The following is a 71,172-nucleotide window of genomic DNA, read 5'->3' on the forward strand; positions in this document are numbered from 1 at the left end:
TTTTAGTTTGAATTGATTATAATAACAATCAAACCGAGTTTTTTTTTAAAAAAATTAACCTAATCAACCTGATTACATTTATAAAAAAAATTATATAATAATTTTTGTTAATTTAGTGTGATTTTTTTAGATATACTGATATTTTATTTGATTTTTAGTTTATATTATATTATTTATTAAATATTGTAACAATAACAATACCTTTATATTGCGAATTTATGTATATTTTAGTCCAATAAAAATAAAATTAATTATGTAACAATAACAATACCTTTATCACAATTACAAAAATCTCAAATTTTGGAGTTAAATGCCATAAATAATAACCTAATTTCAATTATTTTTCAATTCCATGGCTACTTCTTGAACTTTGAAGGTTGTTTTTCCCTAAAAAAAAACCCTAAACCCTTAATTGGCATTCAGTTCCTGATTTCTCCATCCCTAATCTGTGGAGATGCATCCCTCAGACGAAGAATCATCCGATTCCGACGACGGATTCAGCGCGGATATGGAAGCTCTGAGGAGGGCTTGTCATATAACCGGCACAAACCCATTGGGCAACAATCTTCAACTGGCCTCCAACTCTGGGGGCGCCGCTAGCGTAAGTTCCTCGTCGGATTCTGAATCTGACGGCGAGCATGACCTAGAATTGGTGCACAGCATTCGGAAACGCTTCGCGATGACCACGGATATGACGCAAAAGCCTCTGTGTGTACTACCACCTGATTCATCGGATGCTGATGATTGTGATGAGGATTATGAAACCCTTCGTGCTATTCAGAGGCGTTTTGTGGCCTACAGTGACGGTTAGTTCAACATTTTATTCCTCTGATTTTTTTGCGAGGCGAGACAAACTGCATTTGGACTGTGTGAAATCGATATTCTGGATTTGAATTTGAAATTTTATTTATTATTAGAGGCACACATCTTTGCTTGAAATGTAAATTCTCTTTAATCATATCCAAATTCTGTTTGAAAGCTTATTGTAATTCGTATCAGACAAAAAATCATCAATTACGGGCGATCTTGCACATTTTTTACTATGTACCTTTTGGACTGTAATCCACAAATGATCTACTTTTAGTTGTTTGATTTGTTTAGAACCTGTAACTTACTTTTATTTGTATTATGAGGTATAGGTGGCTTGAAAGACAATATAGAGGATGCTTTGCATAGACCTCTGCAGGTGGGTATCATAGATTCAGAAAAGGAATCTTCCAATAGCTTGTTTGGTGATAGAACTAATGCTCCAGAAGGGTTTCTCAATTGTGTAGATTCAAGTGAACCTACTACCCAGAAGCCAGTAGCATGTGATGATGATAGTGGAATACAGTCTTTTGACTTAGTTGAAATGGGTGGGCCAGGATCTGATGCTGCTGCTGGATTTGAACATAAAAGATCTAACTTCCCAAAATCTGCTCTGACATTTATTGACGCTATCAAGAAGAATAGATCTTGCCAGAAACTTATACGATGTAAGATGATGCAGATAGAAGCAAGGATGGAAGAACTTAAAAAGCTAATAGAACGTGTCAAAATACTGAAAGACTTTCGTGTCGCTTGCAAAAAGAGGACCGGAAGAGCTCTGTCACGCAAAAAGGATGCTCGTGTGCAGTTGATATCAGTGCCAAAGTTAAGGGCGAACTCGAAGGTCTTTCTGCTTTCATCATGGCGTTACTCTTCATTGTAACATCACCTATGTTTAAACAGAAACTGTGTTTTATTTTTCTCTTTTAGGAGTTTGGTGGGGCAGGGAGGCGGGTCTATGTTTGATGTTATTTTACTTTCCTCTAGGGTTCTTTGGCTGGCAATGGAACACTATATCGACTCACTGGTGGTTAATGATTGCTGTCCATGTTTACTACTAATTTGCCGATGTTTTGATCTATATGTTACTGTAAACAGTTTTTTTAGTTAGTTTATCTTTATTTTTGGGATTTTGTTATTGTTTTGTCCAAATTTAATGTTCAACTGCAAATTAATTCTATAGTGCAATGAGAAGAAGATCCCTGCCTTGTATAAGGGACCTCCAGAGAATGTTCATGTTTCCAGCTATAGGGAGACAATGACTACATTTCCAGATTCAATGAGTGGGGAGAAGTGGTCAAAGGAAGAAAAGGAAAATCTTGGGAAGGGTGTGAAACAACAATTTCAGGGAATGTTGCTCCAGCGATCTGTTGAACTGTTCAGGTTTGTTTCTTGGAGTGTACATGATGATTATAATGGGAATATGTGGGCATTTTACGCTTATGTGATGCACATTCAACCTTATTTGAATTTCAAAAAGACTGTGATTGCATGGTCTGGGGTGCTAATACATTTAACAATGGTTAGTTCATCCTTTTTATTTTGTCGTTTCATGGTAAGAAATCAAATCTTATGGACGGACATAAGAAAAGTTTGGATCTAAAATGGTCTTATTTGAGCTGAAGAAAAGTATATATGATGCAGATGTTCTTAGATCTTCTTTTCATGAAACTTTCACTGTGATATTTAATATGGGCGCTGATCTTTTGAGACCAAGTTATGTATCTTAGCGGAAGAGAGTGTGTGCTCCATTTTTTCTGGAAACTCAGTTTATTTCTTGCTATTTTCAAACCAATTTTTTTTTGGAATCTTTTGTTCACGTGTGTTACACTTTCCTCTCATATAACCTTTGCATCTGAGTAATGGTAAAATACACATGCAAGGAATGTCTCTAAGAACCAAAAAATGAATGCTCAAAGAAAGCAAAGAATCTGAATTTCAAATCCATTCCTTAATTGCTTACGAGGGTGCTGTTAGTAGGAACCTATTGCCTAAGATAAAACTTATAGTTTGAAAGTTTTCATGGACTAGTTGGTGTATAATTTTGTTGCATTGATTATTTTGTTGGAGAAGATCCAGTGAGATGTGGGAGAATTTGCTGAGACAAAGAGACAAGTAAACTAACTAAAAAGTTGTTATTGAGTTTGAGATTGTGCCATAATTAGACTTGTTGCCCATGGCAAACTTATATGATTATAGAGTTACATTTGCTTTTCTCTGTTAACTTGATTATCGTTTGCAGCTGTGTAGATGAATCTTCTGGAGATGCTAATAACATCGACAGCATCATATCATCAATTAAAGATCTTGACTTCAACCCTGAGAGAGTTAGATTGTTCTTACCAAAGGTCAATTGGGAACAGCTGGCTGCCATGTATGTTCCTGTTCGTTCTGGGGCAGAATGTCAGGCAAGGTAAGATGTTGATTCTTATAGTTGCTTAAATAGTTAGATTTTATGAAACTTTTTGCTGCATATACTTGATTGAAGTTGTTGGTTCATTTTTTTACTTGAATGCTCTATGGTGCCTAAAGGAAAGACAAGATAAAAGGGCAAACTGGCTGAAATGAAATGTTAAATAACTATTATGTGAATCTGCTGGTATCCTCATATTCCAGTCATATTGGTTTATAATGTAATAATTTCTCTAATTACAAAAATAAACACTTAATACTTATGATACTTTTATCACGTCTGTCTTTGTTTGATGTGAGTGTAAAGATGGATTTTACTACTTAGTGTCAATATTCACTGTTATAGTTGCATTGTCATTTGGTCATTTATGTAAGAGGGAACCTAATGTGCTCTGTTTTCCATGTTTTACTCTTTTTTTGCAGGTTTCTCAACTATGAAGACCCCTTAATTAATCACAATCCATGGACCGCAATGGAGGACAAGAATCTTTTGCATATTGTCCAACAAAGAGGACTAAGTAACTGGATTGATATTGCTATTTTGTTGGGAACAAATAGGACACCTTTTCAGTGCTTAGCACGTTACCAAAGGAGTCTTAATGCTTCAATACTCAAAAGAGAGTGGATCAAGGAGGAGGATGATCAGCTTCGTGATGCTGTTGAAACTTTTGGTGAGAGTAATTGGCAACTCGTCGCTTCTGTGATGGAAGGACGAACTGGTACCCAGTGTTCTAATAGGTCTGTTATCATACTCAAAGATGATTTAATGGTTTTTAAGCTTCAGTTAAATTGTCCAGGTGTTATATTATATATTGGAAATAAAAGTGCAGTTTGTGATTAGGTGACAATATTAACCTCACATACCCCTAAAATATTGGAGTGACACTACACTTGCTTTTTAATGGAGTGACGTTACACTTGTTATTTAATAGAGTGGCACTACACTTGCTATTTTCTTTTTGGGCACTGAAACCTCAATCCTTTACTCATATTTTTTTTTAATTACAGCCTCCATACTGGAGTTTTATGTTGATTTTAAAATACATAATTAGAGAAAGAACTTATTTTCATATGGGTTTGTATGGTTTGTTGTTATGGTCCAATGTTATGGATCGCCAGGGGGCAGTATATTATGAATTTTAGTCTCGCTAGAGAGAAACTCTCAAATCTCTTGGTTTTAAAGCTCTTTGGAAGAGAACCCGAGATCTCTTGACACAAGTTTGTGAATAATTTTTTTGATATTATTTATTGATTCAATACCTTAGATCTCTTAACACAAGTTTGTGAATAATTTTTCTGATATTCTTTATTGATTCAAATAAAAAATAATTATTAAATCGAAGATATCAACCAACAGAATTCAATAAAATATAACATTAAGATCCTAATTCTATAGCAATATCTCAATCATAGAATCCAGGGATTGGAAATTTTTATGGTCATGAATCCATGTGATGGTGTCTTAGAATAGTGCTTTAAGATTGTAACTCTTGCGGATTACTCATCCGCCTCTACTGTAACTTAATCCAATATTATAATAAAGATTGTTTCCTATCAAAAAAAAAATTTCCATCTTGGTTACTATTTTAAGATCCTAATTCTATAGCAATATCTCAATCATAGATTTGAAATTTCCATCTTGGTGCAGTTGGTTATCACGTGTGAGACACATGACATTACTCCCCTCTTGAAGATCATGATTGTCTTCAACTATGAGGATAGATACTTCTTCATCATAATTTCAGCATCTTCCCTAAAATTCATTTTGATCTCTTCAAGCTGTTGGAGCATTTCAAGTATTAAGATTAGATGAGATTGGTTCTTAAATTCCTTCGTCTGTAACTCAAGCCGATCTTGTTCTTATTGAGGAACCGTTGTTCACCATCACCCTCGAAGTGGAAAGAGGCCAACCATTCTTTATCTTTCCCCGGTGCTCGTTGGTATTGAAATGACTTTTCACACCGACTAAGCCATCCCAACAAATCTGATTGGCTATTGTACTGCGGAAAATCTGGCTTCGAATCTTGAGGTACATAGAATAAGCCATCCTTGTTGTCTCATTGCCCTTTGGAATGTTGGTCGATGGTGCCTCGTTGATTGCTATTGTCTCTTCCCTGATCTCGTTCTTGTGGGCACATGGTTGACAAACATTTAGATATCTTCTCCAACTGATCATAAAGAGGTTGTTGTCGTTTCTTGGCAGCTGTTGTGTCCTCTTGATAACTAATCATAAAGGCTTCCAATTGTTGCTCGAATGTCTTGAAATTCCCATTACAACTGGCTTGATACCGATTTGTTATGGTCCAACATTATGGATCTTGCCAGGGGGCTGGACTGTGTGTTGTGAATTTGAGACTCGTTAGGAGAAAACGTCTCGATCTCTTGTGTTTGAGGCTTGGGAGGGAACCTCAGATCTCGTATACAAGATTGTGAATAATTCTTTTTTAATAATTTATTCATATTAATTTTGCCCTAAAAATAATAGAGCTTACAAGATTAAATCGGAAATCAAACCCCTAAAAATCCTATAGATTTGGATGATTCCAAATCATTTGGATCATCCTTATATTTTTATTCAAATGAAAAGATAGCTTAGAATCCTAAAATAAAGAAAACCAAATCCTAAAATAAACGAAACCAAACCAAACCATTAAATAAATAACATAATGATCCAGAATTTAATTAATATTTTGTTTGAATTATCCATGCGCTTCCCATAACGTATTCTCATGGCTTGTGACATATGTCTGGAAAAAGTCAGAATTAGCTTAGGGGCATATTTATGACTGGCTAGTGTTTGTTTCCATTGCTTAGAAGTAGGTGTCACAGAAGATGACCAGATACTTAATGAAGCCAAAAATTGATATCTGTATTGTTCCACTGTAGTTTCAAAGCTTTTAAGATGCAGTCACATGTTATTCTCTTAGTTACTGCAGTAAGAACGTGAGTGTTATCGGCGTTGTTACATTTCTTGGACCAAGGACCTATCATTTGTGAATCAAATTAAAGACCACATGCCAAAGTGTAAGATGTGTCACATAAACAGCATTCTGCGCTTTTATATGTTCAGACTGAAATACTGCAAAAATTTCCAAAAACAGAACTGTCTTCTTATTTCTTAAGGTTCTCCATATGTATTTGTATAATAGGTTATTTCCCCTTCAAAGTATAGTATTTCTTATTTGTTAGAAGAATTTGATGTTTAAGTTTTATAAGAGAGGTGAAAGGTGATGAAGGTCACTTGCCCCACGCATCCTTCACAACTATCTTCCTTGTACGGAAATAAGTAATGTGTGTGACATGGGGGAAGAGTTTGACATTTCCTTCTTCCTAGATATTCTATATCTTTATTGTGGCAAAGGGGTTATACCTATTCAGTCATTTAATCATCAACACACTTTTTAAAGTGCCTGACTTCCTATATGCTGGTCTANTTTTTTTTTTTTTTTTTTTTTTTTTTTTTTTGGTTAGCACAAGTGAAACTAAATCTTTAGTTTTAACACCACATAGTAAATCCTTAAGGACCTTAACCAGCCCCATCCTTGTTAAAATTAGAAAGCAAATTTCGTCGGTTACTGTAAATGCCTATAAAGTGAGGTTTGTTAGTATTAGTGGGATTATGCAATGTTTGATGCTTTTAATGCATATGCTGTGCAAGGTCAACTGTGAAGTTCGTTTTGTTTGATTCAGTGATGCAAGGTTGAGACAGAATTTTGCTGAAATGGTATATCTAAGTAAATATCTTGTCAAGAGTGCAGATGGCTGAAGACGCTTCACCCAGCCAGGAAAAGGGTTGGAAAATGGACAGCAGAGGAAGATAAGCGAATGAAAATTGCTGTGACGCTTTTTGGGCCGAAAACATGGAAGAAAGTAGCCCGGTGTGTTCCTGGCAGGACACAGGTGCAGTGCAGAGAAAGGTATATTTTCTTTTTTAATGGACCAATTAATTTGACAATTATATAAATGCAGAAGTGCAATTCAATTAAAAAAATTCATTTGTGAAATTCAATATAATTATGGGCATTATATCAGTTCAAGTTAACTATGGGAAATGTTCGATTTGCAGATGGGTCAATTGCTTAGATCCTTCCTTGAATATGGCTGGATGGTCTGTAGAAGAAGATTCAAAATTGGAAGCTGCCATTGCAGAATGCGGATATTGTTGGTCGAAGGTTGCTGCTTGTGTTCCTCCTCGTACTGACAATCAGTGTCGCAGGTTTGATTTACTTATGACTTGTTGAATGGATTCCTCATTTAAGCCGTGCCATTTATTTGCCGCCTAATCTCGTCTCTTGTGGTTTTCAATACTATTTACTGATACTTATCAGGAGGTGGAAGGTATTGTTTCCGAATGAAGTGCCTCTCCTTCAAACGGCTAGGAAGATACAAAAGGCTGCATTAATATCCAATTTTGTTGATCGGGAGTCGGAACGACCTGCCCTTTTACCTAATGACTTTCTACTGCCAGAAATGAGTTTACTTACGGGCTCCCAAAATTTTGTGGCTTCTCAGAGAAAAAAGAGATCTAGGTACAATTGTTGACGAGTTTTTGTAGCATTTTTTCATGCCACAAAGAAGTCCAGTAGTTCGTACATGTCGAAAATGACACTTTTTCTTTGAACTGTGTGCAGGGGGGGTGAGGTTTGTGAACACCTTGAAAAAGATGCTTCTGGGTGAGTCCAGTATTCTTAGTTTGCTCGTTTCATTTCTGTGGAACATGTGGTGATATGTTATTTTCTTCTGACAGAAATGCAGCTATCATTTTCAATACCACTGAGACTGGGTTGGATGAAGTTCTTAGGTTAACAAATGGCAGTGAACTTGAGAATATGCATCGGAGGCCTGTCTCAAGGAAGGGAAGAAGTAAGAGGTCATATTCTACCAAACAAAAGGCCATTCCTTTATCAGAGAGTTGTTCTTCACCTTGCACAGATGGTACGTCCAATGATGAAGCGCTCAGAGAATCTGCTTTGCATTATAACAATCCTAAGAGGTCATCTCGACTGAAAGGGAAGAGATCGGGGTATGCTTTATTGTTATTGATATGTACGCTATTACAGTTATATCACTACTGGCTTACCATAATTTTATCTGCATATTTAGAGGTGAATCCATAGATGGTTTCCCTAGATCTGCTGCAGTATGTAACGGAACGAGAATGATTGAACGAGGTTCTAATGAAGGTGAAGATTTTGTTCCAGTGGAAGAATGCCCGTTAATTCTCACAGATTCCAATCTCCAGAGGGTCACTGTGAGTACCGATGCCTCCCAAATTAGCAGGGTTTTGAAATTGCGGCCAAGGAGGTCTGTCATACCGCATGATGACGTGCTGGAGACTCCAAGTGAAGCGGAAATGCCTGTTGGGGATGCTACTCTTTTTAAGAGGCAAGAGAAAACCGAAGATGGGAAAGTAGGAACCAATGATGCTGATGATAATCTGTCACCTTTCCCCGACACGATGTCTCTGATGGAAATTATAAACCAAATCAGGACCGCCAAAGTAGGTAAAGCTAGAAAAAAGAAAAGGACAGAGAATGAAGAAACAGTATCGGGTGGTGAACATGTAGCTCTGGCTATTGGTGGTGAGAGTGTTCCTTCAACTCCTTGGCCTGCAGATGTGAATTTATCAGGCATATCATATCCATTGATGGAAGAAACCACCCCTAATTTACATTCTACGGTAGAGAATAATTATCTCAATGTATTGAGAGAATTTGACGAGTACGTCATGTCTTCTGAAATGTGCGACGAGCTGCAGAATGCAGAATTTTTGTCAAATCACTCTACACTGGTAAACTTTTCCAAGCCATGTATTGTGGGAAATGACAATGGTTGTCTGGCTAAGGACACAAAGGTCGGAATTCGAAATGAAGATCACGGTGTTTCCAGCAAGTTTTAAAAAAAACATTGTCTTTCCAGTGAATTATACGAAATGGAAAGAGGGGAGAGGGAAGAAAATTTGTGGAGGACAGCTCCGTTACACCGATGTTAATGATTTTAACTAGTGTACATAAATTTTTGAAGTTTGTAGCAGTCAGATGCTTGAATACTGGAGCCGGAGCTGGAGCTGGAGCCAGGCAGCACGATGAGGAAACCAAACAAGTATAAATGGTTTGCCAAGTGAATTAAAACCATAGAAAAATGAATGCTCCGAATATATTGCAAAATGGGAGTTCTTTTTTGTGGGAGAAAAAAACATAAAATTTTTATGAGAGTTTTCATTTGGACGATTTTGGCCGGATATATTGTACTACGTTTAATTTAAATGGTCTCGAGTTTTGGTTGTTTCATTTGTTAAAACACATCAATTTTTGATTTGTAAAATCAATCTCCTTGTGTTAATATTTATAAAAAAATTATATGTATTACTCAATATAGTCAAACTCAAACTGGAGCCTAGTGCCGTTTGTGTCGCCATCTTGGAGAAGGGAGATAGTTGTGTGCCAAAATGTCTATGTGGTAATTACATTTTCTTTTAGGCTGCGTTTGGTTTGGAGGATAAAATAATGAAATGATTAAGAGAGAAATGATAAAAAAAAATGATTGAAGTAGAAATATAATATATAATGATAAAATAATATTATGTTTGGTATGATGGATAATGATGGGATAATTAATAATTTTTTGATGAATTGACAAAATTGTCCTTCCATTTTTGCGTCGGCGGCGACGGTGGTCGGCTGGCGGTGGTGGTCGGCCGGAAGCGACGGTGGTCGGCGGCGGCGGTCGGCCTTTGGCGGGGGTTGCCGGTGGGCGGTCGGTGGAAGGAAGTGGTGGTGAGTTTGGATTTAGGAGAAGGGTAAAATTGGAAAAATATGATAGATTAAGAGTGGGATAAATAATCCTAGGGGGTGAGCAGGTATTATTTTAACCTACCTAATATAACCTAATCATTCATAGGAGGGATTGACTTGGTTAAATAAAAAACGTACCAAACAGGTGATTAGGTAGGTTAAAAAACAATAAACCTACCTAATCCTGCAAACCAAACGCAGCGTTAAAGTTTTTTTTTAAAATTATATAAAAAAAGTAATTATATAAAAATCCATAATATTAATTTGAAAAAAAAATATAAATTAGAGAAAAATATTCAATCCAAGTTTCAATTTAGGATTTTCTCCATTGAGAATAAAAATTTAGTTTGCACTCTCTAACCTTGACAAATTTAATAAAAAACATCATTGATTTTATAATTGAGTCCGAAATAGTGCCATAGTTCAAACATTCAATATTATTATTATTGTATAATTAAATGTTAAGGACAATATTTTTCACAAATTATGGATCTGGACATACGTTAGAAATTAATTATTTACATTACTTGTTTTAATACTTTGGAATATTTGAGACAATAAGATCTAACCAATGTTCGACATCAGGAGAAAAAGGAACATATCGGAATCCTAAGGTAAATATATGATTCTAAGTAATAGGTTCTTAGAAATAATCTCACATTCCTCTAAACTCTTTGGAGATCTTATAAAGATCCAAAAGACGGTATAAAACTATGACATCAGTTATACTATGCATCATATAAAATTGATGAAATCCTTGAGAAACAAGAATAAATTCTTGGAATGTTAAAGAATATTCAAACAAGAATTCATACTTTAGAACAACAATCAAATTCTAGTAAAATGATCTCAGAAAGAAGGTTAGCACTATCCTTTGGGACTAAACTCTTATTACATTAAAGGTAGAAGACCAAAATAGTAGAAAAACATTTAACTAATGACAAGAAAATTATCAATCTAATTAAAAATATCTCAAAAAAATTATTAATATGATGACAACAATAGAAAGATTTGATCTAGATGATCTTCAAGATCTTTCAGAGTCTTTTGTGAACTTCAAGGTAGTAGATCTAAAGATGAACACAACTGGGGGTGAAAATTATATTATTAATAGAATACCCTTACAAGAACCACATAGAGAAAGTGTGGGATCCTATGACAAACATGGGAGGAACCTGAACAGATTTTCTAGACTAGTGGATAATCACACCCAACAGGAATAAGGTCAAGAAAGAATCAAATTCATTTGCACCAATCACCATATGCGAAGACTGTTTAGAACCAATATATCTTTATGAGATTATGCTTAACTTTGATGTACTAGATTTCAAAAACAGAGAAGGTCTTATAGATTATTGGACATCAGCTATGAGAATCATATGAGAAACACTTGACCTCAACAAAGAAGGATTCATTAAACTTTTAGAAATGACTCTGATGAGATCAGTCAAAATCACATAAGACATGACTTCTGCAGAAACCAAAGAATCAATAATTGCTAGAAAATCTCTTAGTGAGATAGGCGAAAGAATGTTTATCATATTTAAAGCACAATTTATAGGGGTAGACTATTTTAACAGTCAATACATAGAGAAGGAAAAGAAATGTACTCAAACTCTGTATAATATTAAATTATATTATATCTGTTTAGTGGATGAATATATTATATTATTAACTAAATATAGATTAGATTCAAGAGTCGAAGAAAATGAAACAATGCAACTTTTCTTCACCAAAATGTTAAGTCTCTGGAGAGGAATGTTAATAAAGAAATATATCCATAGCAATCTAGATACTCTCGCTAGATGAGTCTCTTTTCTTAAAGAAAATGATCTTCAAAAAATTATTGGATTAAACCACAAAAGGAAAAAAAGAAGAGCTTTAGTTCTCATACTTATGCTAGAAGTAGAAAAATGGAAGTAGTTCTTGAAAATCAAGAACACTATGGTCTAAGCAGAAAGCCAGTCAAACTCATCTTGAAGCACGATATAGAAACCAACAAAGAAAATTTTCGGAAGAGCTCACACTAGAGCCAATGAAAGTTTAAAGATTATAACTACTGGACACGAGGAGCAAGATGTCATATTTCGACCAACTGTTCAGAAAATAATAGACAGAGAATAAGGCGCTTCAATTCAACTCAAGATATTGAAGAAACATTTTATTATCAAGATTTAGTTCAAGTATATCATTTTGTGATATTTCCTTAGATGAGAATATATACGAAGAAGTCTTGAGTCAAAAAAGATTTGATGGAGAGACCGAATCAAAGTTTGAATGGAGTCAAAAGTGTTTTAATATGAAATACATGAAGACTTGTCTGGATTTTTTTAGCCGAATAACTATATATCATAACATAGTCTAAAAGATAATGAGAGAAAATCTTAGTCTAAAGATATATCAAATATTATCTGCAAGAGATGTAAAAAATTCTTACGAATTCTTGGCCTAAGAAACATAAAGAATAATCTAATATATAATATTTCTAGAAGAGAAATGACGATCCTAATGAAACTTACGAGAAATCATATGGAAATGCAATTAATTCCTTTTTATGAAATAAAATAAAAATTACAAAAACTCAAACCCGAAGTAGCAAAAATTATGTCTTGGATTCATATTAGAGCAGTCCAGATAATAATAAAAACTACTTTTAAAGAAGGGATAAATTCACTCATTGATATTGCTATATGTGATAAACGATTGATAATTTTCAAAACTCAATACTGGAAACCATCTCAAGAAATCTCTATGTAAGAAAAATTGTAGGATAATTTATCCAAGATTGCTTAGAACTTGGCGGATCGAGATTTCAGTCGAACATTGATGTTACATCAAAACTTCAAGGAAAAAAAATCTGAAGAAAAAATGTGATAGACCATATTCTATTACACATCAAATTTCATACGCTCTATCTAATACACCATTGATAAATTTTTTTTAGAAATGTGTTTATAGAAATTCTAGGAATATTCGGAAAATTTGCTCAGGAAATTTATCGAGAAAGGATCGATTTTCCTTTAATACATGAAACATATATCCAGATTCCAAGACAAACCAATCTTACAAAAAATCAAAATCTTGGACTAAAATCAAAGAGACTAACTTTTCATGGAGATAGAATCACAGGTCACAGGTGAGAAAAATACCTATCCAGGAAAGCCAACCAGTAACAAAAAGCTTTTCAGCAATGAGAACTCTTAGATATTTGGTAAGCTGGATGGTAGTCGAAATAATATTCGATATTACAAGACAAAGAAATCAATTTCTTTGTACTACCATATGCTCTTTGGAACAACTTATGATAAGAACTTATCAATGAATAATGAACATCAGTGAGTCGGAAGTTCATATCAAAATAATTTCAGGAAAAGAACCGGATAATTTGATTCTTGGATTAGAGTTTCTCGAAAAACATAAACCTTAGAAACGACTTGAAACAAAATGAAATTTATGGCAGAAGATCAAATATGGAAAATTCAATTACCACAAGTCCACAAGTCCATTCTCGATATACGAATCAGTAGGAATATTATATGAACAATACAAAGAACAATATATTTGCCGCTTATATTGATTCATGGGGTGATATTTGTACAACAAAAAATATGAAATAATTTATTTAGGAGAAGGTTAAATCCTATACAACAGAAAATGAGACTAGATGATTAGTGTTCACAATACCATGTGATCACAAAGTCATAATCCAGAGACTAATAGAGACATTTTACAAGAAATTTCTAATCCAATTTCGCAGCAAGCATGATGATAAATGAGAACTTCTACACATGAAAATGAAGGATTTCAAAAAGTTTGGAGAAACAATGTTCCAAATAAGAGCAAATAAAGCCTCAAATCGGAAGAAATAAAAATCCTCAAGATAGCTTTACATTAGAAAGATGTAGAGTTAGAAACGACATATATTCTTAGAAGATGTCAAGAAAATAAAGAAAACTACCATGAAAATACCTTGACACGGTGGAAAGAAACCAACTTCAAGCCAACTTTAAAATCAAAGAAGACAAGGAATAAGAGTTCGTAAGATATAAGCCTATTCCGATGAATGTAGTTGATCAAATGATATATAGATTATTATCAAAAAACATTTGGATTTTGGTTTAATCAAAATAGTAATATAACCATACAATAGTCCATATTTTCTGATAAGAATTCATGGTGAAATAAAAAGAAATAAACCCAAATTAGTTCTTAATTACCAAAAAATAATAAGATTCTAGAGTTTGATTGGTATTTTATATCCAATATAGATAATTTAATTAGTTGTATATATAACACAATAACGTTCTCTAAATTTGATTATAACTTTAGATTTTATCAGATTAATATGAAGGAAAAAAAACAAAAAATTCACTGATTTCTCTATACCACAAAGTCATTGTATTTTGGAAATATTATCAATATGATTGTTTAATGCACTCCAGATATTTCAAAAAGATAAATAATCTATTCAAAGATTAGCTCAAATTTAAGTATGTCTATATTGATGATATTTTAATATTATCTAAAAATAAGGATCAACATATTAAACATTTATAGTTTTTATCTAATGTTTGTAAAAAAGAATAACTAGTCTTATCTGAAAATAAAACATTCATTGCTACAAGGAAGATTGAATTCTTTAGAGTAGAAATAAAAGAATTATGAATAATTCTGCGAGAACACATAGTGAAAAATGTGCATAATTTTCCAGGTGAATTAAAAAAAATAAATAACTTCAAAGTTTCTTAAAAGTTGTTAACTTTGTTGAAATGTTAATTAAGAACCTAACAAAACACAAGAAATGTTCAACCCATTACTAAAAAAAGATGCAAGATTTATATGGATAAAAGTACACACAAATAGACTTAGACAACTAAAGGAGATCAGCAAAAATCTTCTAAAAATGGTTATTACTGAAGATGAAGATGAAGATGATATAATATTATTTACAGATACCAGTGATCATTGGTGAGCAGCGTTTTTTACAAAGCTTGCATTAGATGAAGAACAATCATGCAGGTATTGCAGTAGACTATTCTCATATGCAAGCAATACGATGACATATCAACGAAAGAATTTTATGCAGTAAAAAAAACTTATGAAACATGACCATTATTTTTATTTTCAAAGAAATTTACCTTAAAAGTTGTTAATATACATGTGAAAGGTTTCTTGAAAATAAAATTGAACCTAAATATGAGAAGACTAGATTATTAAGATGAAAAAATTTATGTTAAAATTATATTTTTGACATTTTTATTATTAAATTTCATAAAAATATTTTTGCAAATTTCTTAACTAGAGATGAACAGGGCTAACGTCAATGATATCATGAAAATGTGAAAGCATTTGAGGGAACAACTTGAAATGCTTCAAACTGAATTTAAAAAGCTTGCTCTAAGTTACGCGTAGGGTACAACAAGTTGATACGAAACACAATCTCTTATCAAATAATATGTTGATTACAAGCTTATGATATAACAACGCCATGTACCTAAAAAGGAGATCAATGATAATTTTGCAGCATTGTAAATAATTTAGAGTGCTTGAACTAATTTTTGATGAGCAAAATAGTACTGAGTAAATGAAACTAGGGCTTGAGAAGTTTCGCTTCTTTGAAAAATTGGGTTACTAATTTAAAAATAATTAATAATTAATTTGATTATTTGTAACATAATAGATATAAGAATTGTTCATAAAAAATAAATAAATATAAGAATGGAATATTTAATATATTTGATAAATAAATAAAATAATTGTATTTGTAAATTAATTTATTATAATATTAGTAATACGATTATTATTGCTGCAAATGCTCCCAATAATTTGCTATAGGGTTAGCGTTTTGTTGAAGAGTTGGGAATTGATTTCGTCCGGATATGGCGACGGCGAACGGCGGTGACACCGATGTTCTAATGCTGGAGGCTCCCCCTTCGAGTTCTCCGGCGGAGATAATCGATGCTCTACCGTACATAGACGACGACTATGGAGATCCGATAGTTAAGGAAGAGGTGGACCGCTTGGTGGAAGAAGAGATGCGGCGCAGCTCCAAAAAACCTTCCGACTTCCTCAAAGGCCTTCCTCCTCTCCCAAAGTTCAATTTTCAGGTCTACTAGATTACACATTTCTTTAAATCAGCTCTTGTTTATGTTGGAGAGTAAGTGGATTTTACTAGATTTGACCGGTTAACTGAAATCTTATCGGTATCAACGTTGTTGTGGTTTCTAACTGAGTGAGAAAAATTCTTCGAAGGGTTTCTTGGTTTTTGACTTTGAACTGTCTTTAGTTTCAACTAATTAATCTTACGTTAATCATTGGATATACTTAGATAGCTGATAATTTAGATACCGAATGCTGCATTTTGGTGCAATGAGTTGTGACTTTATGATAAATTTATTTGCGGCATTTTGGTGCAAATCCTCATCTTCGTTATTCTGTCTCATGCTTCAGCTTTACATTAAAACTATTTTCTATCTATTGCAAATCTTTATGTCCCGTTCAAAGTTTTCATTTTTAGTGGAGTTGATAATGTGTCACATACATTCACATAACTTGATGCTACCAGCATATGCTGCATGTTGCAGGATCATCCGATGCTTGCTAGGGAATATGAGAGGGTCAGAGCTGGGAAGCCTCCAGCGCAAATGGATACATCCAGATATGGTCTTGAAGTGCCACCAGTGAACAAGCGGAATGATGATACCGCATGGAAGCAGGCTGTTCGAAAAGCGCAGCGTTTGTTGCAGCATCAAGTGATCAGGTATACTGTAGTCAGAACTAAATTGTCTGGATGACATCAATCGAGATTTGATGATATTTTGTGGAAGCTTGTTACTTATCAAGTGCTTAAGTTTTTTGGTAGATGACTAACTAAATTGATTTGAAGGGTTTAACTTTTTGAGTCGTGGAATAAGAATTTGTCTTGTTGGGCTGAGTTCTAATAACATGATTGTGCTACTGTTGGCCAGTCCTACTGACAAAATACATGAGAGTGGAACAATGGAACTGCAGATTATCCTTTTCATGTTCAAATAATTGCCTTCTCCAACGGGGGGATGCACGAATGTATCATTAATCTGGTTGAATTTTGAAGCTTTCATTATTTTCCTGAGCCTCTTTGTGATGCAATCTATGGGTGTTTACATTCATAAAACTCCGCATTGCGTCTTGTACTGGAAACATATTCACTTCTTATATGCATGCAATACGACATCTCGACATCTTGTTCTTTTATATAAACTCGATAAATTGTATGATTATTATTATTCTTGTTGTTGTAGGATAGAAAATTTAGACCTGATGTCAAAGCATGGGCCAGACATTTGGAAGTCGTATAATCAACAGCTGGAAGCATGTTTATCAAGGTTTGGTCCGCATGATTTTTCTGTTCTAATTCTGTAAACATCTAGTTGCCATTTGTTTGTTCCAATTATGTTTTTAATCCAGTTAGTTTCTCAATCACTTTTTATCCCCTTTATCTATGGCATTTTGGTATATATCTGCCACCGAGAACAAACCATTAGTGTTACATGTGGTGTTTTAAAATGATGTTTCAGAAAGACTTCTCTGAATGGATCTCTTGGGTTTACTCATGTGACATCAGTCTGACATTTTGGTTAGTAAAGAAGAATGTAAAGTAATTGCTGACAGAGTCTATGGTGATGAACTATAGCTTGGAGGTTTTGATTATTTGGGTTTAGGGCATGAAGATAATTGCTTTGACTAATTACAACATTACTAGCGACAGGGAATGATAATTGTTTGTTCAGGGAAGAATAATCAAGTAATCTTTACGTTGAGATATTTACGAGGGTTCCACATCAATGGACATTTTCTGACAGCATGTGTATTAACGTGCAAAACTTCTACCTTGAGGATTGTATATCTTTCTCAGAGTTTTTACACTTGTAGCTGCTGCAACCCACAGAAAATTTATTGGACTTAGTATTGGAAATCATTAATAATGCTGTCACAAATTTGTGCATGCTTTTATCTATGTTGCGAGCTATGTTCGCTAGAATTTTGCTGCATCACAAAAGCAATTAATAGTGAAGGCTCATATGAGTGTGAGATCTTAAATGGCTAAAAGGACACATAGTGCTATTAATAGGGTGGTATGATCCTTGTTAAATCCAGAAGAGGAGGAAAGTAAAATTCTTCCAACCACATCGTGGAGATGATAAACCAGTTACTCATGCCAATGAAGAGGCAAGACATTGTTTCAGTTATTACTAAAAAAGTGAACTATCATATCTATGCTCTAAGAAGGTTCTAGTGAAAAGCATCGTAGGGCCTTATGGAGAGATGATAAGTAGTACATTGATGCTACATTATCACGTTTGAAATTAAATTTACTTTTCATGATGTAGGAAATTAATCACGAGTTTAATTTTTGTATAGCTAATACTAAAAAGGATTTATGTTATGATGTCTCATTGAGGCGTTAATTTTAATATATAGCTATTACTAAAGAGGGTTATTGTCGTGACCCTGAATTTTGATATCCATGTCAGAATCCAGTCAGAAGTTATGGACCTCAATGGGAAGATTGAGTCAGTTAACCGAGAGAGGAAATATCACCAGGTAATTGAAAGGACTTGCCATTTAGGTTCTCTGAACTCTACCATGGTGGAAAGAAAGCTGAACATACTGCAAAAATATTTTTTATTGGCTTTTATTCATATGTGATGTTTATGCTAATTCTGGAATTGGTCAGCAAAATACTGCTTATGAACTCAGTGCTTTATCCACACAATGGAGGGAGCTTTGTTTGAAAAACATTGAAATCCAAACCGCATGTGCTGAAATTGAATCGCACATTCAAGAATTGAAGAATGAGGCTGCTCAGAGGTAAATAATGTTCTGTTGCGTCAGTTTTCATATACTCAAATTTTATTCGTTTATGAAAGCAGTTCTTTTTTATAATATTTAGCGGCTGGAATTTGGAAGCAAATGTTGAGAATGGCCCTGCTTGAAAACAAGGTTTGATTCACCCTTCTGGACTCCGTTGTTTTGGTGTATTTCACAGATTTTGGTACCGTGTTTTTTTTGTGGCAAGAACCATGGGTAGAGAGCCAGCTAAGGGTATATTTATGCAGTTGGTTTACTTATAATTACATCTGTACAAATGTGAAAATATATTTTCTCGAATCAGTTATTCATATTTTGTTAATAAACATATTCGTTATGTGAAACACACGAGCAGGTCCATGTAGAGGGTTAATCCAAAAGGTGCAAATTGAAGTGGTCTTGGTATTGACATTGGATCTCTACTGATCTTTCTCCGATAATGGTATGAGTTGATGTACTGTATTCTCTATACCCTTGGTTATATGTTCGATTTTCTAGGCACGCAAACTAGCCTTTGAATTTGGTTCAGCAGAGCCTCTCTTTTGGAACTTGAAATGAGAACTCAGGAAGTCGTATGTTTCGTCATTTGTCATGTGGAAATCATTGTTGTATATGCCTTTAACAACATCAATTGAGACTCCGAAAACAAATTTTTAAGCTATGTGAAAGTCTAACATTGGATTCGAAGTACTAATACATCATGGCAGCAAAGGTTCGCAAACACATGCACTATACCATCGCTATCGCAATATGAACATTATGAGTTCCAACCGATGTTATGGGTTCAAATATAAAGAGACAATACCATGCGGTATCGAAATAGGATACGAAAATTATGAACAATACTGGGAGACGATAATATGGATATTGAGAATGAAGTGAAGAAAAACCAAAACCAAATTCTTAGTTGATTTCTTCTATCAGGTGAAGAGAAGACAAATAAGTCAATAGTATATGTCCGTTCTGGGGTTTTCATATAATACCAAGGATTTCGAATGTCAAGTATTGCGTCAACGCTTCACTTTTTTTTTTTTGGAGTACATCATCGGATTACTTGTGTGATACTTGAAAATGTTGATGTGTGTAATGTCACGTTAATATTAATATGACTAAAGAATCAACAAAAAACAAATGTGAAGGAGTATGACTCAACTTTATTAAGTTAAATGACAAAACGGATAACTTAAATGATTATTTTCCCTCAAGTATGTCAAACATGACAATAATTGACAGTTAATATCATACTTGTCATTATTAATTTGCTTGAATACAAATTTTATATACATCATTTGGGAATTTTTGCTATTTTTATATGCTTTATGTTAGTTTTAAATAATAATTATTCTACTACTACTTTTTAAGATATAATCTTTGATCATATTGGATAGTTGATACGATGGAAATATAATCGTTATTTATGTTAAATATGGTATTTATATTTATTTATTTGATTGATTGATATTTTTTTTTATATTTTAGAAGTATTTGACAACCAAGAGGTACCTGATACCTTACTGGAGAAGAACCCACCATATCTCTGAAAAGTAAATTTGTATTGGTATTTGATTTTATTTTTTATATGTTAGAGTATACATTTTTCTATAAATTTATTTGAACCAGTTTATAATTTTTTTTTAAAAAAATAAAACATGTATTTTTATTGCAAATGTTATGAGCTGGTGTCTACATTAATTATTTACAAAATATTGTATTTTTAAGTATTAAAATTTGATATTATACACTGATAAATTTGATATTAAATATTGGTACTTTTAAGTATTCACAATTTTTTTTAATAAAAATATGCTACCAAAAAAATTAAAGTTGGATAAATAAATAAATGAAAATGAATGATGAGATGAGAAACTTTTCATAAACTGACAAAGAATTCCTGTTTATAGATCATTTTCTTCTCAACCTTCAAATGATACTCTTAAAATGTGTGATCTTGTATACAGTTCATCATCATTTTATAACTAACTATTTTATTACTAAAAAATAATTGAACATTATATGAATAATATAAGAAGTCAACTATAAGCATAATTTTTATTATATTTTAATTTGGTTAATTAAATAATATTGTCACAATTTGAATATTCCCCACTACTTGGTCGCATACCATATCAACCGACATACAATGGCAAGAATTTTGATATTTAAAAATTATATATGTTCTAATATATAATTAAATTAGAGAAAATTTCCATTCAATAGAAAAAGAGAACAAACACTTTCAACGACAAGTAATTATAAATAAAGAATCTGTTACATATATAATAGATTATTACTGATATAATTGTCCAGCTTAAATTTTTATTAATCATAAAATAGACATACGACCATCTTTGTAATCCTCAATTTTTAATTAAAACATTTCTTGGTAACTTTTTATATCATGTATATAAATTATGATAAAAATTGATTAGGTTCTCTAATCTCTAAATCGAATCAAATTAAAAACGAGTAAAATAATTCATTAGATTGAAAAATATCTTGAATTTTCTTTAATTATCGTTTCTTTATTTCTTTTCTTCTAACAATTATGAATTGTTCCATTCTAGATTAAATATGTCCGTTTATGATTTTCAAATCAAATTGATTAATATATCTTTAATCACAAAAACTCACGTGAGACCATCTCACATGTAAATTTTATGACACATATTTTCGTACCCATAAAAAGAATTAATTTTCATTGCATGTATGAACCATGTCATCTGTCAAAACTACTCTCCTTTAATTAGTTTAATTTTTGTCACCATATATTGGATATCTCCATCGACCAACATTTTTAGTCCATTAACTTGTCATATATTGAGTTTTGGTCCAATAATTATTCAAAGTTTTATTTAGTACACCAGTTTTCGATACAACGTCAGTATTTTCCGATGTCACATGGTTATTCCAACGAATTAGGACTAAAAGCCAAAAAAAATAAAATCAAAACCAAAATTTGAATATTTAATAAATCAAAACCCAAAATAAAATACATTAGTGGACAAAAAATAATTTTCAACATACTATATTTCTTGGAATGTTTAGGACTTGAATCCTACCTCTAGTTCGAATCAAATTAATAACATTTGCTCTTATACCAAGTGCAAGACTGCAACCTTCCTTTATTAAATAAATAAATAATATAATTGATAATTAATTACATAGCTCATTTAACATGGCACACACCAAACCATAGCCATTATTATTGTTTAAATATCCCCACAAATAATTAAAATTCTATATTATATTTATGCAGTCCTCAACAACGTGTATATATTTAGGATTAGAAAAATTCAAAGAACTAGTATTATTTAATGTATAGCTTCTTCATCAACTAAATGATCATTTTCTTCGTCTAGAATTCGAGCTACATTTGGCTCATTTCGATCTTCGATCGATATACACATATATTGAAGATGTATGATCCCATTATCGCGAAAAGTTTCACTCGATATGATCGCAAGCGACTTGGATGTTGTGCATTCATCATGTTCACAATCACCATATGCTCAACTTTCTGGCCTCGTCTGCATCCCTTCACATCTAGTAAGTAGTAAGTGTATTCGTTTCGTTTGGTTGTGTATATTGGAATGCTCGTCTTGATACGAATGTGCTTCATTTCCACAGCTATTGATCATGGTGTCAACTTGCCATTGTCAATGAATGCTATGCTTGAAATTACTTCCGAGTCAACAGGTGAATAAATATAAGGAATGTTCTTTAATGATCATCTCCTAGACTCGTGAGTCACAATTTACAAATGTGTTTTTTTGTCTTGAATTTTCAGAAGTTGAAATGAAGAAAATGGATCCTGTCTGCAGAATCTTGGAGGCGGATGCAGATTATTGTGAGATGGAAGGAGATATAAGGATTGAGGCCAATTCCTCCACCATATTTCTTGTAACATCTGCCGAAAAAATCGTTGGAAATTCGACCACTTCATGGAGTATACAGCCTTATCCCAGAAGGGGAATTCATTATATCAAGAAATGGACTATCAAAATTGTAGGAAATATCAATAACATCCCCAAGTGTACTGAAAATCATAAATCTCCTGCCATACTCTTCTCGACTAGTGGATTTGCAGGAAACCTTTTCCACGATTTTGCGGATTTGATACTTCCATTGTACACAACTTCCTTTGATTTCAAAAAGGATGTGCAGTTTCTGGTGAGTGATTATCAGTCTTGGTGGCTGTCGAAATACCACGAAATACTGGAAAAGTTCACTAGACATGAGATTTTAGCCATTGATGGACAGAAACAAGTACATTGCTACAAGAAAATGGTTGCTGGCCTGAACTTTCACCAAGAACTCATCATAAATCCATTATTAGTCGAATCAAATCAAACCCAATCCAGTCTTTCAATGAGCAACTTCAGACGACTCATGCAAGAAACGTATTCCTTGAAGAGAACACATGCTATGGTTATTCGCAACACAACAGGTAAGGGAGATAACTTGACAGCGCGCCGCAGGCCACGTATCATGATCATAACGAGGAATAGAACACGAATCCTCATGAACCACGATGAAGTTTCTCAAACTGCACAGGAGCTAGGCTTTGAGGTCGTCTTAGCAGAGGCACAAAAATCGACTAATCTATCAAGATTTGCACGACTTGTGAATTCGTGCGACGTGCTGATGGGAATACACGGAGCTGGTTTAACCAACATGGTTTTCTTGCCTGAAAACGCTGTCGTAATTCAAGTGGTTCCTCTAGGGGCTATGGATTGGTTAGCTAAACATGATTTTGGAGAACCTTGTGTTGATATGAAGTTGAAATACTCGGAATACAAGATAGGATTGAAAGAGAGTTCTTTGAGTTTGAAGTACTCAAGTGATGATCCAGTTTTGAAAGATCCATTATCCATTCACAGAAAGGGATGGGGTGAATTGAGATCAACTTACTTGGAAAATCAGAATGTCACCATTGATATTGGCAGGTTTAAAAGTACATTAGTTGAAGCACTCAAGCTTCTAAGTCATTGAAGAATATGATATTGTCATAATCTTGTGAAAATGTACAAATTTTTTAGTGATTTATCATCTTGAGGAAGTTTTTTACTGTAAAAAACTTATTTCCGAATGGGTTCATGAACAGGCGTTTATATATGAAAGTTTGATCACTAAAAAAATTAAGTGGGTTCCTTGTATTGACCATCGAAATGCTTTAGATTAATATTTCCTTTTTAGAACAAATATAAGCTGAATGGGGAGAAAGGATCTCTACGGTGTACAATACCATGCTGTACACTATAGAGACGTTGGATCATGTGGACCTCACGTTATATGGAACACCTTATACAGATAACCATCTTTCGGCTAACCTTGCATCCTCCATCCATCAAGAATGAGGCTTAGATTATGACAAAGAAGCAGCTTTAATCTCTGGATAAAAAGACTTTCACTCTATTCTATTGAAGTCATATCACTTATATGCCTGGTATTACTGTGACTACTCCTAATATTGGAAGAAATCTGATCCATCATTTAGTAGGAATAATAAAAATAGAATATGACATGTTGATTTTCGTCGTCAAGCACACCCTCTTGACACCCAAGAGGGCGTACCCAGGAGGTGAGTTGGATACACAACACAATGTTGTGCATTGTAGAGTCGTTGGATCATGTGAACCCCGTATAAAGTCAATTTGATTCAACGATAGTATATATTGTGCATTACACTAGATCCAAAACCCTGAATGTGTAAGTATTGGCCAACTAGTGATACTTAAAATGGTTAAAATTGGATATTTAAATTAAAAATGATCACCGAAGGTCCATCGGAACTTGTTGGGTTACATCAAAGCCAAAAGGCTTAAAGGAAATTTACTAGAGAGAGCTATTATCTCGAAATATTGGTCGTTGCATTTTGGAAGACGAAGTACCAAGAACTGAGAACATCATGCACTTCCTGATAAAGAATGTAGCTAGTCACTCTACCAAAAAAATTTTATTGTCATTTTCTTGCTTCCAAAACCAAATATCGCGAAAATTGTATTTTTGATCTTGTATGTTCGTTTTTTTCTTTTTTCTTTTTTGTAATTTTGATCATCTATGCTATCAATTTAAAATTTACTTATATATTTTGAATTTTGACAATTTTAATAAGTTTTCATTGAAAGTATTGATATCATACTACATGTCAGTAACATATTGATGTCATATCAGCGTCACGTCAGAAAAATAATTAATTTTTTTCTTCAAAAAAAATAAGATAAATGATTAAAATTGAAATTTAACGATATAGAAGACTAAGATCACAAATAGGAGATCACAAATAGGCCAACATACAAAATTAAAAAAATGCAGTTTTCTCATTAAATAACATATTTTCCTAACAAACCTGAAATATAACATATATAATCGGTTAACGAAGATTGTTCCTTATGTGGAGGAATTTCTAAAACTGGTTTTAAAATGTGGCAACGAAAGATGTTTTTAGTAAATGTTAATCCAACTTAATTGATTATTAACTANTGGCAATAGCCTACTTTTGTCCAAACTTATTTAAATTAGTGGTTTTTAACATTTTAATATCCTTCAAATTGCAGCTTTAGTTTGTGAAGATCATGTGGAGACTTTAAAGTTGAGATCTTGGGAAAATTATAAGGCTAATTAAGAATTTGAGTTTTATGAAGATTTTATCCATTAAAATTCTAATTATTCTTTAACTTCATGATCTTATAAATCAAAATCTTGATACAACTATAAAGTTCAAGATGTATCATCTCTTCCCAGATTCCTGAGAGGTTCCAATCACAAAAATCTCCAATATCATTCAAATATTTGGCTCAGTGGGCAAAAAAAATTGAATCTTCAATGTTATTATGGTTCAAAAAAATGAATGAATTTTGAATGAATAGAAGTTAAAAGGGTCGTAAATTTTTCAGAATTTTTGTTTTTTGGGAGATGTTTTGAGTAAATTTTAAATGTTTGAATTCCTTCCAAGGTAAAGGAATAATATGAAATTTTATTTAATGAGAAAATCAAATATGTGGGATATGTTTTAAGATGTCGTGAGAAATTAGTTATGCAGTTCAAAAAATATTAGTCGTCAGATTAAAATTTTCTGGCTACACCCTTTGCATGAGGTGATAATCAATAATAGATCAAGTGATTATATTAAATATTTTGAAATGAGTTGAAAATATATGTATATCCAGTGTTTACAAAAGTGATAGGCGGGCGTCCACCTCCTAGCACCAAAGCGGTTTTTTTTTTACCTAAATATCTAATTCTTCTTGTTCATCTTCATATTTCTTCAATAATTCATATATATCACATTCAAACTCAAAATCAATGGCATATTCATCTTCTTTATCTGATACAGATTAATTGAAAATACGCCATACAATTTTTTAAAAAAATAAAAAAATTTATATATATTAAATTAAGCTGCATATTTTCTTAACAGTGCATAGAGACATTACCTTTCTAAAAGTCGGGACGGTGGGCAGTCACCGAGCGCCTAGACGTCACCTAGGTAGTCATTGCTATAGTAGGTACACAGTGAGCCAAAAGGGTTTTAATCGACTTTTATGTAAAAAAAATATTTATTTTAGTAATATTTTACGGTTTTATCCAATTATGACATCTATTTTATTTGTTTAACCATGCAAGCTGCATAAATAAAGTTATTGGATATACTATAGGTTCCATGATGTTTGCCTCTCAACGTAATATCATGAAACTCATTAGGAAGCATACCGTAAATTCTAAATAGGTTCTTAATAGATTCAGCAGCCTAAAATAAAGATAAATGTCGCTTGAGTCTATCATCTATAATGTAAATGTCATGTTTCAAAGGTAAGCGCATGACGGTGCCCATTGATACAAATGTGTGATTGTACTGTGGTTGCAGATTTTATTGGGATATACGAGATGAATGGACTGTATTGTACGCTAATCATAACTTAAAGTTCTTGCAGACACTATCAGTAATACCTAGGGGATCATGGGGCAATGCTATTAGACGCTCTAACCATGATCCGATAGGTGCAATCAGACTTGAGTTTAATGTTCTTAGTCAAAGGGTTGATGAAAAGAATGAGACTAATTAGGGTAAGCCCGAATTACAATAAATGTTATTTTGAATCAAATGAAGTTGTGAACACATGGCTAGCTGTATCTCTGATCCATTGAGGGTCACACATGTATTGGATTATGTGTTCTCGTTGAGATAGCCAAGTTCAAGGAGTTGAATTTGGCGATTGTAGTTTGATAGAGATCAAGCATATTGTTTATAAAGGAGTTTATAAGTTGATTTCATATAATGGGAAATGTGGAAGTTAACTTAACAGATAATTAAGTTAGAAGAGTGGAACTGTCTGTTTTAGTGAAAAAGTTCAAAAAAACTAACATCTGCAAAAAATGGATCGGTTAAAAAAAAATTCCTTCGAAATTTTCATTTTTCATTTTCATTATATTATCGAGATTTGTAACCTCGATACATTGATGTTGTCTGATAGTCAATCAGGATTATAATGTGTTCACAATTATTTATTTAGTAAATTTGGAATCTACTAATTAAATAATAACATTAATAGTGGTGACTACTATGTACAAAATTCTCATGAAACATTCTTGAAGACTCTAGAATATATTAATTAATTAATTAAGTAATTAAATAAAAAAATATTTATTTATATGCATATATATAGATAAATAGGTATATATATTGTATTATCAAAAGTTAATAATAATTATACATGATATTTTAAAGAATAGAAAATACTTTACATGAGAAATTTATAATAATGACATTATTGTATACTGATTCAAGTGAGATTCCTTATTTGATTAGAAATTATATTGCATTTGAATTTGTACATTTACCTAAGTTTTGGACTTGGATCCATTTATGACTCATATTGATCAATTAGCTCTCAGTTATCTACCATCATTTATTATTTATAATGCATGTGATATATTATACATAATCAGTATGTGCATTATTATTAATATAATAAGAAGAATTGTATGAATCTGGTAAACATACAAACAAACATGATAAAAGATTTTAAAATTAATGATGATACAAATTTTCAAAAGTAAAATATCTTATTTTGGATAAGATTCAAAATTTAAATCAAACATATTAAAAGAAAAATTAAAAAAATTTAATATTTCATTGCCTTCCATCGACGGTGGTTGCATGATGAACGCTACCCGCGGTCAGTGTCTAGATCATATTATTGGGAAGGCCTGGACATCAGAAATTTGTGAATTCCACTTACATACTTGATGTGAACTACGTGGAACTCTCATGACTTTGGCTCTTAATATTAGGGGATCTCATGGCGACCGCCAACTAAGGTTCAAAATCGATGAGTCGGGTTCGACAAGTGAAGATAAATGAGATCATATTATTGGGTCATCATCAAACGTGAGGCAAAAATACATGAACTTTTTGGAAATTATGATTGACTGATATTATTCAGGACCATAATTTAGAAATTGGGTCTTGCATACTCACTAAAGAAATTGGACTTTCTGTTTTCATCAGAGAGTAATAAAAATATCAAAATAGTAGGAGAAAATTCATAAAAACAAAAGTCCATATTTTATATCTTATAAAATATTTTAAAATTTTCAGCAATGATTATCTCTTTCATATTTAGTATATTTAAGATTTCATTATGTCATTCATTTATGATATTTTTATTAAAACAAGCTAACCGAAATCTAATTTTCAAGATTGCTTGAGAAAAAATGTTTGAACTCGGAGAAAATGACATACACATTAATGTCAGTCTTGTTGAACTGACGAAGTATTCTAGATGGTGGGACCATAGCATGCACACTAAAGTGTAATATGCTTGATTCTATATCAAATGAATCGTGGAGACAGTTTGAGAAAATAATGAATGTTGCTGACATTTGAATGCACATGCAAGAGTCGTACGGTGCTGAAACTCGTACATTGATGCACAATACTTTAAAAAAGCTCATGATTACATTCATGCAAAACAGGGCTCTGGTCCATAAGCATGATGTGCATATGATTAGGTATATTGAGAAGGTGGTGGGTATGTAATTGATGATTCATAACGAGTTATATGATGACATCATCTCGTTGTCAATCTATCACGTCTCGAAACCGAAGCGTAAATGACATCTGGCATTATTTAACAATTTCATTGAAAAAAATAAGCCTCGTAGCAAATAGCTAAAAACCAGTCTAATTCATAAAAGAACATTTTCTTTACATATGTGAAATACAAATAATGCGGAAGCTGTTCTTATAAAGAAAAGTGCAAAATGCGGAAACGAATAAAATATAATCATGAAATCAGGGACTTGGTCTTCATAACTTTGGATTTCTTCACCATCTAGAAAATTGATCTTGCTCCATCTCTTGCACTTGTTTTTCATTATTATCTGGAGAGGGACGTAAGGGAGTAAGCGTTTTGAGAAACACTCAGCAAGTGGGGACCGATCAAATACCAGAATAACAAGTTATACATATTCATATCTTTAAAGTGATCATTTTTCAGAGTAGAAGACGAAAACAGAACAGACAGGGTTCAAGACTTATGTAAGACGATCAGATCATATCAAATAGAACATAATATTAACAAAACAAAATCTTATCAAATCAGAATCACATACTAAACACAGATCTTATAATAATGATCATGGGCTATCATTGATCTTGGCTCTCTCTAGGACCTTTTCCTGTAAATGGGCTCCATTTGGGCCTTCTCTTGCATCGAGCTCCCTCTGGGGCCTTTTCTCATAGACATGCTCCCTCTGAGGTCTTTTCCCTCACAGGCTTTCCTGATATGCCATCATTCGAATCATATCAAACAAACTTATCCCATTGGGACAAACAGACGGACCGAACAGATCAAATCGAAACGAAACAGACCGAATGAATCGGATCAGAACAGAAATTAAGAAAAGATGCAAATGCGAAGCAAACGATTCAAGGCAAAACATACAGTATACGATCGAAATTTAACACATACATAAGCCTTGAAAACTTATATAAGCCTACTTACTATGATTCAAAAGGTGCGGTTTCGAACATTATCGATACTTGAACAAAACCTTGGCTGAACCTGGGCAGAGCTTGAATGTGAATTGGACAGCATTACGAGCAAGACTTGGACGTGATACACATGCAAAATAATGCCTTAAAATGTTGGCTAGACGCTGTAGAAACTCGACTGGAAGCGCATGATCTCGACAGCAACTTGCTTGAGGAGGCCGAACTATGACGATTCGAATGAGGCTTGATTTCAATTTTATTGCTGCTCAACTCCTTAGAGAACTTCTTGGCTTGAATATAATTGATTATTTGGACTGATTAACACCTTAAGACAATGCCTACTTGCAGCCCAAAATTTAAGAGCACCAAAGAAATCATAATCTATTAATTAAATAATAATATTAGTAGTAGTGATTACTAAGGACAAAATTTTAATTAAACATTTTAGAAGAGTCTAGAAGAATCAGGATACAATAATCCCTCATTTAATTCATTAATAATGTAATATTGAAGGGATTTTTCCCAATGCTTCGAATATTGTAAGAAATTAAATGCAAACTTCGATGGTTTTTTGCTGTATAAAAAAACTATGAAATGGGTATATTTATATTTGAAAAAAAGAAAGTGAATGATAAAATTGGAAACTTTTCGTTGCTGACAAAAAAATATTGTTTAGAAGTCATTTTCATCTCAACCGATCTCTACCTTCAAATGATACATTCATCAAACTCGTATTCTTCTTACAGCTCACATGATTTATAAATAACTATTTTTGTACTAAAAAAATATTATTACGAATCTCGGAAGTCAACCATAACCGCAAACTTTTTTTTTGATGTAATAAATTCACAATTTTAATAAAAAAAATTTGCGGTTGATGTAATAAATTCACAATTTTAATATTCCCCCACTACTTGGCCTCATCCCATATATATTAATCGACCGAGGCGACAAGTATATTAATATTTAAAGATTTTTTATTTTACATTCTTCACCAATTGCTCTTGACTTCATTTTGTAATATTCTTGATATTTTATATATACATACACTATTATTTTACATTAAAATTTAATATGTTTGTAGGTGTTGTGTGCCAAAAATACATACCGAAAAACAACAATACATTCATTATCTATGTCCCTCACGATGTTCGATTTGATGAAGTAGGTGAACGTTTAACCAATGATTATGAGTTCGATTTCTCTTACCAATATTTTATCGGACGAGTTTGTCACACATGTTTTGCCCAGTGTGGTTTACTTGACATGCACAATTTGCAAGCTATTGAGTTAGTCCGAAAATTTACTCGGTGTGCGTCGAAGTGTTACAAGGCTAGCTACGACCTGGCACCCACCCTTAACCCTTGTAACGAAAAAAATAATCTAATTCATAATTAAACAGAACATTAAACCATATATAGCCATTATTGTTTATTTATGAAATAATTAAACTCTACATTATATTATGCATTTCCCACTTGTAAAAAGTCCAAAACAACAAATAAGTTCTGATTTAGGATTAGAATAGTACTGCAAAGAATTAGTGCTGATGCATAGCTCCTTTATTGACTCAATGTTCATCTTCTTGTTCCTCTAGAATTCGAGTTGCATCATCGCCACAACTCAAATAAAAACCAGGACTTTGGCTCATGATCTCCATCGCAATTGGATAAAGATGTATGATCCCATCATTGCAAAAGGTTTCACTCGATATGATCGCAAACGGCTCGGATGTTGTGCATTCGTCATGTTCACAATCAGCATTTGCTCAACTTTCAGGCCTCATTTGCTTCCCTTTGGATCTAGTAAGTATATATGTATTTCGTTGCTTTGTTGTTCGTGTATATTCAAACGCTTGATCCGATTCAAATGTGCAATGTTTTCACAGTTGGTGATCATGGTGGCAACTTGCCATTTTCGTTGAATTCTATGCTCGAGACTTCCGAGCCAACAGGTAAATACATGCATTGCAGCTATGCTATACCAACATTTAGTGATCCACCTTAATCACCAAGATTTGATGCTGTAAATGTGTTTCGCCTCGAATTTTCAGAAGTTGAATCGAAAAGGCCGGAGGCCATTTGCAGAATCTTGGAGGCAGGTGCAGATTATTGCGAGATGGAAGGAGATATAAGGATTGAGGCCAATTCCTCCACCATATTTCTGGTGACTTCTGACGAAAAAATCATCGAAAATTCTACCATTTCATGGAGTATACGGCCTTATCCCAGAAAGGGAATTAATTATATCAAGAAATGGACTGTCAAAATTGTAGGAAATATCAATAACATTCAGAAGTGTACCCAAATTCATGAATCTCCTGCCATACTCTTCTCAACTAGCGGGTATGCAGGAAACCTTTTCCACGATTTCGCGGATTTGATACTTCCATTGTACACAACTTCCTTTGATTTTAAAAGGGATGTGCAATTTCTTGCGAGTGATTATCAGCCTTGGTGGCTGTCGAAATACCGCGAAATACTCGAAAAGTTCACTAGACATGAGATTATGGCCATTGACAGACAAAAACAAGAAGTGCATTGCTACAAAAAAATGGTTGCTGGCCTGAACTTTCACAAAGAACTCATCATAGATCCATTATCAGTCGAATCAAATCAGTCTCCATCCGGTCTTTCAATGAGCAACTTCAGACGACTACTACGAGAAACGTATTCCTTGGAGAGAACACTGGCTTTGGCTAATCGTAACACAGCAAGTAAGGGAGATAGCATAACAGGGACGCCACATATCATGATCATAACAAGGAAAAAAACTCGGGTCTTGATGAACCATGATGAAGTCTCTCGAGCAGCAAGGGATCTAGGCTTTGAGGTTATACTAGCAGAGCCAGAAAAATCGACTAATCTATCAAGATTTGCACAAGTTGTGAATTCCTGCGATGTGCTGATGGGAATACATGGAGCTGGTTTAACCAATATGGTCTTCTTGCCTGAAAACGCTATCGTTATTCAAGTGGTTCCATTCGGGGCTATGGATTGGATTCCTAAAGTTACTTTTGGAGACCCTTGTGTTGATATGAAGTTACAGTACTTAGAATATAATATAAGAGTGAAAGAGAGTTCTTTGATTTTGAAATATTCAAGTGAAGATCCAGTTTTGAAAGATCCATCATCCATTCATAGAAAGGGATGGAGTGAAATGAGTTCCATTTACTTGCATAATCAGAATGTTACTATTGATATTGGCAGGTTCAAAAGTACATTAGTTGAGGCACTCAAGCTTTTAAGCAAGTGAATATATATATATATATATTGAGAAGTATGTATATATATGTTGATAATCTTGTGAAAATGTAAAACATTTTTTATTGACTACAAATATTGAGAAGTTTGTTATATTAACGTACTTTTGATGATATATGATTTTTGTGGACACCTTATACCTAAAATATGTTAGAAATTTTTCTCAAAAATCATGTTTCTGCACGTATATAAACATGATAAAACTATATGCGGAAGCAGATCGATTGTTACCTCCGGCCATTGAAAATTTTGATTTATCTGCTTTTCCTCTCGGTTGAAGCCTTCTAAGCACTCCACCCTCTCGATAGATGATGTATATTTCTTATGAAGTGTGTGTGCTTAGGGATCTCAATCGTCTCTATTTATAGGTATTTCATACCATCAACGAGAAAAATCGGGAGTCTGAATATCAAAAGAAGAAACGTGTACGCATCTCAATTTTCTAAAGTTGAGGTTTCGTACACAAGTTTCGTCAAAATATGTAGGCAATGGCCGTCGTCAATTCTTACACGATACTTCTTTTAACATGTGTCATATTTTCTTAAAATATCCTATAATTACAAAATCTTGGGTTAAGACAAATGGCATTTCTGGAATAAAATGGTTATATTTGAAATATTGATTGTTACTCCAAGGGAGAGATGTGTTTAATTTACCTGTACATTTAATATCACTTAGTCATTCATTACTCTGTTTGATACAACGAATTTAGTTTTAAAAAAAAAGGAACCAAACAAGAGTTTAACCCCAAAACCATCCATTTATCCCACATTTATCCCTTACCAAACACAGCGAAAGTAGTAAATGAGAGCTACAAAGAACTAAAAATTTGTTACAAAGGTTCGCCAATATAACATGTATGTTCCATTTTCTCAGTTCACTATAACTGGTCGGTCTTGAGGTTTCCAAGTATAGCGACACACAACCACACGTCCACACTAACTTTACTTTGGAGGGACTTGCGCAAGGTTCTTACTTGCATAGTTATTTGAACACCATACCACACAATTTGAGAAAATACAAAAGATACATATCCTATTATATATAAATTCCGAACCATTGTAAGAATGAAACAGATCGTTTACAAGAATAAGTCTCAAAACTCTCAAAGCCTAAATACAAATATATGAACTTACAAGTGCAAAATACAAGAATTTGTGATCTTATGACTCAACTTATGCTGATTGTAGCCTCCCATAGGCGGTATCACAGCCTCCAAGATGCCACAAAAATTCAAACTAGATGTTTTCTTCATTATATGGTCTATAACAGCTATATTCGATGTCCGTAACATCCATGGAATGGTCGGTTCCGATGAGATAATTTTGAAAAAATTGAACTGGACTTCAGAGATATATACTAGCTCAAGTTGGACCATCGAAGTCCCTTGTACCTACGACTCGTCCCTCGTACCCGGTCTATACGAACGCTAGGACCATAAGATGGATGGCTCGTCCCTTCATCTAGTAGATTTTAGCATATAATTTCCAATACTTATATAGTTTGTTCATATGATTTCCAATATTTATATAGTTTGTTCTAGGGATGTAAACGAACCAAGCCGAGTGGCTTGGTAAAAAGCTCGTTTGAGATCGTTCATTAAGCTTATCGAACTGATCTCCAGCTTAAGAATATTCGGCTCGTAAATTCGCGAGCTTGAGTTTGAGCTAGAGCTCGGCTATTTTTTCGGGCCATGAATTTTTGTCCCACGTTGCTATTTTATTGAAATTCAAGATATTGAAATGTTATAAAAATAAGAAGCATAGACCTTAAATTCTCACATCTTAATTCGCTTTTTGGCTAAAAAATGTAACGTCCCAAATTCGACGACTGTGGTCACTGGCGATCACCCCCGCCCTCTTCTGCCCCGGACCTCACATGCCCACCAGCTTCCGCTTGGTTCGTCCCCGAACCACACCGTACTTAGAGAGGTCGGCTCTGATACCAACTGTAACGCCCCAAATTCGATGATTGTCATCACTGTACCAAGACGAGTCTTTCCTGCGTGCTTATGTCATCACTCACACGCACCATGAGAAACTTCCCAGAAGGTCACCCATCCCAGAATTACCCCAAGTCAAACACGCTTAACATTGGAGTTCGGAGAAAAGATACACCTTCTTAATATAAGCAGTATTTATCAAATCTTTTAAACCCTCCTCAACTGCACAGTCTCATACTTGAACAGTTTTGGAATCCCTCTCCTTCCGGTATAAGATCTGTTCATTCATGTTCCCTTCGCCTAGAAGTCTGCCAGGAGCTGCTCATTGTCCGTGCAATCTCATGGCACCGACGATCACCCTCCACCCTCTTCGGCCCCGGGACTCACAAAAATGATGGACGAGATCTAATTAAGCATGTTTGATGAGCTCGAAAATGAGTATATTTAACGAGCTCGAATAAAAGTCATGCTCTTTAAACATGATAAACAAGCTATTAACTAATCGAGCTATTCACGAGCTTAGTAATTTTCAAATCAGCCAAGATCTCGAACCTAATGATAAAAGCTCGAATATAGCTCAAGCTTATATATATCATAAAAGAACCGAGCTCGAACTTGATATTGTTCGACTCGACTTGTTTACATCCCTGATCTGTTCTATTATTGATTGCTCGATTTTATGATGCACACTCGATAAAAATATTAGCTACAAAATATAAAAAGATTTATTATTATCAAAACATGGAAAAATATATATTTTAAATGCATTAACACATTAAACATGTTTACATATTATACATATAAATTGTGTAATTATGTGCAAAAACCCAAGAGTTTGATGACATTTCCAGTCATGTCAATCATTATCGGGCACATTATCAGGTATTTGAGGGTTTTTTAATAATTAGTTTTAAAAAAATTTCAAAAATAATTTTTTTTAAAAAAATTTGCACATATACTATAATCCGTGCTTACGAAGCACGGATACTGGTCCACGTGAGTAGTATCCGTGCTTGGTAAGCACGGATGCTCCAACGTGGAGCCTCATCCGTGCTTCGTAAGCACGGACATTCCATGTGAGCTAGCATCCGTGCTTTCTGCAACGTAGAGCATTGTCCGTGCTTCGTAAGCACGGACGCTCCTACGTGGCCGCTGATCCGTGCTTACGAAGCACGAATATTCAATAATATATTATTTTCCGCACAGATTCGTACATTTTTCCGTATTTTTTCGTCAATAATTTGTCTTAATCTTCACGTGATTTCTGATTTTCATTCGATAATTGAATCTTCACGTGATTTCTGAAAAGTTTGATCAATGATTTCAAAATTTCTTTCGGTACTTTGTTTCTATATAATGTTGTGAACGTTGATGAACGAGTTAGAATGTTTGTCCTTCATTGTGCATAAATTCTCTCAAATTTCTTTGGCAAAATGTCTAACATCGATGTACTCTTATATTTTGGTGGTGATGTAGTTATCGGTAATGGATCTGTTGAATATAGTATTCCATTTGTTATACCGATACGAGTATTACGATCTATTAATTTGTTGGAGTTGGTTGAAGTTGTGCATAAAATGTTAAGAATCGATTCAACAATTTTTTCTCTGAAGATGTCAACTAAATATTCATTCATGGAGAGATCTTCTTGGCATGAAATTCAAGTCAAGTCGTGATGATGATGCTTTACAGTTTATAATGCAATGTGACAATATGCATATGTTGCATTTATACGTGGAATCAAATTCAATCAAGCATAATGTTGGATTTGATGATCATGAATCATACGTTCCACATGCATCCAATTCAGGGTTCAATAACCAACCCGGTACTTCTACATATGGTGGTTTCCAGGATCTAGAATTTTATGTTCCACAGGTTGCTGAAGGACTCGGTAATATAAATTTCGATAATGTAAGTGGCTCTTGGGATCAATATATCAATGTCTCGTCGGAACAACATCATGCTCCATATTGGCCGAGTACAACAGTATATACGAGTGCTCGTTGTCCGGATATGGCCACTAATGATGATATTTCTAGGAGTGATCCTAAACCCGATATGTCATATAGCGAGTCTGAAGAAGAAGAATTGAATGATGATGAAGAAGTGAATACATTTTCAAATCCTGATGAGGGGACATCATCTCGGCAACCACCATGTGACACTTTACAGAAGCAGACCGTACCATTTCTTTCAAACATTTCTGAGATGTCATCATTTTTCAATAAATTTTTTTGGGAAGAGCCTCCTAATTCTTTCGATGTACTTTCTGGAATGCACACAAGCTATTATAATCCGGAGAGAGGTGAATTGTGCGTTAATATGTTATTTAAAGACAAGAATGATCTTATTGCATCTGTGAAGGATTATTCCGTTAAAATTGTCAGGCGTGAGTACCGTGTCGTAGATAGCACACGCAGTTTGTGGAAATTACGTTGCAGAAATCATTCTTCGACTATCATTCTTCTAGCCATTGCAGAAATCATTCTTCCAGCCATTGTAGTCTTCTCTATACGTGTTGCATTACACAACTCACGGTATAGAAATGCTAAAAATGCACTACCCCAACTATAAGACTTTACGTTATCAATATCCTGTAGCAGTTGCAAAAAAATGAGTCTAGCAGACCCTCCTTCATAGTCGGGGAACAATATTCTTCCAATAATCATTAACGCAACACAACGGGTATATTTCACAACATCTACTTCTGAACTATCATCATTAACAAGGTTATACATACAATGGTCGTGTAGTGCAGTTATAGACAAATGACCGCCTTTCAAATGTTTTGATGATTGTAAAAATCCCAACAAATCCAAACATATGTGTTGTCATTCCTCAACTGTATGTGACACATCTATTCCAGTGACTGCTTGACCATCAATTGTTAGACCCCAAATGATTGAAACATCTTGTAACGTGATAGTTGCTTCACCACACGTAAAATGAAACGTGTGTGTCTCGCGCCGCCAACATTCAATAAGAGCAGTAATCAAATGATTATCAAAAATTTGTAACCCACATTCTAAAACTCCATAAAAACCCATATCATTCAAGTATGCAAGTACACGATTGTGTATGTAATTATCAATGTATATTTTTCAAATCAAATTGTCTGACATCTTCACTTTTACAATATCATCAACGGTTACAAAAGAAACTGTAGATGACATATGTGTCGCTTGTAAATAGAGGACACTGGGATCTTCTGGACATCGATTATCTGCCATTTTGAAATAAATTGTCGATCTTTGCTACGAAACGAGTTTGAAGGTTCTCTGGTGAAGAAGGGAAAATTTAAGAAGAAAATGGGTGAAAGAGTAAGGGCAGGAGGAAGAAGGAGAGGAGATAAGGTGGGGGTGGAGGGAGGTGCTCCACGTGGTAAGCAAGGACAATGCTCCACGTTTGAGCATCCGTGCATGGTAAGCACGGATGCTCGCCCACGTGGAGCGTCTGTGCTTACGAAGCACGGATTCTAAGTCCACGTGAGGAGTATCCACGATTTACCATCATTCCCTGTGAATCCGGCGTTATTCCAGTCAGGGCCAGACCTTCATTCCCTGTGAATCCAGCGTTATTCCTGTCAGGGCTGCGAGGCGAGATAGGCCATCTCTCAAGGCTCGACCGTCATAGAAGCCAAAAAAAAAAAAAAAATCATTGGTCTCATGTTGTTGAGGCATGCACTAAATAGCATGGGCATTGGACATTTAAAAAAAAATTGGATATTAACCCATTGAAAAAATGATTAAATACAATGCATGTGTTTATTGGAGATTTAATCAAATTGTGTAGAGCTCAAACAATTAAACTACACGGCTTATTAATTAAATTTTTAAAAATTTTGTATGCATAAAACGGTAATGTTTGTCCAATATATTTATTATTTTATTTGGTATCAACTCGTGTGTTAAACTTTTATACTTTACTTGTTGATTATTTGGCTTTTTTTTCTTGAATTTATGTAGTTGGACTCATTTCAAAAAATAAAACATAAAAAATTGTGATACTTACCTATTTTATATATCTTTATTTTCTATTTTTTGAATAAAATATTATATATATTATTTAAAACAAATCGTATATTTTTACAATATTGATTCAATATATTTATCATTTTGTTATTTTGATATTATATATTGATAAATTTCAATTTTAGCAACGTATTCAATTTTGGCAATTTCAATCTTTTTCCAATATAATTGTTCATATGACACTGCATCACATTAGAGCTATGTTTTTTTTCTTTTCTTTATTATTTGCTACAGCAGAATTCGTTAGAGTTATATTGATGTTGTGGCGCATGCAGAAAAAAAACGTCAAGAGATAAATATATAATTCGTAAATTATATTTTACTTATATCTATTGTTTAATCATTTTTAATTTATAAACTGAGCTTTTATAAGAAGTTTTTTTTTTAAAATATCAACTCAAATCCTGTGAATCACAGTTACGGGTCTGTTTCAATGGTGTAGCTATATTGGTGCTGCCACATGTCGGGATGGACAAGCAAAATGATAGGCGAAGAACAGGTGAAGCATCTTCTTTACTCTATAGTAAAGTGTGAAATAATTAGTGCCGGAAAGTTGAGTGAATTGGCTATGGACGATAATCTACTGGAATTCGTGCTAGTCCCTTTAGGCATGGGAGTGCTGTTCTCGTACCATTTTTGGCTTCTTTACAAGATAATACGCAATCCCAGAAGAACTGTAATCGGGCTCAATGTTGAAAGTCGCCACAAATGGGTCTTCTACTTGATGTCTGTAAGTCTTATTCACTCTAATCTATCTTTTTTTTGTGTGTGTCGGTGCTTGGGCAGATGTATTTCTCCTTTTTTCCTGTTGTTGGGCTGCAAATTAATTGTGATGTTCCATTGTTTTTGGGCCGCCATTTGAACTTGGAAGTCATCAGATTCTGAAGTGTTTGATCTTTTGTTACTTAATATTTTATAGCAACGCCATGTTCTTGAGGTGCCAAATTTGATCAAACATCATAATTACTTTACAGGAATTCTTGGTGTCTATCAAATTTCCATCCTTTTCTTTTTGTTTGTGGTGTGTGCTTTGGGGGTGTGGATAAAAGTTTTGTATGGATTCCAGTTTCAAGCTTTCCAAAGAGTAATGTAATTATCACGGGAGAAAGTTAAACTTTTCTAATGGGACCACTGTTTATATTCGTTGTTTATCGTATGCTGCCGCTATCAGGTCAGCAGGGCAAGTAGTATCACTGGCTGTGATATCATCAAAGGATTGAGCTTAACATAGTAAATGGTCTTGTGCATATAGAGTGGAATAGGAGGATATGTAAGGTGAATTTAAATTAGTTATTTCTTCCAGAGTTTAACTTCTGAGCTGATATTTGGGTATTGATAGAGGACTTTCTACTTGACTCAGATACACTTAAAATTTCTCTGTGGACCAATAAATGTGATGGTTGCACACAAATGACCACAAGTTCTTCATGGCATTTGAAGCCATACTCCAGAAAGAAATAGAAAAAATTTAGGCTACAAAAAATTGCTGAAGTTAAGAGCTCCAGTTTATATATTAATCAAGTTTTCCATTTCATATGGCCCTGTTTTCTCTTCTGAAGATATTAGAATTGCTTTCTAGACTGGTTAGTCCTTAACGCTCCTCTCAAGTGTATCAATCAGTTAGTGTTTACAAACAAGTTCAAATGCTAGATGCTGAGAAGCTCATTCTAAAATTTGATGCTTGAGGATATTTATGAAATTTGACAAAATTGTATCCAGATTCAATCCCATGGGCTTCACCTGCTGGCAGTCAGCGAGTTGAATAAAATTTCTTGTTTAAAGTGAAATAGGGGATATTATTTGTGTGCTGTCAAACTCTTATAAGCATCTCAGTTCATACATAGAAAAAAATGATCGAAAGAGTTGTTATCTTTGTTATTAAAATGCCATAATATTTATAGAATGCTTATTTCGGCTGTGAAAATTTGATTCCGCACTAGATTGCTCTTTACATATTTATGTTACCTCAGCAAATATTTGTGTCAGTTTAATCCTTGTACATAGGAGTAATCTTTCCGACCGACACAAATCGTCAGTTACCTTCAATTCATAATGAAAACTTATCGAACACTATAATGAAAGAGAAAGAAAAGCGATGGAGTGGATCATAAGAAGTGCTTCAAATAATTGTATGAGCTGTCGTGGAGTGTTATGCAAGATTCTACAAAATGGACTTCAGAAAATAGTTATGTTGCAAGAACAAGAAGCTGGGTTATTTCCATGGGTTGCTACTATCTTACTTAGAATGAATGCTTGCCTGTTTTTGAAACATAAAAGTATACTTTCTTGTCTTAGTATCATTTTTTTCAGTAATACTCTTTCACCCAGCTTTTGGCGCATTTTGTTATCCCAACATGAAGTTTCCATTTTCCTCACTTTATTTGGCTACTTATGTCGATTATTTTTTCTGCTTGGGACGTAATGGTACTGATAGCAAACCAGAGTTAACTTGTGAACTAAATTTTCAGGATCCACTCAAAAATGGCGTCTTGGCAGTTCAAACGCTACGCAACAATATAATGGCGTCCACCCTTTTGGCGACCACGGCCATCACTCTCAGCTCGTTGATCAGTGTGTACGTCAGCAACCAATCAACCTCTTCTCTAGAGTCTATACATGGAAATAAATCTTCTGTAATGGCTTCTGTCAAGTTCTTTGCTATATTAGTGTGCTTTCTTTTTGCATTTTTTTGCAACGTGCAGTCTATAAGGTACTATGCCCATGTTAGTTTTCTGGTCTCGGTGCCCCTGTCTGTAGACAGAAAAGATTGTATTGAATACGTCGAAATGAACTTGAACAAAGGTTCCTTTTTCTGGTCACTTGGACTCCGACCATTTTACTTGTCGTTCCCTCTCTTTCTCTGGGTTTTCGGGCCTATACCCATGTTCGTTTGCTGCTGCGTGATGTCGCTTCTTCTCTATTTTCTGGACACTACCACGAAATTTACGAGGAATCTGCATACACACTCTGTTAGGGAGGATGTGTATGGTGGAGATGTGGAGTCTAGTGTTCTTCGGATATGAGCATATTTTGTGACAACATTTTGTATGATATTTCTTTTGCGACAGAATTTAACTTGTCCCATTGCATTGAAATTGGTTGCTTTGATCATATTGTCATGTGTTATGTTATATGATAAATGGGATAATTAAGTAGCAAACTTGTTTATAAAAGCTTTGTTACCAAATTATTAAGGTGTTTGAGTAAGTATGTTTTTTTAGATCTTATAAATTTTCGGTTACGAAATTTGTAACGTCCATATTCAACCACTGTCCTCACAATACTAAGAGGAGATTTTCTAGCGCGCTTATGTCCTTACTCATACGCATCTTAAGAAACTTCCAAAAAGATCATCCATCACAGAATTGTAAACTTCTCAGAACTTCCCAGATAACTGTCTTCATAGTACCAAAAAGAGTTTTTTCAGCGTACTTATTACTTTAATCACACTATGAAATATTCCAGAGGGTCATCAATTCAGAATTGTAAACGTCCCAGAACTTCCCAAAGGGTTACCCATCCCAGAATTGTCTCAAGTCAAACACGCTTAACTTTGGAGTTCTTATATGATGAATTCCCGAAAAGAAGATGTATATTCTTGATATGAGTAGTAATATCAAATCTTTTAACCACTCCTCAACTGCACGGTCGCATACCTGAACAGTTTTGGAATCTCTCTCTTTCTGGTGTGAGATTTGTTCTTATGTCTTCACTCATACGCATCCTAGGAAACTTCTCAAGGGATCAAACATCACATAATTGACTCAAGTTAATCACGTTTAACTTTGGAGTCCATATGTAATGAGCTCCCAAAAAGAGTATACACCTTCTTGATATGAGTAATACATATCGAATCTTTTAATCAATCCTCAACTGCACAGTCTCATACCTGAACAATTTTGGAATCCCTCTCATTCCAGTGTAGGATCGGTTTATTCGTGTCTCCTTCGCCTAGAAATCTGTCATGAGCTGCTCATTGTCTGTGCTACCTCATGGCATCTGCGATCACTCTCGCCATCTTCGGCCCCGGCCTGACAAAATTGGAAAATTGGTATTGAGCATGTAAATATTGGAAATTTTTTTCCAATAAATCTCTTGACGTGACGTTTTTCATGTTGAACATTGTTCAAGACGAGAGATCTTAAGTTCAAATTCCATTTGTGTGAGTTGTTTAGTTACATGAGAAATCTCGCCACTATTGTATAAAATTTAAGGGGTGTGCTTCACCTAAATAGAAATACCAATTTCAAATTCATTATACTTGTTTAGATAAGTTTAATTTGGTTAGATTTCGAATTTGATACATAAGATTTTATCAATAGTCTACTTATACATATAGTCAAACTTTTATAATTTTAATTAAACTAACTACTTTACCCCTTGGTGTCTTAAGATTTTATTTAAATTTAATATATTTCTATATTAAAGTGAAAAGTAATATTTTTTTACATAAAATAATAATTTTTCATAAATTGGATTGGTGATGTGATTTATCTCACAAAATTGACTCGTGACACGCTGAACTTTTGTGTATATTTTATATTTAATAACACACAAAAAGGTAAAAATTATTGTATACAGCAAGTTATCTGAATATGTTAAAAACCATAAGAGAATAATAAATTAATATAGAGATGTGTAGAGAGAATTCCTGAGAGAAGAGAGAATAAGTCAATACTTGTATACAATTTTCATTAAACTCAAGCACCCTATTTATAGGAAAAAATAAGAAAATACAAATATTTACAATATATATTTATCTTGATAAAAAATCTTTACAATATATATTTATCTTGATAAAAAATCTAACCAAATAGAATAATCATCTATAAAAATAAATTTTTTTATAACACTCTCTCTTAGATAATTATTTGCACAATTTTACGAAATGAATATTTTGAGCATCAAATGATTGAACATTCATCAATAGATGTGACTTATAAATACAATAATATTTTAGTACATTTTCTACGTACTATAACTTATGAAAAAATATTCTTTTCAGGAAATATTCAATATAAAATTCTAGACATAATTTTGTCTTTTCCAAGTATTTCATCACAAATTTATATTTCAGATATTCGACTATTACAGTAAAATCTTCAAGAGTACTAAGCCGAATGTATCATATATACCAGGATGATTTTAATCCGTAAAATGACATATTGCTCTATTGAAATGATAGTTTTAGAGGTTGATTAGACAGTGTCACGTTCACCTTAGAAAATGAATCACGTTGATTAGACAACTTTTAATATGTTTCTCTCTTTATTTTGTTTTGAATAATCATTATTTTATAAGAATTTATATTGAGAAATTGGACGTACTTTTTCAAATTTTTATGTGTATCAAGTAGATTTTTTACCTTCAATAATTTCATTCAATGTATCACAAAATCATGTCACATTGAATTTTTTGTTCCTAAATTTTCATAACATGTAAGATAATAACATGTAATAAAATATTTTATCATTCATTTATAGATAATAGTACTTTAAATTAAATACTGATGTTAATCAAATAACTTTGAAAAAAGTCGAAAGTTATATTCACGATCAAAATTGAGATTTTAAACTAATAAAGTCAAAAGTTATATTCACTGCAATATAATAAATATTTTGGCCTTTATCGACAATTCATCACTAAACCCAATAATTAAAGAAGAAAATGTTAACAATCAAATGGAATTACTAAATATAGACAAATTTGGCTGAATCTTCTCTTTAAAATTAAAAAATCGACATAAATCAAATGTGTACTTAAATTAAAGAAATCCTAAATCACAAAAATTATTGCCAAATTGAATAATAAATTAATGCAATATCTCATGCAATTTATTGACTGATATAATAGATTCACCAAATTTGTTGGATTGTGGAAATGCAATCAATATTGATTTTGATGATAGAAAAAAACGTATTTGTTGTATTTCAAGCATATTTATTCAAATGTGTAGTTGTAAGATGTCAAGTTGAGATATTTGATAAGCTGGAATTTAAATGAAGTCGAGCTGAAAATCTACCGGGGTCAAGTATTTCGATGGTATTTCACAACCAATAATCCAAATGACTAGCGGCCAAAATAGTTGGAAAGCCAAGTCAATTATCTAGAAATAATACCTCAGTTTGGTCTAGTGAATTTGGATGTTATCGAGACGAAATGGAGGTTGCAAGATCCGATCGGCCAAACATCCTCGAGCTGGAAGTCTCAATACCAGCTCTGGTATTTTGGTGATATATCTCAGCTCAATTATCGTAATGAAATGAATTAGCATGTATTGAAAATATAAGACAATGATCTACAAATGATCTTCAAAGTTTGAATTCTAAATCAAAGCTTAAAAGATGATATTTCATGATGACATTTCTGGTTTTGCACATGTTGCAGAAAGAGTTCTATCGTATACATAGTCCAGTATTTTGAGCATATGTCTCTTATATAAATTCAAAATTGATTGATTCTTAATTATATGAAAAATTAAAAAACATGGCTACAACTTTCATGCTTATCACTTTGTCCAAAAATCAATGAATCAAGAGCTATATTCATAGGACCAGACCAGACAACATTTCACTTGACCATTTTGTACATTCACTCAACCATTTTGTTCATTCAACAGTTTTGCTCTTCCGACCATTTCATTCATTCTACCGTTTTGCTCTTGGAACCAAACCGCACCAGCAAGTTGCCAGAAAATTAAATATGATCGTTGCAATGTCAGAAACAGTACAAAACATTTTCAAACGGTTATATTCTTGTGTCTAATGTATATATCACTCTTGGAAGTCATATATACAACATCTTAAAGATCAAATACAAGCTTCTGAAGGAGATTCAAAGCCTAAACAACCTACATAAATAAATTAGATAAAATGATAGCAAGTCCAAGTAGAGGAGTCTAAATAGATATATTAGCTTAGTGAGAGCTTTTCTTCTTCTGTGTGAAGATATATTTGAGAGCATATACACTGTAATGGATTAATGTCCTCACACACACAATCACTCACATATACAAGAGAGATGAGCTGAGCTTCAAAGTTTAGTTGAATAATAGTCTTCACACAAAAACATTAAAAATTTGTAGTCTTGGTATAAAAGACGTTAAACATTATGCAGATTGTGAGGTCGATGCCTACAATCAAGAGTGTGCTTGGAGTTTCGATTAGGCAAGGGTTAAGTACAAATGATTGAATAAATCAAAATATTCTAGTAAATCCTTCCAAGGGGAAGAAGAAATGACATATGAGTTGTTAATATCCGAACATCCATAAACATATTCGTGCATATTTATTTATCTCATTTACTTACTTTTGCTATTGTTTTTGGTACGCATGGTTGGAACATTTTATATGTTTTTCAAATACCAAAATATTGCATATAATATATTTGATAAAATGTTTCAAGCAAATCATTCTTATTATTTCAACTTGCATACTTTTTAAATGCTTTTCAAAATGTTTAATTGGTTTTTAAAAGTATTATTTTGAGTTTATTTTGCTTAGTTTTAGAACCAAAATCGATTTAATTTCTCAGAGATCGGTTCATTTTTGAACATTTCATGAATGAGCTATTGTAACTCTTTTAATAGTAAAATTTTTTAAAGAGTTTATTCACCCCCTTTAAACTCTAACTTGATCCTAACAAAATTGATAAATTATTTTATATCATCAAAAAAATTTAGGTGAATCAAATCAAAATTTAAGAAATAAATATCTAACAACCCAACATGTCATAATTGTGAATAGGCTACCATAATCATCGTTATTTAATATAGAAGATAATATCAACTCATTGAGTTTGCAATTTTTTCCGATTGATGGTGTTGTGGTCTCACTACCACATATTCATATATTTTTTTTAATTCAAAAACATATGCAGTTTAATATTGAACATGAAGTCACATTTCATCATAAAATAGTGACAAATTATAGATCATGCATTTTATTTTGAGATAACTTATATCTTTAATCACATTCTTTAGTAATATAAACAATTTTTAGATCTTATATCGATATTCTTTCAGAAATTATAATAAATTTCTCAATTTATAAGATCTTAAAAAAACATTCAACTAAAAGGACATTAAATTAATTTTTCTCAAGAATTTTACAAATTTTGGATCTTATATAAATATTTTCCATGAATATCAACAAATCTTTGATCTTTTGATCAATATTTCTTTTTAAATATTGATATAGTTTGACATAGATCTATATCTTTCAATATATTTATAAATGTTAGATCTAATATCATATCTCAATCATGATTCTCCTTGAATTCTCAATATTTAAATCTTAACCATAAATCTCTTCTCAAAATATTAGATCTTAATCATAAATATCTTGATATAAAATCATTTTATGCTGCTTTAGAGTCATCAACATTATAAAATCATGATATTTCATGGGCAACAATTTATAATTGTGCTACATCTAGATAGATCTGGCCAGGGGCCGGGTTCGATCCGGTCTGGAAAATCCGGACCCTAACCAGCCCGCTCATGGCCGATTACGGTTCGGGAAGTGAACTCGATGGTTCGGGCCCGGGCTCGGTTAACTGCCGGGACGGGGTCCGGGTCCGATTCAGCACTTAATTTTTAATTTTTTTAGAAAATATTATTATTTGTTAATAAAAATTTAAAGAATAAAAAATATAAAGTAATAAAAGAGGGCTTACACTCATAAAAATTATATCAAATATCTTCTAAAAAAATTATCTCAATAAAAAAAATTCTCTCTTCAAAAGTCTTCAATGAATCAAACCTCAATTAAGACTCCTAAAATATGGTATTATCAATAATTTATTATCATAAATCTCGAGCTCCAATCATCATAATTTTCGATACTCTTTTGCCTCTGCAGCCACAAGACGTGCACATGCCTTACTCCAGGACTTCTTTTTGTTTTGTTCATTTTTTCAACGATTCATTTTTTTTCAATTACTCGCACTTCTTCTCGTCATTGTTCTGAATGTTCCCTCAGTTTCGTCTTGGTCTTCTTCATCATTTTAATATGTTGTATTTGGCTAATGGCTTTTGACCAATCATTGAGAAAACATTGGGCTTCCAAATTTTCTGACCTTAAAGCTACAACGTCTCTCATCCCATGTATTTCTTCCGATACTAAAAGCTTGCTCTATTGCAACCGTTGAAACGAGGCAAGCTAGAGTTTCTTTTGCCATTATAGATAAAATTGGATATATTTGTGTTTTTGTGACCACCATCGCAATTTATCGAAAGCTTCTTCATCTGCACCACTAAAATCAAAAGTAGTGGTAAAATAATACCTCAGTTCATGACTAGAACTTGAGGATCTTTGTGGGCATTTTGTCCGTTCCCTTAATAAAAGTTGTGTTTTACTAAGTTTAGAAGTAATATTACTAATGATAGTGAATTGTTCTTCATGTTGAACAATTTGTCCGCCATATTTTGTGTTATATTCATTATAAATATCATATAAGTCAATGAGATAGATTAAACTGTTTCCGTTGTAAGGTCTAACGAATCATAATATAATGTTAACAGTTCTTGTAAACCATCTAATTTAAGTTTAAGATATAAAACAAAAAACATAAAAATATTTCAGGAATTTTTTAAAAATATTTTTCTCATTTTGCTTTCATGACATAAATACATTGAACTAAAGTATCATCAGTGGATTTAATATTTTCACTAAGAATACATGCAATTTTGCAACAATGTATTAAAACTAAATTAAAAGTAGAATAATAAACACCTGATAATTGGTCACTGACATCATTAAAAACTTTTAAAATTTTCACAAATACTAGTGTATATGTTACATTGATTCGAAACAAATGAATATTACGAACTTGAACATGTTGATGAAAAAATATACATAATTAAAATTTATATTCAAAAGACGATAATTACAATTTATATGTTGAATTCCAACGAGTTGGAAAATATCGTGCAAACCGTTTAGGCTTCTACCATTTATTTTGCAAAATTTGCCTCAATTTTCATAACTTGGGAATGTGTCTCTAGGTAATGAATTAAGGTCCTAATTTGTTGAATATATGATTCTAAATTTTTTAATCCATCTTGAACAGAAAATTTTCAAATATGATATGTGCATCTAATATGAAAAAATTTACCACCCAGAGGCCAGAGATGATTTACTTATTTGAATCAATAATACTAGAAGTATTTCTACTAGAATTATCAAAAGAAATTGAAAAGGTTGAGAAGTTAGGCCATATTATTCTAAAGCAACAAATATAAGTTGAAAAATATTTTTAGTTGTGTGTTTCGTTAAAATATCTATACGCAAGCAATCATTTTTTAATATTTCAAGAACTATCAATCCAACGATATGTAATATTCATATATGAACAACTTTGTCTATGATCACTCCAAATATTATAACAAAATAAAACTTTATTATTTAAACTATAAATTCATTTTTTGTTCAACAACTAATAGAAGGATTTGCACTTGTAGAAAGCTAATTTTCAAAAAATAATTTATTACTAAAAAATAAATAAGAAATTGAATCATTATAAACCAAGAAAGAATTGACAAACAAAACAATAATCGAGAGTTGATTTTTTGATAATTAAAAAAGAAGTGAGAATTAGATATTGGGACAAAATTGTGACAATAATCATCAACGGCCACAAAATTGATTAATGGTCACAAATTGCGGCTGTTGATTTCAAAGTCAATAATAATAAAAAAAATTATCAAACGGTCGGGTAGACAAACTGTCATTAAATTGTGACTGTTGATCTCCAACGGCCACTTGATCAATTAATCGCAGTCGTTGATTTAAAATTAAAAAATTTAAAAATGTCCAAACCACTGGTTCGACGGGTTTTCTACCCGTAAACCGTAATCGTACAGCCTTAGCGATGTTTCGGTCATTGTTTCTGGTCAAACGCGTTGACCCGAATAACCGGCCAGTTGACCACGGGCCGGTTTCGATTTGGTCTAGGTCAGACCTGACCCTTGGCCAGGTATACTTCTAGAGTACTAATGAATATCTTATAAAATTGAATATTTACTACACGTTATAAGATTCCAATAGCATCAATTGAATGATAATTATTTTTGTTCTCAATTGGTTATAACATTATTCAGATAATATTTTATAAACCATAGTTTATAACATATTAAAGTTTCAGTTTAGACTCAGATACCGATGAGTATTTAGTCGAGAGGAGTATGAGTATGACTCACTCAACAACCAATTAATCTATACCTAGGGTGCATGAAACTTGGACACCTTGTAACATAAAACAGATATAAATTCCAAAATTACTTGTATCGTGTATTGAAGAATATTTTCTTAATCATAATAGGAAGGATTTCATCAAAACTTGTGAAATCACATACGTTGTGTATGCTTAACATGTGGTATCTTTATACAAGTTTATGGCATATTTTTTACTCCGAAATGTTTTATATAATTCATAATAAAATTAATTCAAAGAAGTCAAAATAAGTTTGGACAATATTTTATAATTTCATACACAACATTATACTTTATAACATCAAAATTACGTATTTCGATCAGTCAAATTCAAACAAGACACATCTCTTCATCTTCGTTTCGGAAACCATATGCGATCATCTGTCCCGAAACAATACAACGACATTTCTTTCAATCGTGTCATTAATGAATGAAATTCACAAATTAATGAATCCAGTTGCAAACAGATCAACGTAGATCCATAACATCAAATCTCAAATTGGAATCCATATAAACATCGGTACAATGTCTGTATATAGAGCTACCATCCAAAGGGGGATCGTGGGAATGAAACCCCCGTCTTGGGCATTCCCTTATGACTGTCATTCCGCCTGTCGTTAACCGGAAAATGCCATGGTTTCTGAGTGAACAAAAAATTCCAGTTAAATATGCAACTTTCCGTTTGATGAAAAAAGGACATGTATGCGATGATAATGTTAAAACTAACCTGGAACAGTCTTTTGGCGCCATGACAATGGCAATAGCTTCGGGTAACATTATCTGCAAAATACATAAAGATGCGTTTGAAAAATAGTGGAAAGCTAATAAGCAGAAGCAAACCACCAAAATATAAGGTGGTCAATGAAACATGATTTTACCTGGTAGGAGTAGTGCGTGTGAATATCAATTGACGACATGAAACAAGATTGTGTCGGATGTGTCTGCATAACATCAATCAGTTAGTCAAATGTTAATACTTAATGTGGTTTGTGAAAGATACATGCTTGGTGCCAAGAGCAATTAAAAAAAATAGGCCACAAAGATATTTCAGTCCGTAAATCCTTAGGCTATGCTATGGAAAGTGTTCAATACGGACACCATATTTTTGTTGTAGACAGTAAAACTTGTCTAATGAAAAGTATCACTGAGAACTCAGCATTCTCATGCTCGAGAAAGTTGTCTTCCAACATAATATGCCACAAGTTTTCCTCACAAGTCACATCTCACTTCCTTGCAAGCTCGTCGATAGAGGAAGCAGGTTTCCTTTCACAAAATTCTCCACAGCCTTCATCCAATTCACTACAATAGAGGAAGCAGGTTTCCTTTCCCAAAATTCTCCGCAGACTTCATCCAAGTCACTACTATCCCGCGATGAAAACACACAGGCACTCCTTATCAAGACGAGCCTTAACTTTCACATGTTTGTCAACTTCATTCCAACAAAACAGCACCAAAGTTTCTTGGTTTATTTACCAAAACCATCCATGGTTTAAATTTCAGAGTCGCTGAATGGGCTCTGGAAGCATGAGATTTGAGAGTAAAACTTATTTAGTTTTCATGCATCAGATGGCACCAGCTTAAATATTTAGAGTTAAAAAAAGCAATCCCTTACAAAGGAGCAATGAAAGGTAGAACCAATACCGGAAGGGGGAAGAAAAGGATGCTTGGATACAAAAAAAAAAAAAGCAAAGAAGAAATCTTTCCTCGTGACAAACTGTAAGGGCCAAAAAGTGTTGACCGAACTGAGTAGATTATAAAGAGTAGTCGAGGAGGTGTGAAATTTTCTAGGTGTTCAGAAGTCAGCAGCTCAATACTCAGAGCAGACCATTCAGGAACCCCCTCAAACTACTTTTAGTAAAAAAATCCAACATATGTAGAAGTCGAGAGGTCAGTAGTAAGGGCTATTTCGTTAAAAGAACAGGGCTATCCAAACTGCTGACTATCCAAACGGGAGGAATCAGAGACGCACTGGAGATAAACAACATAGCAAGAGATGGTAAACCTTGGATAAATGGTTTGCCTGACGCACGCGTACATAGAATCTATAGAATCCGACATTCGTAATCGATTAGGGGAAAAAGTTCAAATTTAATAAGAACCTGAAAAACAAGGAAACCTTGATTTCCAATATATTATAATCGGAGCACCTCAAATATTATTCTCATTCGAAATATGATTTTTATTCCTAATTAAAATCCGCGTCTCTATTCCAAATTAATATAGGATTCCATGTCAATAACTACGGGGTCTTAGATAGAACATTAAGCCTGATATTCACTTAGGTTACTGTGTCCGATATAGACAGAAGCTCATTGAGTCCTAGAAGCAGTAAGTGAAGGGTAAACACCTTCTGGCTCCCTCAAAATAATCTTATGAAAATAATTATGTCATTGCTGTATAATATCTTTAAAAAATTGCATATTTTATAATGGACAAAGTAAAGCTCTGTTACAGCAGAGAGCTTCTACTTATAATTTTTTAAAGTAAATCGAGTATATAACTATTTGACTATTTTTGTCCTCATAAAAACAAGTGTTATTCCCCAATGTGATATGTCTAAAGCATATTATTGAGAATGTTATAAGTGCCAATTGTAAGTTATTGACTTTACCAGAACAAAGATGGCGGAGTTAATTCCGTCCACATGACTTGGTGGCAAGATAAAATAACCGCATAATGATGGAGTTCATAATCACTGCTATACACACCCAGTGAATTACTGAGAGAGAAACATAAGAACAAGAAGACCTGATTCTACAAACTCATATAGAAGAAGTGTAATTAAATATAAATGGACAAACATAGAGACGCCTTACTCAAAGGATAAATAAATAAAATCAATAAATAGCATTATCACTGAGCAGTTGGACCTTGAAAAACAACATATTGACATTTTACCTTACAGCAAAAACCAAAGACAGTAGAAACATATTCTATTCATGGATAATAATCCAAAAAACACACCTAATACACCAAGGACAAAATTATACGTACATGAATCCATCCAAGTGGAAAAAGACTTTGTTTGTCCTGCACTTCAAATATTTCTTCCTCATTTGTGGCTTGGCACTGCTTGACCAGAATGATTAAAACAAATTTCAGACGCTGTGAGCTTCTTGTCAAGTGATAGTGCATATGTAAGAGGAAAACTCTGGCTTACCGAGTCTGATGTTGATTCTTGCTTTGGAATAATTAGAGCTGTGATATAGAATTTTCGGTTTCTCTGTGACAAATAACAGGTGTGTTCTAAAGAATGCATCTAGTCAATAATGCTACAAATTTGAAATGATGACTTTGGTGATTGTTAAACATCAAAATAGAAGATCTAAATGGTATTGGTACTTACAAGAGAACCCGCAAGGATCCCACATGTTTCTAAGTTTTTATCCGTGTTAGACTTGGCCAGCTTCATAAAACTGTCCATCATTTGGGTTGACTGAAGAAAGAACAAGCACAATGAGTATGTATGCTTTTCTAAATTTCTTTATTGTGGAAGCTTGCTACAAACGTTAGATATTTTTGCAGAGAAATCAAGTTAAGGTCGAATATGGAATATTTAAATTAAAGAACTATTCGGTAACACCTGATTTCAGATAAAAAAACACAGATCATTCACATTGAAAAACAATACTCTAACACCTTACTATATGCAACTGCAAAGGATCTTCAGAGCGAATAAAAGAGACACTAGAAGAATTCTCCTGCCCACATTCGGGCATAGTCTCAGAATCTGGAGTTGAGGTGGGGATAAGATCCTGTACATCTACTAAAACAGGAGGAGGCGAAGGTTGTCTAATAATTTCTGTTTGCGGTACGATTTCAATAGGTTCAAAAGAGATGAGTGAATCAAATTCTTGATTCTTTATTGATTGACGATAGTTTTTTGGCTGAACTACAGATGATTCCAAAACAATTCTTTCTTGTTCCGAACTTCCACCATCATTTCCTGTCATAGTTCCATCTTTGATAGAAAGTCGAGTGTTATTGTCCCTACAAGGATCACAAAACATGTATAATCATCATATGTCCATCAACAAATCATAAACAAGCAGCGTATCACTAAAGAAAATGAAAGTTCTCAAAAACCAAGTTATATATGTAGATTACCAAGCGCCTTCAATAAAATTTAACTCGAACGATAAAATCAAGTGGCAAAAAAATTCTTAAATTTGGGGTTCAGATACATCAGTTTACCTTGAAACCTCTATAGGAGTAAAGTCGTCATTTCTTGGATATTGAATCTGCAAAAAAAATTGAAAAATAATATATATATATATATTAAAAATTGCTTTCATTATGCATATACATCAACGAATTGTCAGGACCACCTTATGAATAGGAGGAGGTTGCCATTGTCCACGTAGCCCGTTCGGGCCCAAAATAGAATGTCTAATCAGAGTTTCCTCCTTTGGGCGGGGAATACTGATTGATCTGCCCAAAAAAACAGGAAAACATTATTTGTACACATTGACGTAAGTTTAGGTCAATTTTTTGGGAAAAGTAGAATGTCTGCAGAGAGCGTCCAGTATCATGATATACAACTGTGTGCATGCGTATGTCATAAACATTCACCAATCAGTTGATCTTTGCATGCATCCAATTGATTCAAACCAGAATGTACTATGTTGTAGAGTGTAATGTTAGACTAATCTTTGTTGCCTCCTTGAATCTGTCAGAAATGATCATATTTAAATCCTTAACTATTCATCAACTATATTGAAAATTGTGATTTAATATGTCGAATATAATAGTTACATTTTTAAAAATGAGAAATTCTAAATATAAGGCCGTCTCAAGAGTATCAATAAAACAAACTAGTGAATACCATTTATAGAATAAAAATTTCCCATTTTGCAATACCTTTCAAAGAAAGTGAGATCAACATTAACATTTAAAACAGTCTTAACTCTTAATGATACAAATAGTGTCAACATTTTACACAGGATAAAAAGCAAAAACAAGTTTCACAAATTACTTCAGTTTCCAATGAGTGATTTTCAAAAGGAACTGAAATTAAAGAACTCATATTTAGGATCATATTCTACAATGGGAAATGTATTTTTTAGTTGAGGGAATGACAAGGATTTCCAGCCACAATAAAATCTAAGTACGCATACATTATCTAATTCTACATATCAGTGCCTACTCCTGTGATGAGGAATTAAGCTTTTAAAAATGCTTTCTGCTGATGAAAAGATCGACAGAGTTAACTTAAACAGCTTACATTTTACTGAGATGCTCTTCTACCGGTTTTGCAAGCAAATGAACCTTCGATCCATGATATCCAAGTTCGACAGTAGCAGGCGCTAGACTCTGTCAAACACAATAATTAGGTAAACAACTAGCTCGTGGGAAACAATAAATAGCTGACCACATCAATTCAGCAATTAATTTAAATTGAAAAAAAACTTTCAGGATCTAAGCTCATTTAAAACTGAATAGGCATTCAACTGACAGTAGACAGTACCCAACAACAAGATGGGTACTGAAGTACCTTCTTTGTATTATTATAACTACTCCAGTTTTGTTGCTTCGAATAAGGTCTTTGAACTGAAGATTCCCAAGTTAAATTTTGCCGAAAATATAGGGATTCATTTTGCCGACTAATTTGTCTTTCATGCAACTCCCTAATTTTTGCTTGAACAGCTGGCTTCAGTTCTTCAAGCTCAGTCAATGCAGCTATCAGTCTCTGTGGAATGCATATTAAAGAAAAATTCAGGAATCAATGCAGATTAGAAATTTAACCAAAAAAACGCAACATAGAAGGGGCAGCAATAACAATTATTAATATAAAACGAACAATGGATAGCAACTGTTACCCGTTTGATATAAAGTTTGTTTCCATGTGCAGATGTTCTATAGTCTCGATGGCAAGGTATTGTCTCAGAAACCAAACTAAACAAAAGACAACAAACAACATTCATCAGAACCACCTCCGGTATTTCATGCTATCTTGATACATTTTTTGGCGAAAAGGGTTGTTTGTAAAATACACGTTGAATCTCAAGACATCCTTTCTTACCTTGAGAATCGAAGAAGCATAACATACAGATCTACAACATTCTTTTCTTCTCGAAAGATGTCGGCCTACAGAATGAAATAATATTTAACTGAGAAAAGTTGGAAAACAACAAAAATATTGAAAGAGATGGATAGAGAGGAGGATAAAATATGAATCAAATAATATTTAGTGGTAAAGTGACCAAATCATCCACGAGTAAGAGAAATGAATTTGCTGTGCTACAAGCACATCTAAAAGTCGATACCATGGCATTAAATTAACAAGTCTAGTAATTCGAGTTCAAAATTAAATAAGGAGAGGAAGACAGTAGAGTAAAATAGTAAAATCAAACAATAGTATCCAAACACTGATTGAAAATAAAATTGAGTCAAAGAGAATAAAATACTTTATCACAGAAGAAAGAAACCTCTGCAAAAACCAAACTTCAGGTTTTCATGTACTTTTCACCATAATCTAAACGAAGCCAAGCATGTTCCAGTACAATGACCTCTCATATTTGATAAGCAAAAAACTGTTTCAAGGGAAACCAAAGAAAACCATGTCTGATGGTCTGGAAAAAGGATCCCAGCAACAAATAATGTGCAAGAATCTCGACGCATGCATTATAAGTATCCGTGTATCCTAAATTATTTGTCCTGGGATTCACTTCCAATCACCCAAGGAGCAGCACAATAAATGTTCACCTTCTATATTTTAGCTTACTAACTCATTTAATTGTGAAACATACTTGTTTATGCTCATAGACATCATCTGGGAAAATAGCTATTTGAAATTTGGTATGTTTGGAGATATACGCCTTATAAGCAGACCTCAATCTCTGCTCGATTTAGTCACAAACACAGCCCTCAGTTAAATGTTCCATTGGAATTCAATATTGGTGACAGCTACTGGAAAATCTCAGCTAAGACACACCCATTCTTTCAATTATTTCAGCTCAAAACAACCGATCTCACTTCATACCCAGTTCAATGGTGATGTATTCTCAAAATAGGAGGAAAATTTATATTCCATTTTTCCTACTTGTTACCAACTAGCGTGGTGTGACGCAAAACAACAATTACAACATTCCAACATGCGTTGTAATCCATGAAATTGAGTCGATGAAAATATGCAATTCCTAATGACGAAAATCCAAATAAAATTTGAACACGAGCGTGTCTAGTTCTAAATCAGTAACTTCAAATCCTTTGAATTTCTTACATACATCACTGCTCCAACACACAAACTCTGTCAGCGTGTTTAATCACGGTCTCACTTGGTACAACCCTACTGTATCACAGAAAATCATTCTTCCGCAATACACAATGAAAAACCAAAAAATAAACAAAATTCGATTCAAATTCTTCCACGAGAAAATAAATCATTGTCACTATCAAGAACCAAGAGGCAACAAGCCTCTTCAATTCGCAAATTGGTGCCGATACCATTACTGATGACAAAATACATGCGAATAAAATCAGTATACCTGCTTTAGAATGTTATCGGCTATGCGAAAGTAGAAACGGATGGAAATTCGGTTATCGACGGCGATTTTCTTCGTACTCGCCGATATGTTTATGTTTCCCTCGGGAGAAGATCGAGCCATCAGATTCTACGGATGATCTCCTCTTTGTCTCTCTTTTGAAGTCTAACTCCTTCTCAGAGGCTCGTCGGCCAACCAACCTTTGGCGGCGACTTCTGGCTCCGGCGCAACTGATCAATCAGAGAAGGTATGTCATTCAGCATGTATATATTAATTAAAAAGTCTTCATTTTTGTTTCATAGATAAACTATCGGTAATTTAGAGCAAAATACCTTGGTCAGTGTTTATATAATATTCATTCTATATTGATGTCCGAGAAAACTTGATCATAGTTTTAATTGGGAAATTTAGTGAAAAGGGCGTCGATCGTAGATTATTTTGAAAAAAAGATCCACAAGTCAATTTACATAAATGTTCTTTTATTTAAGTGTAAATACACCATTAACTTAAACTTTTAACATTAAATCAATCCATCTCATTCAGTCGATTCCAAATCGTCTTTTTCTTCCGTCGACCTCCTTTCATTTTCTTTCCGACGACGATTCTCAATGCAAATCGTCTTTTTCTTCCCATCAATTCTCGATCCAAATCCTTCCAATCTAAGCAAACTCAATCGAACAAATTCGATTTACTGCTTCTGTTTCTTCAACTCGCTTGAAGAAGAAAAGGTCGACCCAAAAACCGCAGACCAAAATTTTGATCTACCCAACATTTTACTTGATCTTGGTCGACCCAACATTTTGGTCGACCCAAAATGGCTTGGTCGACCCAAGAAAAAATTGCTTGGGTCGACCAAGTTTTGGTCTACCCATTTGTTGATCAAAGCTTTTGCTTGGGTCGACCAAGCTATAAAATGTTGGGTAGACCCAAAATTTGGTCTATCCAACATCGACCAAGCTTGGGTCGACTCAGTACTTGTTTTTGTATCTGAGTTCAGATATTTTTTAGCATTTAATATGTTTTGATAATCATTGGTCATTGTATTGATCTTTTAATTATTGGACATTATATTGATCTTTTTAATTTCGATTTAAGTATTTATGGTGAAATTTTGTTGTTGGTCAGTTTTTGGGTCGGCCATGGTGATTTCTGGGTCGACCATATTATTTATGGGTCGACCATGTTGATCTCTGGGTCGACCCATGTTGATTTTGGGTCGATCAAGGTTGCTTTTGGGTCGACCCTTTTTCTAACACATGAATCCGTATATTTGGCAAATATGACCGATAATTACTTAATTTTGACGGATAATTACACAATTTTGACCAATGTTGCATGTTTTTTACATATAAATCACATAATTTCCACAAGTATGTTCTATAATGTTAAATAATTATGTTACATGTTATGACATATGAGTCACAATTTCACAACTATATTACATATGTTTTGACATATGAGCCACAATTTCACAATTATGTTATATGTTTTAATATATGAATCACAATTTCACAACTATGTTACATGTTTTAACATATGAATCATAATTTCACAATTATGTTACATGTTTTAACATATGAATCACAAATTCACAATCAACTATGTTACATGTTATTTTAACATATGAATCACAATTTCAGAATTATGTTACATGTTTTTAACATATAAATCACAATTTCACAAGTATGTTATATAATATTACATGTTTTAACATATGAATCACATATTTAGCTGGGTCGACACAAAGTAGACCTTGTTGTTTTTGGGTCGACCCTTGTTTCTTTGCTTTTGGGTCGACCCAAAGGTATATCTTACAAAATTCAACAAAAATTAAGAGAATAAGATAATTAGAGTAGATAAAAATTAATAATAATAATAATAATAATAATAATAATAATAATAATAAACATGACATAATTATGGGTTCTTCTTGGTCAACCAAAATTATGTTGGTTGACCGAGAAGAATTTCTTCTTGGTTTGGTCGACCAACAAAATTTTGGTCGACCAAGAAAATTAATCTTGGTCGACCCATAATATTTGGTCGACCAACTTAATTTTGGTCGACCATTCTTCTGGGTGGACTCTTATTTTTTCTCAAAGTAGATTTTGGGTCGACTAAATTAGTTTTGGGTCGACAGATCCCGATTTGGTGAAAAAGGGGTAGATGACTCGTAAATTTTAATTGGGGGAAGATGTGTGTCGACCGAGAAGAAAAAAAGAGGAGAATTAATTAAGTTAAAGAGTTTAATTGCAGTTAATGTAATAATCAAAAGTCAACTCCTTGTTTCTTAAAAAAAATTTCAGAGTCCTTGTTTTTTAAATACTTTCTGTCTCACTCCTACTTTTTAAATTGGCCCGTTTTAATTTCCTCCATTATATATAATTATTAAGTTAAAACTAAAATACATCAAAATCAAATCATAAACGTCTCCCTCCTCCTAACCCAATGAATCTATAAACTCTCTACTGGCTTGAAAAAAAGCGTTTGAAGGTGAAGCTCAGCAATGTAAGTCGACTTTTGTCATCGTTCTTTTGTGATTTCGAAATGTCCAATTCAAAAAATAAGATAATCTTCGTTTTTGCTTCAATTTTTTATTTTCAAAATTTGAAGTGTATCTGTCGATTTTTTGCTTCAATCTTAAATATGTTTTTCGCAAGCCATGTTTTTTCATATGTTTCATGAAAGTTGTCGATGTATTTGATTATTACACCATAACTATTCATTCCCAAAGATTTCACAAGATATGTTTTTATGTGTTTGATGAGTTGCCTATTGTTTGCAATGTTTGTACTGATTTAGGCATTGTTTAATTGCATGATACAACAAAATCTATTATTTGCAATGTTTGTACTGATTTAGGTATTGTTTAATTGCATGATACAATATATTTTGTATCAAGATCAGATTTAATAGTCTATGATGAAATTGGTTGTTATATAGAGCCTCTTTAAAATGTTGACTACTTCTTATATATCCATCGGAGTTAAGTGAAACTCTCTTCAACTGGTTTACAAAAGTTGGCTGAATAGCTTGATCTCTACTTTGACTCAATCAAAATCGAGCTAGACTGACACCTGATCAATCAGCCTAGATGTCTCAAACCCATCGCTTATTTCATTATTTTTTGTAAATAATTAGGAATTGTTATCGTTATCTTTGGTCACTGGTGCAACCACTTCTGTTTGGGAAAAAATATTGGTTCAAGATGACAAGTAAACACTTGCAATTCTTGATCTCATTCAATTGATTATCGTATTGGGTTGATTGAAGCATATGATCGGATACATGCCTCCAAACATGAAGAATATTTTCTTTGTTTGCTATTTTTTATACTCACACATGTGAAATTTAAAATAATTTAACAGAAAGAGAATATTGAGTAGAAATTTAAGGTAATAATGTTTCAAAATAATTGAAAAATTGGAAATCATTTCTGGTTTGGATGTTCATTATTATTTGACAATGCCTAAATCGAGAAAATAATTTGTTAGTTGTTGGGCATCATAAGGTGCTTCAAACGCAATATTCTCCAAGAGCTGCAATAGCTCGTGTTCTAAGAGTGTTTACACCGATGAATTAAATCGAGTTTGATTTTAAACCAAGCGGAAGACACTAGAAATAATCATTCGTTATGAAAGAACTGATAAATTTTATATACTGTGCAACTGAATAACTGAAAATAGTAGAATCAGTTGTGGCACATATCAGTTCAGTTATGGTGATAACTGAATTGACGGATGCTCTAACTGATCAAATCAGTTGAAAACAAAAGTCAAACAGTTAAAGAACACATGATATGTTTATGGATATTCGGAGGAGTCTTCAACTGCTTCTACGTCACCCCTTCTACCTCATCGGGTAAGATACACTAGAAGACTTTGATTTATACAACACCTTGTACAAACACACCCAGTTTATGACTTACCCACTGCCTAACTGAACTCCTAGACTAGACTGAAGGCAGCACCTCCCAGCCAACACTTGTTTAACGTATGTGTGTCAAAGACTCCATATACAAGTTTAATATCTTTGTGCAATATTGTATTTGAGTGGTGGTGTGTGTGCGTGTGTGAGAAATGAGCAATGATAACAACCTGAAGGTGTTCTCACACACTGAGAGAATTGTGCTTCTAATCTAAGCTGATAACACGATGAAGTGTTCTCTCTGGGCAAATTGCTTGTAGTAAGCAGATATACAATATGTGTGTCCTTTCTCTCTGTTTCTTTCACACACTTGTTCTTGTTATTCTTCTTGTTATTGATCTTCACTGATCTTCTATTTATAAGCGAGAAACAAGTCGTATAGTGAGACTCAATAATTGTATCCGTTGCAGCTTGAATGTGTTCCTTGAGATTCGTGTCTCGACTTTTCCGACAGCCTTCTGGAACATTTTGGCTTTAAGCTTTGTTGCAACGTCCATTATTGTACTATCAATAGTACAGATGCTTTGTACCCTTGTGCATAGCTAGAATCCACTTTAGATAAGATTGTCTTGATCTGAAACTGATTGATTCTTAACTGATGCTCCTAACTGGTAATCTGAACTGATCTTCAGTTGGGCTAGTGAAATCAGTTGACTCGTCAGTTGAACTAATTTCACTCTTTCAGTTGAACTGATCAGCTGGGCTCTTCATCAGTTGAGTTCTTCATCAGCTGGCCGGGCTTCTGAAGTTCTCCTGCTGAACCATCTATCAGCTGGACATCAGCTGAACTGTTCTTTGATGTGTCAGTTGAGCTGATTCAGTTTGGGCAATCAGCTGGTACTTTCAGTTGCGTCTCGATAGCTTCAGTTTTTGCTCAATTAACTGATCAGTTCGAAGCCTGATCAATTCCAGCTTCATGTGCACTACAATAAATCATTATAAACAAAATAACGAGTTTTGTTAACATCAAAATCAAGATTGTGAACATGAAATGTTCCAACAACGTGGATGATATGTCTTGTACTAGCATATCATGTTTAAGTGGGTTAGAGCAAGTTAAAGAAACTGTTTTTTAATGATTTTTTTAAGTTCATTGTTTGTTTAATTTTGCAAATATTTTACGGTCATATTGAATTCATGTAATTGTTCATGTCGAGCTTGACAGATCTATTGACTACCATGCAAGCATGCTTGCTCTGGCATAGAATCAAAATTCCTTTCAGTTTATCAATTATGTGAGGAATATTATGTTTTGTATGCAAGAAGAACATTGTATTGTGTGATTGCAATTGAAGCATGGATTATGAAGTTGTTAATACATTGTTCATTAAATTATTACTTTCAGTAGCGCCATTTTTTCATGCAGCTCAACCCATTGGATTCTTCCATCAACAAGACTCGTTTGTCTCCTCGTCATGACACTTCCAAAGTCATCCAAAGAAGAAATAGCAACGATCGAGATTAAACCGACTATATCATCATAATGTTAGTAAATATTTTTGTATAAAGATACTTTAAGGGGTTTATACAAAATCAAGTTTATCTCATTATCACTCTTTTGGACCATTTATTTTTATCTTCTTTTTCTTTGGCCTCTTTTTCCTTTTCCTTTTCTTTCATTTCATCTTTTTCATCTTATTTTCTTTCTATGGTCATCTCACTATTTTGTTCACTTTTTCTTTCGGCCAGTTTAAATTCTTTTTCATTTACTTTCAGAGATTTCAATTGATCTTCAAGAACTAAGTTTGGATTCAATCGTACATGAGATTTACATTTTTTCTCAACACATTCATAAGCCAAAATTGCACCATCTCTACTCTCATCCTCTATAGTAGACAACTTAGGCACTTTTTTCCGCCTAATGATTCACTCTCCACAGCATATCGTTCAACGACATTTGAGTCATCACCTAGTGGACTACCATCATCAATAACTACAACCTCAACTTCAGATTCAGGTTCAACTATTACATCAAACTCCACTTGAGATTCAAGCTCAACTGACAAATCTACTACTGCCACTTCCTTATGTGAATATTGTGCAATGTCATGTTCTATATCTAGAAACCAACAATATATAATATCAAAAGTACGAGAATTGATGTTTTGGTCGTACCTTGATAGTCATTCTTAGAAGCTTCACATTTCGACTCAATCATTGGCATATCCATGAATTGACAAACAAAACAATAATCGAGAGTTGATTTTTTGATAATTAAAAAAGAAGTGAGAATTAGATATTGGGACAAAATTGTGACAATAATCATCAACGGCCACAAAATTGATTAATGGCCACAAAATCACGGCCGTTGATTTCAAAGTCAATAATAAAAAAAAAATTATCAAACCGTCGGTAGACAAACTGTCATTGAATTGTGACTGTTGATCTCCAACGGCCACTTGATCAATTAATCGCAGTTTTTGATTTAAAATAAAAAAATTTAAAAATGTCCGAACCACTGGTTCGACGGGTTTTCTACCCGTAAACCGTAATCGTACAGCCTTAGGTGATTCGATCACTGTTTCTGGTCAAACGCGTTGACCCGAATAACCCACCAGTTGACCATGGGCCGGTTTCGATTTGGTCCAGGTCAGACCCGACCCTTGGCCAGGTATACTTCTAGAGTACTAATGAATATCTTATAAAATTGAGTATTGACAACACATTATAATATTCCAATAGCATCAATTGAATGATAATTATTTTTGTTCTCAATTGGTTATAAAATTGTTTAGATAATATGTTATAAACCATAGATCGAGAATCATAAAAAATAGATAAATAAGTTGAGAGAATTCATGAGAGAAGAGAGAATGAGTCAATACTCGAGTGCAATTTTCATTGAACTCAATCACCTTATTTATAAGAAAAAAATAAATTGATTCATAACATAATAAAATATTTGAATTTACATTATATATTTATAATTAGCAATTAGTTATAATTATACTTTTTTATGAATTGATAAGGAATGGAAAGTTGATTATCCAATAATTAATTTTACTGAATTAAAAATCATTAATTTATATCCAATAGGTCCATTATCAGGCATGTTACATTCAAATACGCTCCTCGAAACCTTTTCCATGTGATTGGTCTCACTTCTGTCTTATTTGGTGAGATTGTCTTCCACCATTTTACCTCTTTTTCTTCTAGAAACGGTTTACCATAGTCACCTTAAGTTCATTTGGCACTTCAAGCAATTGGAGCTAGGTCTCAATATTCTTGAGCCAGCCTTGACCAACTTCTAGGTCGTGATTGTTGTCAAACGTTGGGACTCGATTCCTTCGGAGGGATCCATAATGGTTCTTGATTCCATTCGGTAGTGGTGGCTGATTAGTGTTGGCGTTTGAACAGACCAGTCCTTGTAAGGTTGTCACACAATGGCTGCTATGGCCATCAGATCTTCTCTACTAAGGCCAACTCTTGGTGGTGGTAGTGTATCCTCGTTGTTGGAGTTGCGATCGTTATTGCAATTGGCGTATCGCAGGTTGAATTTGTTACGTTGAAGTCTCTTAGCCATTACCTACACGCCTAGCTAAGAGTTTCTAAGACGTTTATAACATGGTACAAACATATGAAACAATAGTGGCTCAAACATGAAATCAATCAATGAATAAGTCGAATAAATTTTTATCGATTTCATATAGGATGAGAAACATATAAATCAAAGTTGGATGATGCTAACAGAAGCAATGGATTGCAAATCCTTATTACAAATGATACTAAAGATCTAGTAATCTATAATCTCATTGTATCCTATGACTTCGTCTTCCATTGGATCTTCTTCAGGGTCTTTCTATGGATCCTCCTCAGTATCTTTTTCTGGATCGTCCTCGTCCTGCAGTTGAGTAGTGAAGGCATGCAGAGCTGCATTTTGACCAGTTGTATCAAATTTTGTAGTTCTTGAATGGTTGCCTTTGTCTTGTTAATGGCGTTGAGTTTCAACCAGCATGATCTGCTGAATCTGGGACTTGAGTGTCTAGGCCTTTTCTAGCATTTGGCTGCATGAGCATTTTAGTTCAAGGATCTTTGGGCCACAATATTATACATATATTAAAATTATCCTTGCTTATGGTACGCCCCCTAATATTTTTGAGAACAGACTCACTCGACCAAAGGAAAGAGGAAGCGGGAAAACGGCCCGGCCGCAAGGAATCAAGATATCTTTGTCGAAATCCGGATCTCCTACAGTGTTGGTAAAACAACAAGTGATGTTGTGTGCCTACGTGGCATTTCTTTTAATTTTTTTTTAATTCTTCTCTTTTTTTCCACTTTTTTCCCTCTCTTTTTCTCTTTTATTTTCCCTCCATTTTCTTCCATTTTTTCCCCATTTTTATATGAAATAATATAAACATTTGTTTTCTTCTCGGCTATTTCATCTTGTCTTCTTTTGTCCATTTTCTTCTTTTTCTCGTTTTTTCACTCTCACTCAATTTTTTTTATTTTTACACGAAATACTATAACATACAAGGTTCGATTTTCTTGTACCTTTAAATGTCTAATTCTTATTTTTACAATCATTGTAGGACATCGTAACGCACGATGAATTATATGTATCTTGTTCAGCACCTCCGGTACCTCATGCATGTCTTCAAACAACTGTAAGTCAATTCAATTTCACTGAATTATTGATGGTATGAACTTTAATGATATCTAGAAATTTTTTATTGGGTAAAAATCTTAAGCCAAAAAATATTAATTCTTAAATGGTAAAATTGATTTTATAATATTTATTCTTATTTAATGTAGGCACAATTTGATCATCCTCATCATTCTCTTGAAGCCATGGATTTCAATGGAGATATATCCAATAATACTCTCGAGTAGTTTTTTTATTTGAAGAATAGTCGATTAACATTGTTAGTTGAAATGAAGTCTCAAAACGTATGAATTATTTATTTTTGATAGAAATGTGGTGTTGAATTTTAGTTTTTGATATTGCTTGATGGAAATGTTCTAAATTTTAATTTAATCATTAACATGTTAATAGTTTTATATTGTTAAAAATTCTGNTATTTAATGTAGGCACAATTTGATCATCCTCATCATTCTCTTGAAGCCATGGATTTCAATGGAGATATATCCAATAATACTCTCGAGTAGTTTTTTTATTTGAAGAATAGTCGATTAACATTGTTAGTTGAAATGAAGTCTCAAAACGTATGAATTATTTATTTTTGATAGAAATGTGGTGTTGAATTTTAGTTTTTGATATTGCTTGATGGAAATGTTCTAAATTTTAATTTAATCATTAACATGTTAATAGTTTTATATTGTTAAAAATTCTGTTCATTGAAAAAAAATTAATAATACTCATCAAATTCGAAAAAAATGATACGGTTTTTCACATGTAGAAATTTAATATAGTAATTTTTAATTGTAAAATTATTAATTTAACATAAAAAAATTAAAATATTTATATTATTTCTTATAAAATTGTCCTCTAAAGTTTGTGGAAGAGGGAAAAAAATGGAGAAAAATGGAGGGTAAATAAAAAGAAAAAGAGAGGGAAAAAATTGGAAAAAAAAGAGAAGAATTTTAAAAAATTAAAAGAAATGCCATGTAGGCACACATCATCATTTACTGTTTTACCAACACTGTAGGGGATCCGGATCCATCTTTGTCGAGGGCTGATCTTTGAATAGGAAAAAGAGCGCTTTCTAGATGGCTGGAGTTCTGGTTGGATAGTTAAGAAACAATTTGAACGAATGCGAGACTCTAAACAATGCACCGTCGTATGGTAGAAAACACGATTTGACCCTTTCAATTAAAGTTTCAGTTTAGACTCAAATACCGATAGGGATTTACTCGAGAGGAGTATGACTCACTCAACAACCAATTAATCTATACCCAGGGTGCATTAAGACTTAAAAAGGTAAAACTTGTATTCAAAAAAATTGATGTAATAAAACTTAGAAAGTGGTATTCTCAATATTTTTCATAATTTTGGAAGAGAACCATTATTTTTATATTTTGTTTCCCGAAACGATTAATGATTCGTACTTAATTGAGGTTGCAGTGTACCAATTATGGAGATTACACTACACTACAGCCCACAAGTTTCCATATACCTTTTCATACAAATTAATGTAAAACGGTCTCACGATCAATTTTATAAGATAAATATTTTATTTGAATCACGAATGAAAAAGTATTACTTTTTGTGCCGAAAGTATTACTTTTATTATAAATATGATAATGGTTAACTCGTCTCACATATAAACATATGTGAGATAATCTCACAAAAGACCTACTCTTTTTGGTTGATTCGTACCATCACATTATATTTGTGAGCATTGTACATATATATACAGGCGCACGGATGATTGTTCCGGCTTGGTACTATGCATAACGATTTGGATTTTGTATACAACGATTCAAAAATAACTAGTTTGTGATTTAAAATCTATTAAAGGTAGCTTTTCTAAAACAAACATATATGGATTTGAAATCACTACTTTCGAATCTTTTTATTTGGATAGAATGATTTGACTGTATAAATGATTTGTAGAACGAATTTAAATAATAATCATGTTTGGTATATTCAAAATTCATCACAATTAATACTGAAAAATATTTATAACTTGATATAGAGCTATCCAAGATATTAAATCATAATCATGCGTTGGGTAAAAGCATCTCTTTATTTATTTATTATTGTTATGATGTCCTATTTCAACATCAATTCACTAGGAGCAGTAAATATATAAACTAGGTATTTATTATTTTGTTTCTAAAAACAAATTCAAACAAGACACATCTCTTCATCTTCATCTCGGAAACCATATGTGATCATCTGTCCGAAAACAATACAACTACATTTCTTTCAATCGTGTCATTAATGAATGAAATTCACAAATTAATGAATCCAGTTGCAAACAGATCAACGTAGATCCATAACATCAAATCTCAAATTGGAATCCATATAAACATCGGTACAATGTCTGTATATAGAGCTACCATCCAAAGGGGGATCGTGGGAATGAAACCCCCGTCTTGGGCATTCCCTTATGACTGTCATTCCGCCTGTCGTTAACCGGAAAATGCCATGGTTTCTGAGTGAACAAAAAATTCCAGTTAAATATGCAACTTTCCGTTTGATGAAAAAAGGACATGTATGCGATGATAATGTTAAAACTAACCTGGAACAGTCTTTTGGCGCCATGACAATGGCAATAGCTTCGGGTAACATTATCTGCAAAATACATAAAGATGCGTTTGAAAAATAGTGGAAAGCTAATAAGCAGAAGCAAACCACCAAAATATAAGGTGGTCAATGAAACATGATTTTACCTGGTAGGAGTAGTGCGTGTGAATATCAATTGACGACATGAAACAAGATTGTGTCGGATGTGTCTGCATAACATCAATCAGTTAGTCAAATGTTAATACTTAATGTGGTTTGTGAAAGATACATGCTTGGTGCCAAGAGCAATTAAAAAAAATAGGCCACAAAGATATTTCAGTCCGTAAATCCTTAGGCTATGCTATGGAAAGTGTTCAATACGGACACCATATTTTTGTTGTAGACAGTAAAACTTGTCTAATGAAAAGTATCACTGAGAACTCAGCATTCTCATGCTCGAGAAAGTTGTCTTCCAACATAATATGCCACAAGTTTTCCTCACAAGTCACATCTCACTTCCTTGCAAGCTCGTCGATAGAGGAAGCAGGTTTCCTTTCACAAAATTCTCCACAGCCTTCATCCAATTCACTACAATAGAGGAAGCAGGTTTCCTTTCCCAAAATTCTCCGCAGACTTCATCCAAGTCACTACTATCCCGCGATGAAAACACACAGGCACTCCTTATCAAGACGAGCCTTAACTTTCACATGTTTGTCAACTTCATTCCAACAAAACAGCACCAAAGTTTCTTGGTTTATTTACCAAAACCATCCATGGTTTAAATTTCAGAGTCGCTGAATGGGCTCTGGAAGCATGAGATTTGAGAGTAAAACTTATTTAGTTTTCATGCATCAGATGGCACCCGCTTAAATATTTAGAGTTAAAAAAAGCAATCCCTTAAAAAGGAGCAATGAAAGGTATAACCAATACCGGAAGGGGGAAGAAAAGGATGCTTGGATACAAAAAAAAAAAGCAAAGAAGAAATCTTTCCTCGTGACAAACTGTAAGGGCCAAAAAGTGTTGACCGAACTGAGTAGACTATAAAGAGTAGTCGAGGAGGTGTGAAATTTTCTAAGTGTTCAGAAGTCAGCAGCTCAATACTCAGAGCAGACCATTCAGGAACCCCCTCAAACTACTTTTAGTAAAAAAATCCAACATATGTAGAAGTCGAGAGGTCAGTAGTAAGGGCTATTTCATTAAAAGAGCAGGGCTATCCAAACTGCTGACTATCCAAACGGGAGGAATCAGAGACGCACTGGAGATAAACAACGTAGCAAGAGATGGTAAACCTTGGATAAATGGTTTGCCTGACACACGCGTACATAGAATCTATAGAATCCGACATTCGTAATCGATTAGGGGAAAAAGTTCAAATTTAACAAGAACCTGAAAAACAAGGAAACCTTGATTTCCAATATATTATAATCGGAGCACCTCAAATATTATTCTCATTCGAAATATGATTTTTATTCCTAATTAAAATCCGCGTCTCTATTCCAAATTAATATAGGATTCCATGTCAATAACTACGGGGTCTTAGATAGAACATTAAGCCTGATATTCACTTAGGTTACTGTGTCCGATATAGACAGAAGCTCATTGAGTCCTAGAAGCAGTAAGTGAAGGGTAAACACCTTCTGGCTCCCTCAAAATAATCTTATGAAAATAATTATGTCATTGCTGTATAATATCTTTAAAAAATTGCATATTTTATAATGGACAAAGTAAAGATCTGTTACAGCAGAGAGCTTCTACTTATAATTTTTTAAAGTAAATCGAGTATATCACTATTTGACTATTTTTCTCCTCATAAAAACAAGTGTTATTCCCCAATGTGATATGTCTAAAGCATATTATTGAGAATGTTATAAGTGCCAATTGTGAGTTATTGACTTTACCAGAACAGTGATGGCGGAGTTAATTCCGTCCACATGACTTGGTGGCAAGATAAAATAACCGCAAAATGATGGAGTTCATAATCACTGCTATACACACCCAGTGAATTACTGAGAGAGAAACATAAGAACAAGAAGACCTGATTCTACAAACTCATACAGAAGAAGTGTAGTTAAATATAAATGGACAAACATAGAGACGCCTTACTCAAAGGATAAATAAATAAAATCAATAAATAGCATTATCACTGAGCAGTTGGACCTTGAAAAACAACATATTGACATTTTTGCTTACAGCAAAAACCAAAGACAGTAGAAACATATTCTATTCATGGATAATAATCCAAAAAACAAACCTAATGCACCCAAAGACAAAAAGTATACGTACATGAATCCATCCGAGTGGAAAAAGACATTGTTTGT

The 71,172-nt window shown here is 33.3% G+C and overlaps 7 protein-coding genes and 2 long non-coding RNA genes across 13 annotated transcripts in view; 7 read left to right on the top strand and 2 right to left on the bottom strand.

The window, feature by feature from the left end:
- The first annotated feature begins 343 nt into the window (after positions 1 to 343).
- LOC140959149 (uncharacterized) lies at positions 344 to 9,559 on the top strand. 2 transcript variants are annotated; one of them, XM_073416943.1, is made up of 12 exons: positions 623 to 806; positions 1,140 to 1,186; positions 1,275 to 1,651; positions 1,991 to 2,190; positions 3,050 to 3,220; positions 3,643 to 3,957; positions 6,978 to 7,136; positions 7,286 to 7,435; positions 7,548 to 7,748; positions 7,851 to 7,892; positions 7,967 to 8,242; positions 8,323 to 9,559. In XM_073416943.1, the coding sequence occupies exons 3-12, from the start codon at positions 1,352 to 1,354 to the stop codon at positions 9,116 to 9,118; spliced, it is 2,610 nt and encodes an 869-aa protein (XP_073273044.1). In that variant the 5' UTR covers positions 623 to 806; positions 1,140 to 1,186; positions 1,275 to 1,351; the 3' UTR covers positions 9,119 to 9,559. The 2 variants fall into 2 exon arrangements, with proteins under 2 accessions (XP_073273043.1, XP_073273044.1); XM_073416942.1 differs by having other exon boundaries at positions 344 to 806; positions 1,140 to 1,651.
- A 6,259-nt stretch (positions 9,560 to 15,818) lies between these two features.
- LOC140960405 (pre-mRNA-splicing factor SPF27 homolog) lies at positions 15,819 to 19,595 on the top strand. Of its 2 annotated transcripts, none has more exons than XM_073418658.1 (7): positions 15,819 to 16,120; positions 16,598 to 16,773; positions 17,294 to 17,377; positions 18,527 to 18,596; positions 18,730 to 18,863; positions 18,946 to 18,995; positions 19,219 to 19,595. In XM_073418658.1, exons 1-6 carry the CDS (start codon positions 15,893 to 15,895, stop codon positions 18,986 to 18,988), a joined length of 735 nt encoding a protein of 244 aa, XP_073274759.1. In that variant the 5' UTR covers positions 15,819 to 15,892; the 3' UTR covers positions 18,989 to 18,995; positions 19,219 to 19,595. The 2 variants fall into 2 exon arrangements, with proteins under 2 accessions (XP_073274759.1, XP_073274760.1); XM_073418659.1 differs by having other exon boundaries at positions 19,229 to 19,595.
- A 2,681-nt stretch (positions 19,596 to 22,276) lies between these two features.
- Positions 22,277 to 23,921, top strand: LOC140958531 (alpha-1,3-arabinosyltransferase XAT3-like). Its single transcript, XM_073416014.1, has 3 exons — positions 22,277 to 22,409; positions 22,491 to 22,559; positions 22,651 to 23,921. The coding sequence occupies exons 1-3, from the start codon at positions 22,280 to 22,282 to the stop codon at positions 23,853 to 23,855; spliced, it is 1,404 nt and encodes a 467-aa protein (XP_073272115.1). The 5' UTR covers positions 22,277 to 22,279; the 3' UTR covers positions 23,856 to 23,921.
- Positions 23,922 to 31,349: 7,428 nt separating this feature from the next.
- On the top strand, positions 31,350 to 33,117 carry LOC140959377 (alpha-1,3-arabinosyltransferase XAT2-like). Its single transcript, XM_073417227.1, has 2 exons — positions 31,350 to 31,816; positions 31,916 to 33,117. The coding sequence occupies exons 1-2, from the start codon at positions 31,678 to 31,680 to the stop codon at positions 33,115 to 33,117; spliced, it is 1,341 nt and encodes a 446-aa protein (XP_073273328.1). The 5' UTR covers positions 31,350 to 31,677.
- Positions 33,118 to 39,538: 6,421 nt separating this feature from the next.
- On the top strand, positions 39,539 to 42,291 carry LOC140958595 (uncharacterized). Of its 3 annotated transcripts, XM_073416099.1 has the most exons (3): positions 39,699 to 39,831; positions 40,273 to 40,376; positions 41,570 to 42,291. In XM_073416099.1, the coding sequence occupies exon 3, from the start codon at positions 41,621 to 41,623 to the stop codon at positions 42,122 to 42,124; it is 504 nt and encodes a 167-aa protein (XP_073272200.1). In that variant the 5' UTR covers positions 39,699 to 39,831; positions 40,273 to 40,376; positions 41,570 to 41,620; the 3' UTR covers positions 42,125 to 42,291. The 3 variants fall into 3 exon arrangements, with proteins under 3 accessions (XP_073272199.1, XP_073272200.1, XP_073272201.1); XM_073416098.1 differs by lacking the exon at positions 40,273 to 40,376 and having other exon boundaries at positions 39,539 to 39,831; XM_073416100.1 differs by lacking the exons at positions 39,699 to 39,831; positions 40,273 to 40,376 and adding an exon at positions 39,852 to 40,038.
- An 8,331-nt stretch (positions 42,292 to 50,622) lies between these two features.
- Positions 50,623 to 58,117, bottom strand: LOC140959629 (AMSH-like ubiquitin thioesterase 1). The gene is made up of 14 exons (XM_073417561.1): positions 57,802 to 58,117; positions 56,337 to 56,401; positions 56,134 to 56,209; positions 55,809 to 56,003; positions 55,539 to 55,627; positions 54,643 to 54,745; positions 54,509 to 54,555; positions 53,959 to 54,304; positions 53,661 to 53,750; positions 53,475 to 53,537; positions 53,309 to 53,383; positions 51,193 to 51,255; positions 51,042 to 51,094; positions 50,623 to 50,954 (listed from the first exon to the last, which is right to left on the bottom strand). The coding sequence occupies exons 1-14, from the start codon at positions 57,919 to 57,921 to the stop codon at positions 50,783 to 50,785; spliced, it is 1,557 nt and encodes a 518-aa protein (XP_073273662.1). The 5' UTR covers positions 57,922 to 58,117; the 3' UTR covers positions 50,623 to 50,782.
- On the top strand, positions 51,262 to 52,673 carry LOC140959634 (uncharacterized). The gene is made up of 2 exons (XR_012172023.1): positions 51,262 to 51,572; positions 51,632 to 52,673. It is a non-coding gene; the product is annotated as an uncharacterized lncRNA (long non-coding RNA).
- Positions 58,118 to 68,487: 10,370 nt separating the features above from the next.
- LOC140959630 (AMSH-like ubiquitin thioesterase 1) overlaps positions 68,488 to 71,172 on the bottom strand; it is a 7,440-nt gene continuing 4,755 nt past the window's right edge. Inside the window, exons 11-14 of the mRNA XM_073417562.1 lie at positions 71,138 to 71,172; positions 69,022 to 69,084; positions 68,871 to 68,923; positions 68,488 to 68,783 (exon numbers count right to left, since the gene is read on the bottom strand). The exon at positions 71,138 to 71,172 is cut by the window's right edge and continues 40 nt beyond it. Coding sequence (XP_073273663.1) covers positions 68,612 to 68,783; positions 68,871 to 68,923; positions 69,022 to 69,084; positions 71,138 to 71,172 — 323 coding nt within the window. The 3' untranslated portion in view covers positions 68,488 to 68,611. The remainder of the gene's footprint in view (positions 68,784 to 68,870; positions 68,924 to 69,021; positions 69,085 to 71,137) is intronic.
- Positions 69,084 to 70,500, top strand: LOC140959633 (uncharacterized). Its single transcript, XR_012172022.1, has 2 exons — positions 69,084 to 69,401; positions 69,461 to 70,500. It is a non-coding gene; the product is annotated as an uncharacterized lncRNA (long non-coding RNA).

Source organism: Primulina huaijiensis, chromosome 15 (genome assembly GCF_012295235.1).
Source record: "Primulina huaijiensis isolate GDHJ02 chromosome 15, ASM1229523v2, whole genome shotgun sequence".
Lineage (NCBI taxonomy): Eukaryota > Viridiplantae > Streptophyta > Magnoliopsida > Lamiales > Gesneriaceae > Primulina > Primulina huaijiensis.

What these genes read in the sequence shown, in the direction of transcription:
- LOC140959149 (XM_073416942.1), top strand. Translation starts at nt 455, where the DNA reads ATGCATCCCTCAGACGAAGAATCATCCGATTCCGACGACGGATTCAGC. An exon ending in CGATCTGTTGAACTGTTCAG is followed by an intron (nt 2,191 to 3,049) that starts GTTTGTTTCTTG and finishes TATCGTTTGCAG; the next exon opens with CTGTGTAGATGAATCTTCTG. An exon ending in GGTACCCAGTGTTCTAATAG is followed by an intron (nt 3,958 to 6,977) that starts GTCTGTTATCAT and finishes TCAAGAGTGCAG; the next exon opens with ATGGCTGAAGACGCTTCACC.
- LOC140959377 (XM_073417227.1), top strand. Translation starts at nt 31,678, where the DNA reads ATGTATTTCGTTGCTTTGTTGTTCGTGTATATTCAAACGCTTGATCCG. An exon ending in CGAGACTTCCGAGCCAACAG is followed by an intron (nt 31,817 to 31,915) that starts GTAAATACATGC and finishes TCGAATTTTCAG; the next exon opens with AAGTTGAATCGAAAAGGCCG.
- LOC140960405 (XM_073418658.1), top strand. Translation starts at nt 15,893, where the DNA reads ATGGCGACGGCGAACGGCGGTGACACCGATGTTCTAATGCTGGAGGCT. An exon ending in CTGGAAGCATGTTTATCAAG is followed by an intron (nt 17,378 to 18,526) that starts GTTTGGTCCGCA and finishes TATCCATGTCAG; the next exon opens with AATCCAGTCAGAAGTTATGG. An exon ending in GAGAGAGGAAATATCACCAG is followed by an intron (nt 18,597 to 18,729) that starts GTAATTGAAAGG and finishes GGAATTGGTCAG; the next exon opens with CAAAATACTGCTTATGAACT.
- LOC140958531 (XM_073416014.1), top strand. Translation starts at nt 22,280, where the DNA reads ATGTATGATCCCATTATCGCGAAAAGTTTCACTCGATATGATCGCAAG. An exon ending in TCTGCATCCCTTCACATCTA is followed by an intron (nt 22,410 to 22,490) that starts GTAAGTAGTAAG and finishes TCATTTCCACAG; the next exon opens with CTATTGATCATGGTGTCAAC. An exon ending in AATTACTTCCGAGTCAACAG is followed by an intron (nt 22,560 to 22,650) that starts GTGAATAAATAT and finishes TTGAATTTTCAG; the next exon opens with AAGTTGAAATGAAGAAAATG.
- LOC140958595 (XM_073416098.1), top strand. Translation starts at nt 39,562, where the DNA reads ATGTCGGGATGGACAAGCAAAATGATAGGCGAAGAACAGGTGAAGCAT. An exon ending in GGGTCTTCTACTTGATGTCT is followed by an intron (nt 39,832 to 41,569) that starts GTAAGTCTTATT and finishes CTAAATTTTCAG; the next exon opens with GATCCACTCAAAAATGGCGT.
- LOC140959629 (XM_073417561.1), bottom strand. Translation starts at nt 57,921, where the DNA reads ATGGCTCGATCTTCTCCCGAGGGAAACATAAACATATCGGCGAGTACG. An exon ending in AAGAATCAACATCAGACTCG is followed by an intron (nt 53,384 to 53,474) that starts GTAAGCCAGAGT and finishes CTGGTCAAGCAG; the next exon opens with TGCCAAGCCACAAATGAGGA. An exon ending in GCGCCAAAAGACTGTTCCAG is followed by an intron (nt 50,955 to 51,041) that starts GTTAGTTTTAAC and finishes TTGTTCACTCAG; the next exon opens with AAACCATGGCATTTTCCGGT.